The sequence below is a fragment of the Oncorhynchus keta genome, chromosome 29, assembly GCF_023373465.1.
Source record: "Oncorhynchus keta strain PuntledgeMale-10-30-2019 chromosome 29, Oket_V2, whole genome shotgun sequence".
NCBI lineage: Eukaryota > Metazoa > Chordata > Actinopteri > Salmoniformes > Salmonidae > Oncorhynchus > Oncorhynchus keta.
In genome coordinates this window covers 9,145,344-9,217,432 of record NC_068449.1, presented here as the reverse complement: position 1 = coordinate 9,217,432, position 72,089 = coordinate 9,145,344, and the positions used below count along the sequence as shown (strand labels likewise).

The window sequence follows — 72,089 nt, the reverse complement described above, 5'->3', positions numbered from 1 at the left end:
TATATGTGGTTTCACAACAATATCTCATTGTGGGAATAGGCCCTTTCATGGAAGAAGCAAAGGAATAGAGGATAGAATATGTGAATAGATTTTCGCTGACATATATCATGAGTTTGTAATGAACATAATTAAAGGATCAACTGTGGCCTCAATCAATACCATGAAATGATATGATGTCTCAGTGTGGGAAGGGAACTTTTAATATGTCCAGCATATCACATGGTTGTCATGGCGTCACTGCAAAATATCTAGAAAGTTCTTCAGATCAAACAGAGGACTGAATTGCCTTAGAAACATACATTTGCTTAGCAATTAGTTTTTGTATACATTGCATGGTTGTACCAATAAATGTGTCATCCTGTATATGTATACTGTATGTCCGATCTACAGTTCCCTACCCTGGATAGAGAAAGGTTTGGCAGGTAACCACTCTCCTCCCCATCTCCTAGTCATCCCCTAGTCTCCCAGGCATATCCAGGGAGACAAGTGGAGGGTGTCATGATGATTAATAGACGCTGAGGGGATAACCTTTGTATGCACAGAATTAGCAATTATGGCAGGAGCATGAGCATGTGTCTGGCTGCATCAAAGACCTGTCAGTCAGACTCTCTCACAGAGCACCGCTAGCTGCTCACTCTGTGGCGATAACCTCTGTAGACCGTGTGTGTGTGATAGAGAGAGAGAGAGAGAGAGAGAGAGAGAGAGAGAGAGAGAGAGAGAGAGAGAGAGAGAGAGAGAGAGAGAGAGACGGAGCAGTGCAAGTCAATAACCCCATCAACCCTGTCAATAACCCCATCAACCCTGTCAATAATCCCATCAACCCTGTCAATAATCCCATCAACCCTGTCAATAATCCCATCAACCCTGTCAATAACCCCACCAATGTCAATGGCCAGGAGTATGTCTTTCTCTGTTGCAATCAACATGAACTCCTCCAAGTGGCCTTGGGACATAGTGCTCCTTAGTCTGTTCTTTACAAACTTCAGAGTAGAGAAACTCCTTTCACATGTCACTTGATAGGCAGAGTGAGGAGGAATATTTAAGTGTGATACAGTTGAAGTCGGAAGTTTACATACACCTTAGCCAAATACATTTGAATTCAGTTTTTCACAATTCCTGACATTCAATTCTGGTAAAAACTCCCTGTCTTAGGTCAGTTAGGATCACCACTTTATTTTGAGAATGTGAAATGTCAGAATAATAGTAGAGAGAATGATTTATTTCAGCTTTTATTTCTTTCATCACATTCCCAGTGGGTCAGAAGTTTACATACACTCAATTAGTATTTGGTAGCATTGCCTTTAAATTGTTTAACTTGGGTCAAACATTTCAAGTAGCCTTCCACAAGCTTCCCACAATAAGTTGGGTGAATTTTGTCCCATTCCTCCTGACAGAGCTGGTGTAACTGAGTCAGGTTTGTAGGCCTCCTTGCTCGCACACGCTTTTCAGTTCTGCCCAAACATTTTCTATAGGATTGAGGTCAGAGCTTTGTGATGGCCACTCCAATACTTTGACTTTGTTGTCCTTAAGCCATTTTGCCACAACTTTGGAAGTATGCTTGGGGTCATTGTCCATTTGTAAGACCCATTTGCGATCAAGCTTTAACTTCCTGACTGATGTCTTGAGATGTTGCTTCAATATATCCACCTAATTTTCCGCCCTCATGATGCCATCTATTTTGTGAAGTGCACCGTTCCCTCCTGCAGCAAAGCACCCCCACAACATGATGTTGCCACCGCCGTGCTTCACGGTTGGGATGGTGTTCTTCGGCTTGCAAGCCACCCCCTTTTTCCTCCAAACATAATGATGGTCATTAGGGCCAAACATATCTATTTTTGTTCATTCAGACCAGAGGACAATTCTCCAAAAAGTACGATCTATGTCCCCATGTTCAGTTGCAAACCGTAGTCTGGCTTTTTTATGGCAGTTTTGGAGCAGTGGCTTCTTCCTTGCTGAGCGGCCTTTCAGGTTATGTCGATATAGGACTTGTTTAATTGTGGATATAGATACTTTTGTACCGGTTTCCTCCAGGTCCTTTGATGTTGTTCTGGGATTGATTTGCACTTTTCGCACCAAAGTACGTTCATCACTAGGAGACAGAACGTGTTTCCTTCCTGAGCGGTATGCGTGGTCCCATGGAGTTTATACTTGCGTACTATTGTTTGTACAGATGAACGTGGTACCTTCAGGAGTTTGGAAATTGCTCCCAAGGATGAACCAGACTCGTGGAGGTCTACAATGTTTTTTCTGAGGTCTTGGCTGTTTTCTCTTGATTTTCCCATGATTTCAAGCAAAGAGGCACTGAGTTTGAAGGTAGGCCTTGAAATACATCCACAGGTACACCTCCAATTGACTCAAATGATGTCAATTTGCCCATCAGAAGCTTCTAAAGCCATGACATCATCTGGAATTTTCCAATCTGTTGAAAGGCACAGTCAATTTAGTGTATGTAAACTTCTGACCCACTGGAATTATAATACAGTGAATTATAAGTGAAATAAAAACTAGCGTTTTTTAACAAGAATATTTTGGAGTGGTTGAAAAACGAGTTTAAATTCTTCAACCTAAGTGTATTCTAAACTTCCAACTTCAACTGTATTTATTGTTCCATGTATGCTGCTATACCTGTCCTCCTTGGCACAGCAACATAATCTCCGGACTGACTGATTTGGAAGCAGCCAGCCTTGGCCTACAGACCATGTCTGTTATGTTGTTGCAGTTGGCAGCATCTGCCTCAAGAGACCGTTGCCGTTTCCCTCTTAATTTCTCCACACCACTCTTCTTGTTTTATCCATTATGACACCACCAAGCTCCTCAGAATAGGTTTTTTGAAAATGTGCAGAAGACACAGAAAACAGAACCTGTTGCTTAAACAGAACCTGTTGCTTAGGCTATTGACCAATCATGTTCTGCAAAAATGCCAGGCGAGTTCAAACAAGGAGAGGGTCCCTCCTCCTCCCCAATTACATATTGCAATATTTAATCAATCCATGAAACGATCAGCCATTTTCCACAAAGTAAGATGAATAAATCCATGATTATGTAATAATGCATGCTAATATCTTTCAAAACTAATCAAAGAATCGTATATAAATATTTTAAAAACTACTCGTGACCCCTATAAGAAAAGGGCTGTGGTAAAACAATGGCCAAGTTATAGGAATAAAAAATAAAGAGACAAAATGCTTTGCATAAAAGTTACCTTAAACCACCACCATCCACTGGTCTGCCTGGACTTTAATCTTGGGCTGAAGATTGGGAGCTAAATTAGTCATTGTTCCTCATTCAAGTGCTAGCCTGATCTAGGAAACTCTGAAATTTCCCACTTGCTAAATGGTTGAACATGACACGTGTTTAACTACAACCAGTTACAAAGTCACACATTTCCAAGTGTCCTACTTCTGACTAGCACATGAACCCGCCATTAATGTGTTGGTAAAGGACCCGAATCACTACACTACAGCATATCTGACCTTGAAAAAAGTCAGGGGACACCAGTAATTACACAACAGCCCTTCATATCCCTGCACAGACTTTGGAGAGGAGTCACTGAGGCGAGTCACTGATAGGGTTTGATGCTCTCTGCCCGCTATCCAGACCAACAAGCCTCAATGGTGCAATTGTGGAGAGGGAGGAAGCAAGTGAGCAAAAGAAAATGAGAGAAAGAGACAGTCCGCAGATGAAACGGAGCTCTGACCTTTTTAGTGTCGCTGAGCCGGTTCACTCAAGTTGACAAAGTGACAAGAGAAGGACTTGTGAAAGAGACAAGGACACAAAAAATGACACCCTTCATTAAGGACTTGACTGAACGTATTCAATGGTAGGGTGCACTATATGGTACTACTGACCTACTACCTCCTCAGCCTGGTCTCATAGCCTACACGTAACATAGTAAATGTAAATCTGCGATACTCAAATTAGTATGATTTGTTACGTTTTGTATGGTTTCTTAATTAAGAGAGAAGGTTACTTAAGACAAAAGTAAAAGTAGGATGGTTGGATGGATGGGCATATGACTTGTACAGCTAGCAACCTAAAAGTTGCATGTTCGATTTATCACAGACAACTTGAGCATGTTAGCTAATTATTAACTCAACTACTTAATACTTTTTAACTACTTTGCAACTACTTATCATGTTAGCTAACCCTTCCCCTAGACCTTTAACCTAACTCAATCACATACAGTATTCACCTTTTAAACATTGAGCCTAAGCCCACAGTATCTTCTGCGGGGGGGGGGCTTTCTAATGGACTGTCTGTCTTTAGCACATTTATCATCAAACTCAACTGCTTAAAATGTATATATTACAGCTGTCTACATCAGTCTAACATTGCTATTGATCTGCTGACATAGCACCCCATATGCGCCTTTTTCAAGGAAATTACTGCAATGTCTCTCCTTGAGCTAATACCAGCTAACTCAGGCCATCAAGTGACCATTACAACACTCACTCTGATAATACTGTAAGTAATAGTTTGTGGGTCCTCGATGTCAGCTTCCATTGAAATAGAAAGATCATTGGGAAGAAATCCTTTCGCTCATTGTGAAGAGATGAGAATGAGAGAAATCTGACAATTCTCCTGGGAAAATAAATCATGAATTATGTATAGCCTACACATCTGGGAAAAACAGATATTTTAGAAATCTGTGTATTTTATCAAGGATAGAGCAGGAATGAATGATTCATGGGTTCACTCTCATAGTATCACCATTTAGCCACAAGCTACAGCAGTAATCCCTTTACCAGTAGAACATCCACATCTTTCAATACATTACAAATAAAAGAGAGAAAATACCGAACGATAAGGTATTCATTCTGGTCTCAAATTCTTAGCAGCAAAACTTTCATGAAAAATTACAATTTTCCAGTAGCATATCCTCCTTTCCTTACAAATTCATATTTAAACTGTCTTCCCAGTCTGGTCACTTTTGTTTGCTTCCATACTGCTTGTCTCGCCCCCTCTCCCACTCTCAAGTTTCACGTTTTATTAGTCGTATGTACAGGATACACATGGTATGCACGGTGCTGTAAAGTACTTCAGTAAAAACACTAGAAAGTACAACTTAAGTTGTTTTTTGGGGTATCTGTACTTTACATTACTATTTATATTTTTGACAAGTTTTACTTTTACTTCACTACATTCCTGAATAAAATGATGTACTTTTTACTCCATACTTTTTCCCTGACACCCAAAAGTACTCGTTACATTTTGAATGCTTAGCAGGACAGGAAAATGGTTGAATGCACACACTTATCAAGAGAACATCCCTGGTCATCACCACTGCCTCTTATCTGGCGGACTCACTAAACACAAATGCTTCATTTGTAAATGACGTCTGAGTGTTGGAGTGAGCCCCTAGCTATCCGTAAATAAAATGAAACAAGAAAATGTTGCTGTCTGGTTTGCTTAATATAAGGAATTTGAAATTATTTATACTTTTACTTTTGATACTTAAGTATATTTTAGCAGTTACATTTACTTTTGATACTTAAGTATATTTAAAAGCAAATAATTTTAGATTTTAACTCAAGTAGTATTTTACTGGGTGACTTTCACTTTTACTTGTGTCATTTTCTATTAAGGTATCTTTACTTTTACTCAAGTATGACAATTAGGTACTTTCCACCACTGGGTATACATCGTCCAATGAAATGCTTACGTGCAGGTTCCTTCTTGACAATGAAACAACAATAAGAGATAATAAAGATAATCAAATCAAATCAAATGTATTTATATAGCCCTTCGTACATCAGTTGATATCTCAAAGTGCTGTACAGGAACCCAGCCTAAAACCCCAAACAGCAAGCAATGCAGGTGTAGAAGCACGGTGGCTAGGAAAAACTCCCTAGAAAGGCCAAAACCTAGGAAGAAACCAAGAGAGGATAAAAATTAGAACATAAAGGAAATGGCTCAGTAGAATTCAGTAGAATGTATGTATGTATGTATGCACACATGACTGTAAGTCGCTTTGGATAAAAGCGTCTGCTAAATGGCATATATATAGAATAGAATAGACATGTTAGCACAAGTACAATACAGGAAGTCAAAATGTATAGTACAATATTTACACATGTATCAGAGAAAGGGGGCATTGGGGGCAAGTGTTTACATTTAGAAATATAAGCAACAGTAAATAAGAGTATGGTAGCAGTAGCAGCAATTGTGACGTATGTAGCTTGAATGTTTGTGTGTGTCTGTGTGTGTGTTTGAGTGAGTGAATGTGTGCTAAGGTGTGGAGAATCAGAGTAGGCGGTCAGTCCAGTGCGAGTGTTCAGCAGTCTGATGGCTTGTAGATAGAAACTGTTTCTGAGCTTGTTGGTATCAGACCTCATGCTCCAATACCATCTGCCCTACAGTAAGGGAATGAACAGCTCGTGGCTGTGGTGTGTGGTTTCCTTGATGATGCTGTGGAACTTTCTCAGGCATCGTTTCCAGTAGACGTCCTGGATGGGTGGAAACATGGCCAGTGATGTACTGGGCCCAGGGCCTTGGGGTCGTGGATGGAGCAATTCCCACACCAGATCGTGATGCACCCGTTAGGATGCTCTCGATCATGCAGCGGTAGTATTTGGAGAGGACAAATTTCTTCAGTCGCCATAGAAAATAGAGGCGCTGTTGCTCCCTCTTGACAAGAGTGGCGGTGTTGTTGGTTCAGGGCAAGACCTCGGTGATGTGGATGCTGAGGAACTTAAAACTGCAGACTCGCTTTACTGCAGTCCCGTGGATGTGGATCGGCGCATGTTCCTTCCTCTGCTTCCTGAAGTCAACTCCTTTGTTTTACTGACGTTGAGTAATAGGTTGTTGTCCTGGCTGACTCATCTTTGTTGGTAATCAAGCCGACAACTGTGGTGTCGTCAGCAAACTTGTTGATGGAGTTGGTGTAGTGCAAAGCCACACAGTCATGGGCGAAAAGGTAGTACAGCAGAGGGCTGAGGACACACCCCTGGGGGGCATCTGTGTTAAGAGTCCGTGTGGAGGAGGTGTTGTTGCCAATCCTCACAGCCTGTGGTCTGTCCAACAGGAAGTCCAGGATCCAGTTGCAGAGGGTAGTGTCCAGACCCAGAGCTCTGAGCTTGCGGGCGAGCTTGGAGGGAACAATAGTGTTGAATGCTGAACTGTAGGCAATGGACAGCATTCTCACATAGGTCTTCCTCTTGTCCAGATGTGTTAGAGCCATGTGAATAGCTCCTCTCACCATCTCCTCTCACCATCTAGCCTGTCACATTTACTAGCTATAATAGCCTCTGACGTAACAGCCTGCTCAATGGCAGTACCTTGGCCTCCTCACACTCTGAACCGCCCAGCTTGTCCAATTACGCGTCTCCTGCTGATTTCCGTCTGAACTATATGGAGACCAGGTCCGCCTCTAATTTGATAGAACCACGTGCCCACTAGTTTCATCTCTAAACTGTGTTCCACAGAATAAAACCAAAGCTTTCCCTCCCAGTATTACATTTCCTTTGATGAATGTCAATGAGAAAATGTTCCATTGATTAATTTGAAATTCTGGACTATGGTCCGCATGGGGGTTTTACCTATTCTGGTTTGTTCCCATAGTCTTTTATCTCTTGTATTTGACGAATGGTGAGCTGCTGTGCAAGTGAATATGAATAGATATCGCAACACTTGGGCAGATGAAACGCTCACAAAGGGCAGCCCTGCACGCCTAAATTAACACAGGATTTCCAACTGAGCAAATCACATATAGGTTTTGCTCTTCATTTGTCAAATGTATACTTGAGTTTACATCAACGTTTACATCAGACTAGACAGAGATTCACTCAGCCATAGCAACAAGACGTCACCTGTACACTTGAGGGGATTTAAGGATAGTGGATAAACTGGGGAGCATCACAGAAACACTTCGGTATCACAATTAGGAGATAAAATCATCTAGCATTTCCTTGAAGCTAAATTCGCCGTGACAGGAGTGTGTTGTGTGTAGTCTGTAGTGTGTAGCAGGCTGGGAAGACGGCGAGGCATGGGCCTTGTGTGTTTAAAGCGGCGATGGTGCTGTGAAGTCAAGTCAGCCTGAAGCATCCCCATTGATTTTCCCCAGTCCCCACACGCCTTCTCTCACAGCCCTGGTGTAGAGGAGCGTTATGCCCCATGACATCGGATGCTTCCCTGCATCAGTATGTTCAGTACAGATTGCGTTCCTATGGCGGCTATTAGTCAAATCAACTGCAGAGCAATTACAACCCTCAGTAGCTTGTGGTGTAGCTTAGATTTACACTGTTTTGTCTAATTCACTGATCCCCCTTGTTCCTACCGCCATCTAACCTTATTAATTAATATTCATTTCATGAGACAGCAGGGGGAGAGAAGCCCCTTTTAATTATGCTTAAGCACCTCATTCACAGGCAGGACCTTCATTAGCGAAGTAGCAGGCTGTGGAGATGCCCGTTAATTTGGACTATTCAAAACAATTTGCAGACGTCAACAGTTGTTACTGTTTCACTTTGTGGCATCTCCAGGAAATCGCAATAACATACTAGCTATGTTTTTTGAAGTGCCAGCATTCTGTCTCAATAACATGAAACCTATTGGGGCCATACTTGGGAACATTAGAAAAAGTTTTTCTCCGTCTCAAAATGTGCATCAGCCAATAACAAACGATAGTCATACACACGTGATCTAGTTACTTTGGTTGTCCGAGCATGCTGTTGGACTTCTTTTAAGGATGCTTTCATGAAGTGTTGCATCAAGTCCAACGCCGTCAACAATTTTAATTGGCTGATACGGAATTTGAACCCAATATAATCTCGGCCAGCTGTGCAGGTTAGCACAGATCTAACTAAGCCTGTCAGGTTATCTCATGGGAACAGCTAACATATCGCGTTTGTTCACTCACAACTATGTTTTTTCCAATTGCTTACACACGTTTTCAAAACTGTCCTCTTATTTTCATAACTCCACACACAATTCCCAAAACTGCACACATAAAATGCCTCACATCTCCTTCAAAATGTAACACTGCATTCAAAATGCCATAAACACATGTCAGAATGAAGCATTTGCATCAAATGGCAAACACTGCTTTCATAATAGTACAAACACCATTTAGCTTTCCAAAGCGACTACAGTCATGTGTGCATACATTTTGGGTGGTCCCGGATATACCCTGGCGTTATGTAAACTGAACAACACTGTTGTTCTAAATCTAAAGCTCTTTGGTCTTTCATAGGGGGGATTCAGGAATTGGTAAGGGAGGGGCAGTCACCAGTGCTAAGCTATGCTTCATCTCTTCTCTCGCCTGGGTCTGGACACAATACTTCGTCCACATCACAAGATACGTTTTCTCTTGCCAAACATCGAGGGAAGTATCTCCTAGCATGGCGTATCCAACCTTGGACAGAGGCAACCTCTATGTCCCCACATGGAGGGAAGTATCTCCTAGCATGTCGTATCCAACCTTGGACAGAGGCAACCTCTATGTCCCCACATGGAGGAAAGTATCTCCTAGCATGGCGTATCCAACCTTGGACAGAGGCAACCTCTATGTCCCCACATGGAGGAAAGTATCTCCTAGCATGGCGTATCCAACCTTGGACAGAGGCAACCTCTATGTCCCCACATGGAGGAAAGTATCTCCTAGCATGGCGTATCCAACCTTGGACAGAGGCAACCTCTATGTCCCCACATGGAGGAAAGTATCTCCTAGCATGGCGTATCCAACCTTGGTCAGAGGCAACCTCTATGTCCCCACATGGAGGAAAGTATCTCCTAGCATGGCGTATCCAACCTTGGACAGAGGCATCCCCCCACATGGAGGGAAGTATCTCCTAGCATGGCGTATCCAACCTTGGACAGAGGCAACCTCTATGTCCCCACATGGAGGAAAGTATCTCCTAGCATGGCGTATCCAACCTTGGACAGAGGCAACCTCTATGTCCCCACATGGAGGGAAGTATCTCCTAGCATGGCGTATCCAACCTTGGACAGAGGCAACCTCTATGTCCCCACATGGAGGAAAGTATCTCCTAGCATGGCGTATCCAACCTTGGACAGAGGCAACCTCTATGTCCCCACATGGAGGGAAGTATCTCCTAGCATGGCGTATCCAACCTTGGACAGAGGCAACCTCTATGTCCCCACATGGAGGAAAGTATCTCCTAGCATGGCGTATCCAATCCTGGATACAACCTCTATGTCCCCACATGGAGGAAAGTATCTCCTAGCATGGCGTATCCAACCTTGGACAGAGGCAACCTCTATGTCCCCACATGGAGGGAAGTATCTCCTAGCATGGCGTATCCAATCTTGGACAGAGGCAACCTCTATGTCCCCACATCGAGGAAAGTATCTCCTAGCATGGCGTATCCAACCTTGGACAGAGGCAACCTCTATGTCCCCACATGGAGGGAAGTATCTCCTAGCATGGCGTATCCAATCTTAGACAGAGGCAACCTCTATGTCTCCACATGGAGGGAAGTATCTCCTAGCATGGCGTATCCGACCTTGGACAGAGGCAACCTCTATGTCTCCACATGGAGGGAAGTATCTCCTAGCGTGGCGTATCCAACCATGGACAGAGGCAACCTCTATGTCCCCACATGCGTCCTCCATTGCCTGGAGAAGCGGCATGCGGGCATAGGGTTGGTGATCATACACTTTCCAGCGCCAAGCTGAGAAGAATTCCTCTATGGGATTTAGAAAAGGTGAATATGGGGGTAGGTACAAAACTACAAATTGTGGATGGGTGGCAAACCAGTTTTGGACCAGAACAGCCCGGTGAAAACTAACATTGCCCCATAAAACCACAAATCTAGCAGGCTCCTGATCTGGATCAGGGACAAGCATTGTGTAAATTGCATCCAGAAAAGTGAGCATATGGCCGGTGTTGTACGGACCCAGTGTGGCATTGTGATGGAGGACCCCGTTTTGAGTGATGGCAGCCCACATAGTTATATTACCCCACGCTGTCCGGGGACATTGGTAATTGCCCTCTGTTCTATTACATTTCTTCCATGGCGCCTGGTTTTGGTGAGGTTGAAGCCAACCTCATCCACATAAATAAATTCCTGGCGAATTACATGGGCATCCAGCTCCAATACTCTCTGTAACAGACAAAAGGATATACAGATGAGTAAATACGGTATGTCTGAAGTACTGGAAGTAGTATTGCTTAAATACCTCTACAAAGTCATGTTGCATATTCTTGACTCTGTCAGAGTTTCTCTCAAATGGCACCATGTAAAGTTGTTTCATCGTCACTCGGTGCCGTTGGAGGATGCGTTGTATGGTCGACAGGCTTACAGCATTGATGTTGTTACTGTAAATATGGTGTCATTATTCAAGATATGCTCTCTTATCTCTCGAATCCTAATTGCATTGTTGGCCAAAACCATATTTATAATTGCAGTCTCTTGTACATCTGTAAACAAGCGTCCTCGTCCTCCATGATGTCTTTGCCTTTCCACTCTGTAAAGAATTCAAACACAGTATGTGTTCAGCATAGGAACTGTAAACAATGTACAAAAAAATGTAGTACAGCATGATAACCAACCTCATTCATTCAATGCAGTGCAGTAAATGGATGGATTATCGTTACAAATGTTTATGCAATACCATGCAGTCATACGTATTTTACAGTACATTACTGTAATGCTAAAATAGTCATTAGATAGTTGCATACATGTTCTCATTTCTGAAGGTTCGAATTATGGACGGCACTGTAAATCGACTCAAGTTGGAATGGACTCTCAGTCCAGCCTCTCTCATGGTCAAACCGTGGTTGATCACATGACTGACAAGTGTTTCCCTAATCTCATCAGAGATGGCTCTCCTTCCTTCTTTTCTTTGCCCTTGTCCTCTTCTTCCTCTTCCTCTCACTCCTCTTGCTCTCTGTCCATTGTTGGCATCCATTGTTAAAAACAGGTAATCTGACCTTTGACCTATTTATAGGCCTATACTACAGTAAAGCAGTGATTGGTTAGTGATAAGTTAAGCTATTAGTGTTTGCACATGTGAGGAGTGTGTGTGTGACCTGGTGAATAAGTGTAGGATTTTGATTGGTTGTGTTTGGAAAAGGAAAGCAAGTCCACTTCCTGTTAGATTTTTGTGTTTTAGGTAGAGAATTGTGTGTAGTGTTTTGGAAAAAAGTGTTTTATGCAATTGACAACTGAGTCAAAGGCTGAGAAATAGCTTATGGTTTTGGATATTTGGTGTGTAGTTTTGCACTTTGAGTGAGAGGTTTCAAAAATCGTGTGACATGAAAAGATTTTGTGTGTAAGCAGTTGGAAAAAACTGTAATTAGCCAATGCGCATTTTGACACGGAGAAAATAACGTAAAACTTTTTCTAATGTTCGGAAGTACAGCCCCGGCAGGTTCTTCCTGGTTCACTGAAGAGGGACATTTTTCAGGAGACCTGACTGTGCCTATTATTCATACTAGATTATTTTATTAAATTTATTCAACCAGTTATTCTCAAGGAGTTATTCGCAAATCCCTTGAGAGTAAACATAACTTCACAAGAGAACTGGCAGAAGTAAGTGAACCAAAGTTGCCCTTTCCCCTGTAAATCAGATACAGCTGGAGGACTTGAATCCTTAGGGAGATGATTCTGTTTGTTTCAGTCAAATAGTGATAGGGAAGAAATCACCTCGGAGCGCTCAGAATTCCCTTAGAGTGAGCAAGTTGCTTAAAAAGACCAAAGAGTTCAGAGCTTTGTGTGTGTGTGTGTGTGTGCGTGTGCGTGTGCGTGTGTGTGTGTGTGTGTGTGTGTGTGTATGTGAGAGAGAGAGAGACAGACAGAGAGAGAGACCTAGAGAAGAGTCCCCTGAGCTAGTCCTGGGGCTCTGTTCACAAACATAAACAGACCCCACAGAGCCTCAGGACAGGAACAGCATCTCAATTAGACCCAACCAAATCATGAAAAACCTAAAAGATATTTACTTGACACGTTGGAAATAATTTAACAAAAAAACTGAGCAAACTGGAATGATATTTGGCCCTAAACTAAGAATACACAGTGGCAGAATACCTGACCATTGTGACTGACCCAAATGTAAAGGAAATCTTTGACTATGTTCAGACACAGTGAGCATGGCCTTGCTATTGAGAAAGGCCGCTGTAGGCAGACCTGGCTCTCAAGAGAAAACAAACTATGTGCACACTGCCCACAAAAGTAGGTGGAAAGTGAGCTGCACTTCCTAACCTACTGCCAAATGTATGATCATATTAGAGACACATATTTTCCCAGATTACACAGACCCACACATTTTGATAAACTCCCATATGTAACACCCTGCGCCATCACAGCAGTACATAGTCATAATATGACATTTGAAAAGTGTCTATTCCTTTGAAACTTTGAGTGTAATATTTACTGTTAATTTTGATAGATAATTAATTAACAAAAGTGAAATAATAAATGTCACTTGCATTGGCAATGTAAACATATGTCTCCCGTGCCAATAAAGCCCTTTGAATTGAATTTAATTGAGAGATCGAGACAGAGAGAGACAGAGAGAGATAACCTAACCACTTCTGGGAAATTTGGAAAACTCTAACTCAAACAACAACACGAAGAGTTATCTATCCAAAATGATGAATGGATAAACCACTTCTCCAATCTTTTTTGGCTCGATAACAAGAAACAAGAAACAAACAGCAAAAACATATCCATGATCAAATACACATCTTAGAATCAACTAGTAAAGACTAACAGAAGACACCGAATTCTCCAATTACATTGACTGAACTACAGGACAAAATACAAACCCTCCAACTCAAAAAAAGACTGTAGGATTGATGGTATCTTAAATTAAATGGTAAAATATACAGATCACAAATTCCAATTGGCTGCACAAAAAACTCTTTAACATCATCATCAGCTCTGGCATATTCCCCAATATTTGGAACCAAGGACTGATAACCCCAATCCACAAAAGTGAAGACAAATTTGACCCCAATAACTACCATGGGATAACCGTCAACAGCAACCTTGGGAAATTCCTCTGCATTATCATTGAGGGCAGACTCATATATTTCTTCAGTGAAAACAATGTACTGAGAAAATGTCATATTAGCTTTTTACCAAATTACCATATGACAGACCCTGCACACCCTAATTGACAAACACAACAAATCAAAGGTAGAGTCTTCTCATGAGAGAGAGAGAGAGAGAGAGAGAGAGAGAGAGAGAGAGAGAGAGAGAGAGAGATGTATATGTACATATATAAACAAATTACTTTATTTGTTTGGTACTTTTGTGAGTGTAATGTTTACTGTTCATTTTTAAATAGTTTTTTTTCACATTTGTTATTATCTATTTCAAATCAATTCAAATTGTATTTGTCACATGCGCCGAATACAACAGGTACAGTACCTTGCAAAAGTATTCATCCCCCCTGTCGTTCTCCTTATTTTGTTGCATTACAACCTGTAATTTAAAGACTTTTATTTGGATTTCATGTAATGGATATACACAAAATAGTCCAAATTGGTGAAGTGAAATATAAAAAATTAAAAAACGTTCATCCCCTTTGCTATTAAGCCCCTAAATAAAATCTGGTGCAACCAATTACCTTCAGAAGTCACATAATTAGTTAAATAAAGTTCACCTGTGTGCAATCTAAGTGTCACATGATCTGTCACATGATCTCAGTATATATACACCTCTTCTGAAAGAACCCAGAGTCTGCGACACCACCAAGCAAGCGGCACCATGAAGACCAAAGAGCTCTCCAAACAGGTCAAGGACAAAGTTGTGAAGTACAGATCAGGGTTGGGATATAGAAAAATCTCAGAAACTTTGAACATCCCACGGAGCACCATTAAATCCATTATTAAAAAATTGAAAGAATATGGCACCACAACAAACCTGCCAAGAGAGGGCTGCCCACAAAAACTCACGGACCAGGCAAGGAGGGCATTAACCAGAGAGGCAACAAAGAGACCAAAGATAACCCTGAAGGAGCTTCAAAGCTCCACAGCGGAGATTGAATTATCTGTCCATAGGATCACTTTCAGCTGTACACTCCACAGAGCTGGGCTTTACGGAAGTGTGGCCAGAAAAAAGCCATTGCTTCTAGAAAAAAAAAGCAAACGTGTGGTGGTCGCCAAAAGGCAAGTGGTAGACTCCCCAAACATATGGAAGAAAGTACTCTGGTTAGATGAGACAGAAATGTAGGTTTTTGGCCATCAAGGAAAATGCTGTGTCTGGCGCAAACCCAACACCTCTCATCACTGCGAGAATACCATCCCCACAGTAAAGCATGGTGTTGGCAGCATCAATATGTGGGGATGTTTTTCATCGGCAGGGACTGGGAAACTGGTCAGAATAGAAGGGATGATCAAATCAAATCACATTTATTTATATAGCCCTTCGTACATCAGCTGATATCTCAAAGTGCTGTACAGAAACCCAGCCTAAAACCCCAAACAGCAAACAATGCAGGTGTAAAAGCACGGTGGCTAGGAAAAACTCCCCAGAAAGGCCAAAACCTAGGAAGAAACCTAGAGAGGAACCGGGCTATGTGGGGTGGCCAGTCCTCTTCTGGCTGTGCCGGGTAGAGATTATAACAGAACATGACCAAGATGTTCAAATGTTCATAAATGACCAGCATGGTCGAATAATAATAAGGCAGAACAGTTGAAACTGGAGCAGCAGCACAGTCAGGTGGACTGGGGACAGCAAGGAGCCATCATGTCAGGTAGTCCTGGGGCACTGTCCTAGTGCTCAGGTCCTCCGAGAGAGAGAAAGAAAGAGAGAATTAGAGAGAGCATATGTGGGGTGGCCAGTCCTCTTCTGGCTGTGCCGGGTGGAGATTATAACAGAACGTGGCCAAGATGTTCAAATATGACCAGCATGGTTGAATAATAGTAATGCAGAACAGTTGAAACTGGAGCAGCAGCATGGCCAGGGAGTCATGGGTAGTCCTGGGGACCCAGGCCAGTTGAGGAGTCATCATGTCAGGTAGTCCTGGGGCATGGTTCTAGGGCTCAGGTCCTCCGAGAGAGAGAAAGAAAGAGAGAAGGAGAGAATTAGAGAACGGGGGGGGGGGGGGCAACCCAGACAGGCTGACCACAACAGTGAATCAACCCACCCAGGTGACACACCCCACCCCCCCAGGGACGGCACGAGAGAGCCCCAGCAAGCCAGTGACTCAGCCCCCGTAACAGGGTTAGAGGCAGAGAATCCCAGTGGAAAGAGGGGAACTGGCCAGGCAGAGACAGCAAGGGCGGTTCGTTGCTCCAGAGCCTTTCCGTTCACCTTCCCACTCCTGGGCCAGACTACACTCAATCATATGACCCACTGAAGAGATGAGTCTTCAGTAAAGACTTAAAGGTTGAGACCGAGTTTGCGTCTCTGACATGGGTAGGCAGACCGTTCCATAAAAATGGAGCTCTATAGGAGAAAGCCCTGCCTCCAGCTGTTTGCTTAGAAATTCTAGGGACAATTAGGAGGCCTGCGTCTTGTGACCGTAGCGTACGTGTAGGTATGTACGGCAGGACCAAATCAGAGAGGTAGGTAGGAGCAAGCCCATGTAATGCTTTGTAGGTTAGCAGTAAAACCTTGAAATCAGCCCTTGCTTTGACAGGAAGCCAGTGTAGAGAGGCTAGCACTGGAGTAATATGATCAAATTTTTTGGTTCTAGTCAGGATTCTAGCAGCCGTATTTAGCACTAACTGAAGTTTATTTAGTGCTTTATCCGGGTAGCCGGAAAATAGAGCATTGCAGTAGTCTAACCTAGAAGTGACAAAAGCATGGATTATTTTTTTGCATCATTTTTGGACAGAAAGTTTCTGATTTTTGCAATGTTACGTAGATGGAAAAAAGCTGTCCTCGAAATGGTCTTGATATGTTCTTCAAAAGAGAGATCAGGGTCCAGAGTAACGCCGAGGTCCTTCACAGTTTTATTTGAGACGACTGTACAACCATTAAGATTAATTGTCAGATTCAACAGAAGATCTCTTTGTTTCTTGGGACCTAGAACAAGCTGTTTTGTCCGAGTTTAATAGTAGAAAGTTTGCAGCCATCCACATCCTTATGTCTGAAACACATGCTTCTAGCGAGGGCAATTTTGGGGCTTCACCATGTTTCATTGAAATGTACAGCTGTGTGTCATCCGCATAGCAGTGAAAGTTTACATTATGTTTTCGAATAACATCCCCAAGAGGTAAAATATATAGTGAAAACAATAGTGGTCCTAAAACAGAACCTTGAGGAACACCGAAATGTACAGTTGATTTGTCAGAGGACAAACCATTCACAGAGACAAACTGATATCTTTCCGACAGATAAGACCTAAACCAGGCCAGAACATGTCCGTGTAGACCAATTTGGGTTTCCAATCTCTCCAAAAGAATGTGGTGATCGATGGTATCAAAAGCAGCACTAAGGTCTAGGAGCACGAGGACAGATGCAGAGCCTCGGTCCGATGCCATTAAAATGTCATTTACCACCTTCACAAGTGCCGTCTCAGTGCTATGATGGGGTCTAAAACCAGACTGAAGCATTTCGTATACATTGTTTGTCTTCAGGAAGGCAGTGAGTTGCTGCGCAACAGCCTTCTCTAAAACTTTTGAGAGGAATGGAAGATTCGATATAGGCCGATAGTTTTTTATATTTTCTGGGTCAAGGTTTGGCTTTTTCAAGAGAGGCTTTATTACTGCCACTTTTAGTGAGTTTGGTACACATCCAGTGGATAGAGAGACGTTTATTATGTTCAACATAGGAGGGCCAAGCACAGGAAGCAGCTCTTTCAGTAGTTTAGTTGGAATAGGGTCCAGTATACAGCTTGAAGGTTTAGAGACCATGATTATTTTCATCATTGTGTCAAGAGATATAGTACTAAAACACTTGAGCGTCTCTCTTGATCCTAGGTCCTGGCAGAGTTGTGCAGACTCAGGACAACTGAGGTTTGGAGGAATACGCAGGTTTAAAGAGGAGTCCGTAATTTGCTTTCTAATAATAATAATCTTTTCCTCAAAGAAGTTCATGAATTTATCACTGCTAAAGTGAAAGTCATCCTCTCTTGGGGAATGCTGCTTTTTAGTTAGCTTTGCCACAGTATCAAAAAGGAATTTCGGATTGTTCTTATTTTCCTCAATTAAGTTAGAAAAATAGGATGATCGAGCAGCAGTAAGGGCTCTTCGGTACTGCACGGTACCGTCCTTCCAAGCTAGTCGGAAGACTTCCAGTTTGGTGTGGCGCCATTTCCGTTCCAATTTTCTGGAAGCTTGCTTCAGAGCTCGGGTATTTTCTGTGTACCAGGGAGCTAGTTTCTTATGAGACATTTTTTTAGTTTTTAGGGGTGCAACTGCATCTAGGGTATTTCGCAAGGTTAAATTGAGATCCTCAGTTAGGTGGTTAACGGATTTTTGTCCTCTGGCGTCCTTGGGTAGGCAGAGGGAGTCTGGAAGGGCATCAAGGAATCTTTGTGTTGTCTGTGAATTTATAGCACGACTTTTGATGTTCCTTGGTTGGGGTCTGAGCAAATTATTTGTTGCAATTGCAAACGTAATAAAATGGTGGTCCGATAGTCCAGGATTATGAGGAAAAACATTAAGATCCACAACATTTATTCCATGGGACAAAACTAGGTCCAGCGTATGACATGTTGGACAAAACCCACTGAGTCGATGATGGCTCCAAAAGCCTTTTGGAGTGGGTCTGTGGACTTTTCCATGTGAATATTAAAGTCACCAAAGATTAGAATATTATCTGCAATGACTACAAGGTCCGATAGGAATTCAGGGAACTCAGTGAGAAACGCTGTATATGGCCCAGGAGGCCTGTTAACAGTAACTATAAAAAAGTGATTTTGTAGGCTGCATAGATTTCATGACTAGAAGCTCAAAAGACGAAAACGTCATTTTTTTTTTTGTAAATTGAAATTTGCTATCGTAAATGTTAGCAACACCTCCGCCTTTGCGGGATGCACGGGGGATATGGTCACTAGTGTAGCCAGGAGGTGAGGCCTCATTTAACACAGTAAATTCATCAGGCTTAAGCCATGTTTCAGTCAGGCCAATCACATCAAGATTATGATCAGTGATTAGTTAATTGACTATAATTGCCTTTGAAGTAAGGGATCTAACATTAAGTAGCCCTATTTTGAGATGTGAGGTATCATGATCTCTTTCAGTAATGACAGGAATGGAGGTGGTCTTTATCCTAGTGAGATTGCTAAGGCGAACACCGCCATGTTTAGTTTTGCCCAACCTAGGTCGAGGCACAGACACGGTCTCAATGGTGATAGCTGAGCTGACTACACTGACTATGCTAGTGGCAGACTCCACTATGCTGGCAGGCTGGCTAATAGCCTGCTGCCTGGCCTGCACCCTATTTCATTGTGGAGCTAGAGGAGTTAGAGCCCTGTCTATGTTGGCAGATAAGATGAGAGCACCCCTCCAGCTAGGATGGAGTCCGTCACTCCTCAGCAGGTCAGGCTTGGTCCTGTTTGTGGGTGAGTCCCAGAAAGAGGGCCAATTATCTACAAATTCTATCTTTTGGGAGGGGCAGAAAGCAGTTTTCAACCAGCGATTGAGTTGTGAGACTCTGCTGTAGAGCTCATCACTCCCCCTAACTGGGAGGGGGCCAGAGACAATTACTCGATGCCGACACATCTTTCTAGCTGATATGCACGCAGAAGCTATGTTGCGCTTGGTGATCTCTGACTGTTTCATCCTAACATCGTTGGTGTCGACGTGGATAACAATATCTCTATACTCTCTACACTCGCCAGTTTTAGCTTTAGCCAGCACCATCTTCAGATTAGCCTTAACGTCGGTAGCCCTGCCCCCTGGTAAACAGTGTATGATCGCTGGATGATTCGCTTTAAGTCTAATACTGCAGGTAATGGAGTCGCCAATGACTAGAGTTTTCAATTTGTCAGAGCTAATGGTGGGAAGCTTCGGCGTCTCAGACCCCGTAACGGGAGGAATAGAGACCAGAGAAGACTTGGCCTCTGACACCGACCCGCTGCTTAATGGGGAGAACCGGTTGAAAGTTTCTGTCGGCTGGATGGAGCTACGTAAATACAGGGTGAATTCTTGAGGGAAACCTATTTCAGTCTTCCAGAGATCTGTGACTGGACAGAGGTTCATCTTCCATCAGGACAATGACCCTAAGCATACTGCTAAAGCAACACTCAAGTGGTTTTAGGGGAAACATTTAAATGTCTTGGAATGGCTTAGTCAAAGCCCAGACATCAGTCCAATTGATAATCTGTGGTATGACTTAAAGATTTCTGAAGGAGCTGGAGCAGTTTTTCCTTAAAATGGGCAAAAATCCCAGTGGCTAGATGTGTCAAGGTTATAGAGACATACCCCCAAGAGACTTGCAGCTGCAATTGCTTAAAAAGGTGGATCTACAAAGTATTGACCTTGGGGGGTGTGTAACGGGATTCTTCCGTTGAAGGAGAGGCGGACCAAAATGCAGCGTGATTATAATTCATGGTTCTTTAATAAAGAAACTATACATGAATAAACTACAAAAACAAGAAATGTGAAAACCCAAAACAGTCCCGTGTGGTACAAATACTGACACAGGAGACAAACACCCACAAAACCCAACACAAAACAGGCTACCTAAATATGGTTCCCAATCAGAGACAATGAGTAACACCTGCCTCTGATAGAGAACCATATCAGGCCCAAACACAGAAACAGACAAACAAGACATCCAACATAGAATAACCACTCAGATCACACCCTGACCAAACAAAACATAGAACATACAAAGCAAACTATGGTCAGGGTGTGACAGTGTGAATAGTTTTTTTGTCAAATTGCTTGTTTGTTTCACAATGAAAAATATTTTGCATCTTCAAAGTGGTAGGCATGTTGTGTAAATCAAATGATACAATGAAAAATCGATTTTAATTCTAGGTTGTAGGGCAACAAAATAGGAAAAATACCAAGGGGCGTAAATACTTTCACAAACCACTGTACAGACCTTACTATGAAATGCTTACTTTAAAAGCCCTTAACCAACAATGCAGTTCAGGAAATAGAGTTAATCAAATATTTACAACAACAAAAAATAAAGTGAATAAATAAATAATAATAATAAAATATAAACAAAATCAAAAAGTAACACAAGAAAAACAACTGCATTGGCAATGTAAACATGTTCCCCATGTCCTTTGAATTGAAGAGAGAGAGAGAGAGAGAGAGAGAGAGAGAGAGAGAACAGAGTGTTTTTGAGCACAAGTGTTATGTGACTGTGTACAGTGTGTAATGAAAAAAAGCTCTTGACAGACTACGAACAGGTGAGAACGCTCTTATATACACTAATGGAAAGAACGGTAGGAAATTGTGGGTCAAAGCTATCATGGCTTACAGGTTTCAGTGTGAATATTCCCCACACACCATGCTCTATGTTTAAACAGAACAGAGGGCCAGCCATATGATTCAAATGTACCAAAGAGCTGTCAATAGACCGTAATGGAAAAATATGTCGCCCAAGCAGACAAATAAACATCTTAGAAGCACAGGCTGATTTTCACATTGAGTCAAATGTCCTACTGCATATTTCAGTGGAGTAGCTGAGTGACTGAAATGAGAAAGATACTGAATGTTCCAAAACGATCCTCCACTGAGTGATGCTCAAGCTGTGAAGTTAGATGAGGCAGGTGGGACGGGAGCGGGAACTAAACATCCATTAACACCAACACAGCCCTCGGCCGTGATGCTCACATAATGAACAGCCGCTGACAAAGCCTCAGCTGGTGTAGCAACACGAGGAAGCAAGGCAAAGATCAAAAGGGTAATGTTCCCATGACAACATAATGCCTGTCATCAAGGAAAGGGATTATGATTTCAAATGCACAGGTGGCTAGTCCCTTGTTGTTGACCAGATCTTGGGTTTTGGGACTAAACCTGGCTAAGTTACACTGTCCACATAAGAATTCCTGCCCAATACATTGCTTCATTCTAAGTAGTGTACTAATGTTGATATGGCTCTCTGCTAGGTGCAAGGCAGTTTAAGTGTGGTGAATTCTGAGATATAAACAAGTCCTGTCTTTACTGACTAATAAAACAAATTGGTTGATTTTTAATTCAGGATGTTGTTTTTAATTTTTTAATTTTATTTAACCAGGCAAGTCAGTTAAGAACACATTCTTATTTTCAATGACGGCCTGGGAACAGTGGGTTGCCTGTTCAGGGGCAGAACGACAGATTTGTACCTTGTCAGCTCGGGCGTTTGAACTCACAACCTTGCGGTTACTAGTCCAACGCTCTAACCACTAGGCTAATTAACCAGAACAGAGTTCCTTGGCAGAGCTTCATATTGGCGCCAAAACAACTTGACGTAAACAACTGCAGCGTTCGCACGATTAACAAATCCCACACAGGTTCCCTCAAAAATCCCTTACATCGCTTTTCAGCTCAGGCCTATAATACTCTGTAACTAGAACGTTAATGGGGAGACCTAAGTAGACTAGCTTACGCTAGCTTACAAAGCTACTGTGTGAGAGCGTTTGTTTCTCGCCAGGATTTCAACTGACAACCCTCGGGTGACGTGCCAAGTTCCTTATCTCCTGCTGCAGACAATTGGCCATTATATTACTGAGGTGAGCTGATGCCATCACTTTCGTGCATTACACAGAAAAGGCTGTGAGGAGATACTTCCCTCCGCTCTGCTGAGAGAGTGAGAGAGAGGGGCTGAGGGCGAGAGAAAGAGAGAGAGAGATGAGTGAGCGGACATAGTGATTCTACAGCATCAGACAGGTGTATGAAGTGGAAGCATCACCCAGGGGCAGATTCAGAGTGACATGGAAAATCTCCCAATGGAATTTGCTAGTTCTTTTATAACTGCTGGAGAGGAAAGTGTTTTCTTGGGGGAAGCCCAACTCTCAGCAGCTCCAAACCAGGCAATATGTGCACTAAGTCGTATGCAACAGGATTTGGTCAATTAGGCATAAAAGTGTGTGAAGATGCTGTTCGATAATCAAGCACAGGCAGGGAAAAAAAGCCTCCATCGATCTAAGCAAAAACCATCAATATAAGGACAGCTTCACCTGTATATCGCATGGACCTACAAAATCCAGAAACACAGCAACCACATAAGAAATGACCCTAAGTACCAGGGGCTGGTCTAGTGGTCATGCTGCCACCCCTGGACCACATATGCCCATAGAGGCAACGGCTTCATCCCCCTTTCCACCACTCAATTTCACTCATATTCCTCTCTTATAAATGCCCTGCCAAAAACACAAAATCTCCCCCAGTCCACTGAAAAAAAAGGACTCTAAAACAATTAACAAAATTATGAAATGACAACAACCTTTTTCACACCTGACTAAAACAGACTATTGTCATTAACTGGGGTTACCATCATTGTCTGTAACAGGCTCAGACACCATTTACCAGAAGTCCCGCTACCATTGCTAATATAATGCGACATAATCACATTCAGAAAGTGCTAATCATATTTCATGCTCCCACAGACTTTAGTGGGTAGTGTCCTCAGCCTGAGAGACCTTTTCCTGCCAGAGCAGGATCAACTGAGAGTATAATCAGCTATGCTTACAGCCACAGTACGCAATTGCCGTGAGCAATTACAGATGAGCCAGAAGTGGATTCCCTGAGGGGATGTGAAAGTGTGGAACAAACTAAAGGGAAATCATTCGACATTTAGCTCTTATCAAATGGTCTACCAAGGCTTTACATACGCAAACATATCACCGAGGTGACAAAGTTTGATAGATTTCTTCAGGTATTGCTAGTGCATAAGAGTGGACACCAAACACACTCAACCACTTGGATGTGTGGAGGAATACCCTTCTCAGGCAAATGTGTGCAGCCATGCCCGGGACCAGGAACAGAAACATGCACATTGATGCTTCATGTATGTGACATCAGGAAGTGCTTTACTAGAACCACATCAGAGGAGGCTGGTGTGAGAAGCTATAGGAGGACGGGCTTCAAGCCATTCCAATGAGCTTGTCCTCCTATCGTTCGCCCCACCAGCCTCCTCTGGACCACATATTGTTTTGTGACATGTTGACCTCTTACCATTACAATAACAGGGGAGGTTAGCATATTTGGAGGGAGTATGATATTTATGCCTCTGTAACCTTCTCACTCATCATTATTTATGATTCATTCAGGACTATCCGTAATCATGGTAGCATCCACATTAATGTAGAAGTGTTTAGAAACATATTCTATTCTTATTTACAATAAAAGTGTCTCCAAAATGACACCATGCATTATTTACCCTTCATTTCTATTGGGCACAAAATAATCTAAAACACAACCAAAACAAACAGCAAATGCATTCAACAAGTTTGTAGAGTCACACGCTTGATGTAATCATAGCGTGCTAGGAATGTGGAATCAAATACCAAACTTTTGACTACTTTAAAACACATAAGTGAGTTTGCCCCAATACGTTTGGTCCCCTAAAATGGATGGACTATGTACAAAAAGTGTTGTAACTTCAAAACGGTTCACTTGATCTGGATGCAAATACCCTCAAACTAAAGCCGACAGAATGCACTTTAAATCAAATCCAAAGTGCTGGAGTACAGATCCAAAACAACCAAAAAATATGTCACTGTCCCAATACTTTAGGAGTTTATTATCTGTTTTCCCATTCATGCCTGCTTCATGTGCTTACACAGCCATCTTTATGCATCGCCATCTAGCCATGAGCCACCATCATGAATCTCACTGTATGTGGCTAGTGGCTACAGTTTAGAGCCTGCTGTAGACTAACAGTTCAAATTGCAGAGACAGATTAATGATCCAATGTAAGGTGTATGTTTTACAAAAACTTTTCCTAAAGCACTTTATGGATGTGACATTACCCGTCCCAATCACAGCCCCTATGTTGTAAAGCATTCAAATACGCCCTCGATTGGGCCTACATCAACAAAATACTTCATTGCACAGAAACAAATGGTTCATAACCCCATGTTGCTCCTCAGGGTTAGGGGAGGGACACAGTTGAACCACTATCACATTTAATTGAGACAAAAACATTTTACATTTTCATCAAGAGCTTGATAGGGTTGTGGGAAAGTTCATTTGACTACAAATGTCTTCATTGGCACATTAAACTCTCTGAATTCCTCTCTAATTATCAAAGTCCAAGATCTAGCAGCAGGCAGTATTTACTGTTTGTCAAAGTAATAACTTCAAACATGTTCTCACTGTCTTACTCAGTGTGAAAAGCTGTGCTAGCAAGCATCTAACATTTATTGACTTAAAACTTATTGGTTTCCCTCCTTGTCTACAGGGCTGCCACATTTAAACACATCACCAACTATTTTTTTTGCAAAAGCTACATTCTATCCAGGGCCAGCACCAGAACATTTCCATAGGCAGGCACGTTGATTTCCATAGGCAGGCACGTTGATTTCCATAGGCAGGCACGTTGATTTCCATAGGCAGGCACGTTGATTTCCATAGGCAGGCACGTTGATTTCCATAGGCAGGCACGTTGATTTCCATAGGCAGGCACGTTGATTTCCATAGGCAGGTTGATTTCCATAGGCAGTTTGATTTCCATAGGCAGGCACGTTTGATTTCCATAGGCAGGCACGTTGATTTCCATAGGCAGGCACGTTGATTTCCATAGGCAGGCACGTTGATTTCCATAGGCAGGCACGTTGATTTCCATAGGCAGGCACGTTTGATTTCCATAGGCAGGCACGTTGATTTCCATAGGCAGGCACGTTGATTTCCATAGGCAGGCACGTTGATTTCCATAGGCAGGCACGTTGATTTCCATAGGCAGGTATGTTTGATTTCCATAGGCAGGCACGTTGATTTCCATAGGCAGGCACGTTGATTTCCATAGGCAGGCACGTTGATTTCCATAGGCAGGCACGTTGATTTCCATAGGCAGGCACGTTGATTTCCATAGGCAGGCACGTTGATTTCCATAGGCAGGCACGTTTGATTTCCATAGGCAGCCTTGTTTGATTTCCATAGGCAGGCACGTTGATTTCCATAGGCAGGCACGTTTGATTTCCATAGGCAGCCTTGTTTGATTTCCATAGGCAGGCATGTTTGATTTCCATAGGCAGGCATGTTGATTTCCATAGGCAGGCATGTTTGATTTCCATAGGCAGGCACGTTGATTTCCATAGGCAGGCACGTTGATTTCCATAGGCAGGCACGTTTGATTTCCATAGGCAGCCTTGTTTGATTTCCATAGGCAGGCATGTTTGATTTCCATAGGCAGGCATGTTTGATTTCCATAGGCAGGCATGTTTGATTTCCATAGGCAGGCACGTTGATTTCCATAGGCAGGCACGTTGATTTCCATAGGCAGGCACGTTTGATTTCCATAGGCAGCCTTGTTTGATTTCCATAGGCAGGCATGTTTGATTTCCATAGGCAGGCATGTTTGATTTCCATAGGCAGGCATGTTTGATTTCCATAGGCAGGCACATTGATTTCCATAGGCAGGCACATTTGTCCAGGGACCTCCTATGTGCACACGTGAAAAAGCTTGTGGAGTTTCAAGTTTATCCTACCATTTCTACCCATCTGCATGCCAGTTATTATTTTTGTGGAACAGTTTAATTTCAATAAAAAGGTTTTTCGCTTCTCAAAATCATTGTCATGTGTCATGCTGGTATAAAGTATTTGGAGAAAGGTGCAGGAATACATAATAGGGGTTTTTAATATATCCATAACACTTATACAAAACACTGGGATGGTACCCAAACAAAAGAGCAAGGATAAACCTCATAGAACAACGCGGGACGAGACCCGTAATGCACAAAAACATGCAGCACTGAAGCTGAAAAACCTCATAGGTACTGACACGACCAACGGACATGGGAAGTATAACCGACAAGGACAATGGGGAACAGAGGACAAATATATAACATACTAGCAGGGAGGTAAGAGGCGCGACCACCGTGCTGAAACCCCGGACGAACCTCTAAAAATAGTTGGCGAACCCCAGGAATCGCTGGACTGCTTAAACAGAATTGGTAATGGGCCATGACCTGACTGCGCTGACGCATTGCTCCTCCATCTCCACTCCCTCCGTGGAGATGAAATGGCCCAAGAAGGACACGGACCACTGGAAAAACAAACATTTCTCCTGTTTAACATATAGACCATGCTCCATCAGTCTTCTCAACACAGACCTGACCAATGAGACATGCTGGATGTGGTCAGCAGAATAGACCAAAATTTTGTCTATGTAGACCACTACGCCCCGTCCCAGCATGTCCCAAAACACTTTGCTGATGAAGGCCTGGAAGACTGAAGGAGCATTAGACAGGCCAAAGGGCATTACGAGATACTGTTCAGTGTTCAATAATCAATGCATCTTTCCTCTCAACAAATAAGAAGCTTGAGGAGGCTGGAGACTTCGAGGGGCGGATAAAACCCTGCTGGAGGCTCTCCTGTACCTAGGTCTCCATGGCCTCGGTCTCCGCATAGGATAGGGGATAGATGTGTCCTCCCGGGAGGACTGCGTCAGACAACAGGTCAATGACACAGTCCCAGGGGCAATGAGGAGGCAGGGGTGTAGCCTGGGTCTTAGAGAAAACCCGGTGCAGATCCTGGTGCTCCTCCGGTGAATCCACTTGAGGACCACAGTCCGGACTTTCCACCGTAGTGGTGTTGACAGACACTGCGATACACCTTACCTGACACTCCTGTGACCAACCCAGCAGTCTCCTTTCAGACCAGCAAACTCAACCAAGGGAGACCTAAAACAACGGGGTGTGTGTGGGTGTCTATAATCAAGAAGGTGATCTGTTCTGAATGAGTGTCCTGGGTCAGCAAAGAAACAGGAACAGCAATGTGATGTACGAACCCTGTCCCTATTGGACGATTATCCAAGGCTTGAACTGAAATGGGTGACTGTAGGGGAACCAAAGGGATGCGTAATGCAGTGGCCATCTAAAATTCCTGGCAGCTCCGGAATCAATCAGATCTAACGGGATTGAAGGGCGGGGATACACAGGGAATTTAACGGGAAAACACACTGCTTGATTTGACAGACAAGGAGAGGAGACCTTGCCTCTTACCTGGGTTGGTGCAGGGGATTTCCCTGGCTTGTCACATCCTCGCCTCCTAGGGGATAGAGAGCAGGTCGGGTAGAAATGACCCCTTTCCCCACAATAGAAGCAGAGGCCCAGATTCCTCCTTCTCCTATGCTCTGCCTCAGGCAAACGTGCCAAGCCTACCTCCATCGGCTCTGGCCATGGAGTAGGTGTAGCCATGGGCTCCGGATTCCACACAGGTTTACTTCAGGACCACAGGAGGTTGTCCAACCAGTTTGCCATGCTGACGAGCTGGTCGAGTGACAGGTTGCCATCACGGCAGGTTAACTCCAGCTGTACCTCCTCCCGCAGTCCACTGAGAGCCAACTCGTTCCATCCGGTGGAAGCCGCAATGATCTTGAACTCCAGGGCGAACTCCGAGGTGGTCCTAGCTCCTTGGCGTAGTTGGAGTAGATACTCACCGCCCTCTGCCCTCCACAGGATGATCAATATGATGATAATGAATCCAGTTCAGTGAAGCCTAGGAAGCCGGTGACATCAACCTCCGGTATTGGGGTGATCCGTGACATCATACATAGAAATCATACAAATCTGAAGTAAAATGCTAAAAATCTGAAAGTTAAAATATATCTATGGCGAGAGCACCAGCCTCTGGACACATTGATACACTGTGATCCATTGGTGGCTTTTTTGACTTGTGTGAGGTGAAGAAAAGATTGACTGAGAAGCTCAGCTTATTAGTGGCGTTTGTGATGAGTGAAGAAAATCAGAAATCAGACATTGCCAAATGGGCTCTTTCCTACATATGCATTCAGGAGAGAGACACACCATATCTATGCCACACAAAAACTCCCGTTCTTCTTGATGCAACATTTTAAATTATACCCAAGAGACATTATCTTCACATACTTTGAGACACTTTCACTGATTGCCACAACTCAATCAGCTAGACCTATCTTCACTTGCACTTCCCAAATTGAAGGCTTCCCAAATAGGCATAGGCCTACACACAGCTATTTCTTCAAAAGAGCCTAATGATCCTCTGTGGCTGAGTCATCCTCGCAGGTGAAGTATTTTGAATGATTTTATTTAGACAGGTGTAATGATATAATGTTGTCAAAACATTACTCTACTTCAGGGCAATCCAGCATCGTAACAGTGCACTGTGCACCTGCCGAAACTCATTTCCAATCCTGAAACCAGAGATTTGTATATAATAATGAAATGCTCATGTCTCCGTCCTAACAATGGAACTCTTTGTCCCAAAAGCGGGAAGGCAAGCACATTGGGCTTACGCATTGGACTTATCCTAGACAGATTTTGGTGAGAGTGAGCTCTCTTGCTTCGGCCTCTTCCTCTCTGCTGAAACTATTTCACTGGAGAAAGCATCAGAGCGAGCTAAACAGCGCCCCTCGGTCTAACTATATGTAGCCCGTGTATTTGAAGCTGTCTGAACAGAAATACTATGACATGCCATACTCTTTTGGTCCAGACAGCATCTGATACATGGTCAAAACATACAGAGACAGAGGACAGCTGTTTAGCTCGCTCTGCTGCTTTAACTGAGGTTGATGTGTCTTTCTCTCGGTCAAATAAGTGATCAATATTTCTATATTTTATTTGGACTGCCAAGGAGGTACGGTAGGGCGGCCCCATAACGGTTCTATCTCCTGCTGTCAGCCATAACTGACCGTGTGGGGAGTTAAGGAAGTGGTCATTACTCTACATTTGAAGTAGAGAAACTCCACAGAGAAATAAATAGATTGCTTCTGTCCCCTGATGTTGTGGGCACTCAGCACCTGTATGCCCTGCTGTAAGACTCCTGTCATTGGCACTCAGAACCTATATGCACTGCAGCAAGAGCATAGCCACCAGGAGATGTTTGGAGTTGGGGGTGCTGTGTCAATAATTGCATTTGCAAAGTGGCATACTGTTGAGCAGACAGGTTTTTAGGATTTCCACACATAGGGATTTTATTGGTTACAGGATCTGGATTGTTTTTTTGCTTTTTATATGCAATTCTATGTAATTTACATGATAGAAGACGTTAGCAGAATATTTTTTCATACCACACAAATGGCCAAATGCAGCAGGCTACTGTGCAACTCACTATTCAGGTTGGATGCAATTGTGGAACTATATTTCCTATATTTAACTTAAGTTCCAACTGTAATGTTGTGTTTGCCTGTGATATAATGTCCTGCTCATATTTTCCCTTGATTGGGAACTTCATGAAATGGGTTTCCATGGCCAAGCAGCCGCACACAACCCTAAAATCACCATGTGCAATGCCAAGTGTCGATTGGAGTGGAGTAAAGCTCGGCGCCATTGGACTCTCGAGCAGTGGAAACGCATTCTCTGGAGTGATGAATCACGATTCACCATCTGGCAGTCCTATGGACAAATCTGGGTTTGGCGGATGCCAGGAGAATGCTACTTGCCTGAATGCATAGTGCCAACTTTAAAGTTTGGTGGAGGATGAATAATAGTCTGGGGCTGTTTTCATGGTTCTGGCTAGGCCCCTTAGTTCCAGTGAAGGGAAATCAATGCTACAGCATACAATGACATTCTACATGATTCTGTGCTTCCAACTTTGTGGCAACAGTTTGGGGGAGGCGCTTTCCTATTTCAGCATGACAATGCCCCCGTTCACAAAGTGAGTTCCATACAGAAATGGTTTATCGAGATCGGTGTGGAAGAACGTGACTGGCCTGCACAGAGCCTTGACCTCAACCCCATCGAACACCTTTGGGATGAATTGGAACACCGACTGCGAGTCAGGTCTAATTGCCCAGTATTAGTGCCCGACTTCACTAATGCTCTTGTGTCTGAATGGAAGTCCCACCAGCAAGGTTCTAACATCTAGTGGAAAGCCTTCCCAGAAGAGTGGAGGCTGTTATAACAGCAAATGGGGGACCAACTCCATATCAATGCCCATGATTTTGGAATAAGATGTTCGACGAGCAGGTGTCCATTTACTTTTGGTCATGTAGTGTATGACCCTTCTGTTGTGCATTCGAGTGAAAGTCAACAAAATTGCAAGGTGAAATTGTCTGCTTCGAGAGACGTCTGTGTAATCTTTTGACACTACATGACACAAACAGTGATTTATAGCTTATTAGGGTGGTGCCTTCCTTTTGCGATTTCTCAAACAATGATCTTTAGGTCTGACAGAGTAGGGCCTTCCCTCCCCTTTCAAATATTATATCCATGTGTTTTAAAATGATAACCCTTAACAGCTGATTTTAGCTGGTGGAATCTCCACTTTTGTCGCCTGCCTAAAACCTTCATGTGATTTGAATGTCTCCAATTGTTGGCATGAACTACTTAAGGTACATACCTTGACTGTTGCGCTTCGAAATCACAGTGGATTCTGCAGGCTCAAAGATTGCTCAAAGAAAAGTTACTCAAATAAACTTTTAATGCTCAAAGAAAAGTTGTGCAGTGAAATACTTGGGTGCTGTCTACTAATACTACAACTCTACCTGAAAAGACTTACATTTGTACAGAAATAGAGAAGAAAAAAACCCGTCAGGAAACCTTTAAAAAAAAGGTGTCCATACGAAACATCAACACTAAAAAAGGTATCCGTTTAATGGTCTCGTCTTTGTTTCTCAGCAGTACACAGCACGGGGGATGTCTGTACACAGGCATGCTGATAACGGCTTTATCATTGCTGTGCAGAACACCGTTGACTTCACTGTTGGGCCGGAGGGAGGATGTGTAACTGTTTTTTATTTATTTATCTCTAATCCAAATTCTAGCCCAATTCTATTCAATGCCCGCCTACAGCTTGCAACTGTTCAGCGAGTGAGAACTGCAGGCAGCCCCAAGCTGCTGTGAGACTTCCTATCCAGCTGGTTCATCTGCTGCTGTCTCACTCCAAGTCCTCTTTCCATTGTGCACAGAACAATTAGTGCAGAGGAAAAAATGCATGAGATTGCTTGACTCCACCTCCATTCTTCCTCCAGAAGGAACAAAACATTCATGCTCCAATAAAATGGCCCTTCGGAAGCCATTAAGTATTCACACATCACACGCACACCGCACGGGCACACACACACACACACACACACACACACACACACACACACACACACACACACACACACACACACACACACACACACACACACACACACACACACACACACACACACACACACACACACACACACACACACACACACACACACACACACACACACACACACACACACACACACACACACACACACACACACACACACACACACACACACACACACACACACACAGTTTCTAGACTCCAGTCTAAAAGATGTGTCAGGCGTAATTAAGTATATAACTAGCACCTTAATTAAGATTTAGCAAATGTCGTGTTGAGGACGGAAACGTTCAGCGCATTGGTTCTAGGGAGAGAGAGACACCTAGTAAAGGTCATTAGGGGAGCACAGACCATTAACACAAGACAATACACAGCATGCCCCATAAACACAACACAATACACAGCATAGCCCATAAACACAAGACAATACACAGCATGCCCCATAAACACAACACAATACACAGCATAGCCCATTAACACAACACAATACACAGCATGCCCCATAAACACAACACAATACACAGCATAGCCCATTAACACAACACAATACACAGCATGCCCCATAAACACAACACAATACACAGCATGCCCCATAAACACAAGACAATACACAGCATGCCCCATAAACACAACACAATAGACAGCATGCCCCATAAACACAACACAATACACAGCATGCCCCATAAACACAACACAATACACAGCATGCCCCATAAACACAAGACAATACACAGGATAGCCCATAAACACAACACAATACACAGCATAGCCCATAAACACAACACAATACACAGCATAGCCCATAAACACAACACAATATGCCCCATAAACAAAACACAATGCACAACATCCCCCATAAACACAAGACAATACACAGGATAGCCCATAAACACAACACAATACACAGGATAGCCCATAAACACAACACAATACACAGCATAGCCCATAAACACAACACAATACACAGCATAGCCCATAAACACAACACAATACACAGCATAGCCCATAAACACAACACAATACACAGCATAGCCCATAAACACAACACAATACACAGCATAGCCCATAAACACAACACAATACACAGCATGCCCCATAAACACAACACAATACACAGCATAGCCCATAAACACAACACAATACACAGCACGCTCTGATTTCTCCTGCCTACTTTCTAAAGACTGGATTGTTCCCTAAAGCCAGTCTGCTAAGTTCTGAAGTGTTAGTTCCCTCATGTTCCCTGTCTCCGTCGGGAGCGAAGGAAGTGGACTGACTGAAAGCGAGTATTAGTTCCCTCATGTTCCCTGTCTCCGTCGGGAGCGAAGGAAGTGGACTGACTGAAAGCGAAGACTCTCAATTTTTTATTTCCACTTTAAACAGAATCCCAGCTTGTGGATGAGGGGTGCAAAATGATGCAATTGATCCCCTTATTAACATTCATATGACATTAAGAGGTGATTAATTAGCTTTTCATTCAGACCTCATACTGGTTCAATTAGAGATGAAGTAAAGCCGGGTGGGAAAAACACAATTCTGATCCAAGTGTTTAATGAACTACCTTGAAGAAAAAGAAACGCACACCTATTAAGACGAGGTGCTGGCTAGCGGAGTAGAAACTTGAAAATAAAAGAGAGCCGTACACTCTAGGAGCTCAGATGCAAAAATGTAATACCAACGTTTCGACAGCCAAGCTGTCTTCATCAGGGTATAAATAATGAACTACCTCACCTCTCCTTTCTTAGAACAGATCATTTAGACAAGTTTGAAAAGGCTGTTTTAAAGCTCAACCACTTGGGACATAAAAAGCTATATTTATATTTGTTATGCTGAAGTCTGCATGGAAACTGTTCTATCACAGGACAACATCACTAACACCTGAACTGTGCACTGAGTTAGGGACCTACCCTAGTGAGAACATAGGATGCTATGGAAGAAGCTTACTGCAGCTCAACAAGGAATAAAACAAATACATAACCTGAAGATCAAAGTCACCACCAACCAGAGGTGAAGATTGCCCTATTCGCTGTTTCAGGTCATCAATCATCCCTGTAAGGTTTGACATCCACATGGTTACTGTTTAGGCTGCAGTAGCCTACAATGTCAAATAGTACGTGATACAATTGAAAGATTTAACATATTTATTGGTAACATAGGTTAATAATGTATTATAACCATGGTAATCCAGTTTGACAACCCTATCAGCATACCCTCCAGTAATGGTATAGTACCGAAAGACCTACCGACATCAGCATAAATATACAACAAAATATAATCATTAGCGTCACGAGTTTGTGTAGAGTTCGGCCACTCAAAAGTAGAAGTATGAACAAACCTGTGAGTGAACGCACACGCACAGATTATGCAGAGTATGTTATGGACGCATTTCATCTTTGATGCATCATTTTCTTCAAGGCTGCATGGATACGCTTTATCATGAAACTCGTTGAGGTTTTACTAATTTACGCGAGAGCAATGAATCAATCCACAGCGCATCAGCACAGGGGTTGGTAATCCCTCTTCCGAATCGGAGCGTCTACAACTCATGCTGTTGACTCTGTGGCATGTACTGTAGCTCGTATTGGTAAATAAACAGTACGGGACGAAGAGACTGGTGCTATATTTCTCAATTTGGAAAGTGTAGCTTCAGTCGGTTTGTTTGGGGACTTATTCAAGCCGAGAAGTGTTTTCATTGGAAAGTATTCGTATACTACTTTTTCTGAGGTTTGAAGGGGAAATATATCGAAATATCTGTCAATGGGTTTCAATTCGAAAAAGAGGATGCTTCGCTATACATGAACTACAAACATTGGGACCACTCTAAAGTCTTGTAAACTATAAATGAACTACAAAACATTGGGACCACTCTAAAGTCTTGTGAAACGCAGTATGGACACCTTTGGAAACACCACAACATTTAGATGCCTGCTGTTATCTTTCAGCACAACAAAATCTTTCAATTTTCGAATTGGACGTGCGTAATGGACATTTCGCGTGTAACTTTGTAGGGATCTGGAGACTCATTTGTTAGATTACCATTCACTGCTCATATGAGGGCGAAAATAGGAAATTATCCTTGTGGCAAAATTGAAAACCATGGTAAGTAGACTATATACAGTTGTGAATGCATTTTCCCTTTTAGGCTATATTGCGCAGCCGTGCGGTCTCCGTTGCGGTCTCCGTTGCCATTGCGCGCTTGTCATTCAATATACACTGGTTCTGAGTACCTAAAATAAGATCTGGTCAGCTACTTGAATTTACACGATAGAGCTTTTCAATAAATGAAATACTAAGCATGAATTTGCATGAAGTTGTGACAGTTTTGTAAAACCACATCAGTTAGTAGTCAGGGCCATGCAGATGCAGTGTTCCAATTCTGTCTCAAAGAACAAACAACGCAAAACACATTAAGTTAAATAGGTGCGTTCAATTCAGTCATGTGGAGGTGCAGTGAATTTACCATAGAAACATTTCTCAACAAAATGTGGGTCGTGTAGGTCCGGTGTGCATGGTGTAGCCGTTTGCGCGAGAGTATGTGGTCGGTTGCGCAGGTTGCGCGTGTGGGGGAACTTGGCCAAGGGCTGTTGTATTTACTCGGCTCACCCAAGGACGAAGTATTATCTAAACTGGACAGTTTCGTTAAATGTGTCATGGGGATATACAATAGCAAATCCGACAAGATATAAGCAGAATTAGGTTTATAGGGTTAGGGGTTGGCAGTTCAACACCAATTACGGTTCACAACTTCAGATCTGATCTAATGTTGGTCTGGCTGGCGTCAAGAGGTCTTTGTACACAAACTGCTGCCATGGGCTGGGTCCATGAGCAATGTTGACTGTGACCTTCAGGGGCCAGGAAAAGGACAATGGCCACTGTCTGTAAGGAGGGGATTGCTTTAGTGCCTTCATGTCATAAGGGGATTGATAGTGAATGGTGATTTGTTCGGACTCCATTAGTCCATTTGTTTGGACTTCATTAGTGTTTCATACCAGGTCTTAGTGTGGTGGAGGAGCATTTTGTAACCCAGTTACATCGCTGATGTAGAGAGCCAGTTAAGGGCAATTCCATGGCATCAGGTCAAATGTATGTCAAACAAAACCAATGATTGCAAAGTTAAACAAACCATACAACTTTATCTACAGCACAAGGACTACTTTTAACAAATTCCACAGAAAATTTGACAAAAACACATTTACTTGAAGAACCGTGGAAATGCAAAGTTTGGTAACAGAATGATGTCATGTGCTGTTCTTACCATTCTTCTTTTACCAAACTTTGCATCTCCTTTGTTCTTCAAGTAAAAATGTTTTCTTTTTTTTTTCCTTTGGAAATTGAAAAAAATATTCCTTCAGCATATAGTTGTATTGTTTGTTTAACTTTGCAATTATTGTTTTTTGTTTGACATACATTTTAAAGTAAAACATCTGAGTCTCAGCATCACTCTGTTAACATGGAATTGCCCCCTCAAATCATCGAGAGTGAAGAGCAGACATCCAATTACTCTCATTAAATATTTTCCAGGGAGCGTAGGCATGTTCCCCCCCACCACCTCTCCTTCTTGTCTGGTTTTCTTTAATCTCATATATATCTCTCTCCCACACCATCCTCCGTTCCATGTTCTTTGGTGACTGAAGTGTGTGAAAGCATTAATGGCATCTCAGTGCTTTCATAACTATAATACAACTAATAATAGCAATGTGCCATTTTAGCAGATGCCTTTATCCAAAGCGATTTACCATCTTGAGTTCATACCATTGGACCATTGTGATAAAATAACCAATATAATTACCCCTTGATAGTATCGGGCAGAAGGTAGCCAAGCAGTAGGGGTGTTGGGCCAGTAACCAAAAGGTTGCTGGTTTGAATACCTGAGCCGACACGGTGAAACAATCTGTTGATGTGCACTTGAGCAAGGCACTTAACCCTAATTTGCTCCAGGGGTGCCGTACGACTATGGCTGACCCTGTAAAACAGCAGATTTCACTGCACCTATCTGGTGTATGTGACCAATACAACATAGTTTTTTTATATAGTGGTGAAATTAGGAGACGTCTATATTGAAAGCGTTGCATATATTCCTCATGCAGGAGGGAACATTTTAGGATGAGCCCCATCATTGGGAAAAGTATCAAATCTTTCTTTGATAATTAGTGTGGGAACAGAGTGTTAATGATTTAGAGGGCACATATCGGGCCAAGACGCCTGCCTCTTCCTACTAACAGAACATGTGGAGAGAAATAGAGATAGTTTCCCAGACCCTCATTTGGAGACTTGAATGAATTTAATGACAAAACCTTTCTTCCATATTTCTCTGGAGCCATCATGGCATGTTAAGGTCTGCTGGAGAGCTGTTTTCAGTGTGACAGAAAGACACTGTCCAGCTGAGATGTGCTTCCTTCCTGTTTGTAGGACAGGACAGCTGCACCACCAGGCAGTAGCAAAGTGACATAAATTGTTTGATATTGTCAGATTAAGGAGATTTTGTCAAGTGCGGGGGGATATGAGGGGGATTGTGAATTTGAGGGGAGGAGAGGCAGATCATCCCCCCCTGCTCTCTTCCACCCATACACACATGTGCCCACATGTACTTGCACACCATGGGTGTCTTCACATTGTCTCATGAGATGTGAAATGTTACTGCTCAGTAAGAGCAGAAACCTTTTCACCGTGGTCTTTTACTCTGACCCAAGGCTCCTCTCTATACTGGCTGTAGAATAGATAACCTGTCTTATACAGGCACTCTGCTGTGGAGAACAAATTCACCAAATGTCATCTTCATTTCAATTCACAGTACAGGCATACATATGAATAATAGGCCTACACTTTGCATGTGAATGTATGTTGAATATAATTAATATTTACTTGAGTCTGTGATGCATGGAAGAATTTGGGTATGACTTGGTCAGAAGCAAGACCTGGAAGTAATTCCATTGGAACTAGCTGAAAGTGATGAAATGAGAAACAGATATGGAGATAAATAAGCCACTCATCACCCCAGAAGTGGTCCTATGTAGAATCTTTGCTTAATATACCTGACATAAGGATAAATTAGCCAAGCTCTCTGTCTCAATACAGTGATGGTAAAAAAACATCATAAAAATTATTATGACCATGGGGCTAAAATAATTGTAATCTTCAAACACGCCTGAATCAAACAACCCCTGAAAATGGAGACAAAATTGCTAATCCCATTGGGTCTTAATCCAGGATTTCATTGCCATGACAAACACACAATTTCTCAGTCACAGATTTAACGCTTTCTCCCCTTCTCTCTGTTCATCTCCCTTCATCTCTTTTCTGGTTTTAGTCTCGCTTTCTCTGTTTCCATCTCTCCTTTTTTTGAATCCCCTCATCCTTTTGAATCCCCTCATCCTTTTGAATCCCCTCATCCTTTTGAATCCCCTGCCATCCCTTCCAATTATTCCTATCTCCGTATCCATATCTCTCAGTAATCTATGGATCAGGACAATTTATCAATCACAGGGGGGAAATGACAAGGAAAACATAAGCAGCCATAGTTGCCATATGTCGCAACAATTCTACAAAACCAATAGTGGTTAATGGTGACTCTAGAATGCCTGCTGTGCGTTGATAGATTCATGCATTTCTTAAAGTCACTTCCTGGGAGACATCCCGTCACTTTTATGAAAACTCCTCCAACTCGTGATTCGACAATCACTGCCTGTCACTGCGGAGGCATCAGGCATCTTGCAATATCAGATAGGTAGCTAAAGGCACTCAACGTGAGTTCCAATAGTTTCAACGCCATATATCGAACAAATACAAACCTACTTCAAAAGACATTCTGTGAGGCTCCCTCTGCTGCTGTCTGAACGTCTCGCGGTAACAGACAAGGGTCTCAGTCTGTCTGTCTCCTGTTCTCCCAGTGTTAATAAAATGTACAGTTATATCAGTGCGTGATAACCAGAGCTGGGGTGATAAACACAGGAGAAACAGACTCTCAGTTATCCTGAGTGTTACTGTAGTCAGATATTATCCTGAGTGTTACTGTAGTCAGATCTCATTGTGAGTGTTACTGTAGTCAAACCTTATCCTGAGTGTTACTGTAGTCAAACCTTATCCTGAGTGTTACTGTAGTCAGATATTATCCTGAGTGTTACTGTAGTCAGATCTAATCCTGAGTGTTACTGTAGTCAGATCTAATCCTGAGTGTTACTGTAGTCAGATCTAATCCTGAGTGTTACTGTAGTCAGATCTAATCCTGAGTGTTACTGTAGTCAGATCTAATCCTGAGTGTTACTGTAGTCAGATCTAATCCTGAGTGTTACTGTAGTCAGATCTATTCCTGAGTGTTACTGTAGTCAGATATTATCCTGAGTGTTACTGTAGTCAAACCTTATACTGAGTGTTACTGTAGTCAAACCGTATCCTGAGTGTTACCGTAGTCAGATCTAATCCTGAGTGTTACTGTAGTCAGATCTAATCCTGAGTGTTACTGTAGTCAAACCTTAGTGTTACTGTAGTCAGATCTAATCCTGAGTGTTACTGTAGTCAGATCTATTCCTGAGTGTTACTGTAGTCAAACCTTATACTGAGTGTTACTGTAGTCAGATCTAATCCTGAGTGTTACCGTAGTCAGATCTAATCCTGAGTGTTACTGTAGTCAGATCTAATCCTGAGTGTTACTGTAGTCAGATCTAATCCTGAGTGTTACTTTAGTCAGATCTATTCCTGAGTGTTACTGTAGTCAGATATTTTCCTGAGTGTTACTGTAGTCAGATCTATTCCTGAGTGTTACTGTAGTCAGATCTATTCCTGAGTGTTACTGTAGTCAGATCTAATCCTGAGTGTTACCGTAGTCAGATCTAATCCTGAGTGTTACCGTAGTCAGATCTAATCCTGAGTGTTACTGTAGTCAGATCTAATCCTGAGTGTCACTGTAGTCAGATCTATTCCTGAGTGTTACTGTAGTCAGATCTAATCCTGAGTGTTACTGTAGTCAGATCTAATCCTGAGTGTTACTGTAGTCAGATCTAATCCTGAGTGTTACTGTAGTCAGATCTATTCCTGAGTGTTACTGTAGTCAGATCTAATCCTGAGTGTTACTGTAGTCAGACCTATCCTGAGTGTTACTGTAGTCAGATCTATTCCTGAGTGTTACTGTAGTCAGATCTATTCCTGAGTGTTACTGTAGTCAGATCTAATCCTGAGTGTTACCGTAGTCAGATCTAATCCTGAGTGTCACTGTAGTCAGACCGTATCCTGAGTGTTACTGTAGTCAGATCTATTCCTGAGTGTTACTGTAGTCAGATCTATTCCTGAGTGTTACCGTAGTCAGATCTAATCCTGAGTGTTACTGTAGTCAGACCGTATCCTGAGTGTTACTGTAGTCAGATCTATTCCTGAGTGTTACTGTAGTCAGATCTAATCCTGAGTGTCACTGTAGTCAGACCGTATCCTGAGTGTTACTGTAGTCAGATCTAATCCTGAGTGTTACTGTAGTCAGACCGTATCCTGAGTGTTACTGTAGTCAGATCTATTCCTGAGTGTTACTGTAGTCAGATCTATTCCTGAGTGTTACTGTAGTCAGATCTATTCCTGAGTGTTACACTGTAGTCAGATCTATCCTGAGTGTTACTGTAGTCAGATCTATCCTGAGTGTTACTGTAGTCAGATCTATTCCTGAGTGTTACTGTAGTCAGATCTATTCCTGAGTGTTACTGTAGTCAGATCTAATCCTGAGTGTCACTGTAGTCAGACCGTATCCTGAGTGTTACTGTAGTCAGATCTATTCCTGAGTGTTACTGTAGTCAGATATTATCCTATCCTGAGTGTTACTGTAGTCAGATCTAATCCTTGTTACCGTAGTCAGATCTGAGTATTGAGTGTTACTGTAGTCAGATCTATCCTGAGTGTTACTGTAGTCAGATGTCACTGTAGTCCGTATCCTGAGTGTTACTGTAGTCAGATCTATTCCTGAGTGTTACTGTAGTCAGATCTATTCCTGAGTGTTACTGTAGTCAGATATTCTGATCCAGATGATCCTGAGTGTTACTGTAGTCAAACCTTATACTGAGTGTTACTGTAGTCAGATCTATTCCTGAGTGTTACTGTAGTCAGATCTATTCCTGAGTGTTACTGTAGTCAGATCTATTCCTGAGTGTTACCGTAGTCAGATCTAATCCTGAGTGTTACTGTAGTCAGATCTATTCCTGAGTGTTACTGTAGTCAGATCCCTGAGTGTTACTGTAGTCAGATCTAATCCTGATCTATTCCTGAGTGTTACTGTAGTCAGATCTATTCCTGAGTGTTACTGTAGTCAGATCTATTCCTGAGTGTTACCGTAGTCAGATCTAATCCTGAGTGTTACTGTAGTCAGACCTATATCCTGAGTGTTACTGTAGTCAGATCTATCCTGAGTGTTACTGTAGTCAGATCTAATCCTGAGTGTTACTGTAGTCAGATAATTATCCTGAGTGTTACCTGTAGTCAGATCTATTCCTGAGTGTTACTGTAGTCAGATCTAATCCTGAGTGTTACTGAGTGTTACTGTAGTCAGATCTTTCCTGAGTGTTACCGTAGTCAGATCTATGTTACTGTAGTCAGATCTGATTCCTGAGTGTTACTGTAGTCAGATCTGATCCTGAGTGTTACTGTAGTCAGACCGTATCCTGAGTGTTACCGTAGTCAGTCTAATCCTGAGTGTTACTGTAGTCAGATCTAATCCTGAGTGTCACTTACTATCCTGTAGTTCCTGAGTGTTACTGTAGTCAGATCTGATCCTGAGTGTTACTGTAGTCAGATCTGATCCTGAGTGTTACTGTAGTCAGACCTATTCCTGAGTGTTACTGTAGTCAGACCTCATCCTGAGTGTTACTGTAGTCAGATCTAATCCTGAGTGTTACTGTAGTCAGACCGTATCCTGAGTGTTACTGTAGTCAGATCTATTCCTGAGTGTTACTGTAGTCAGATCTGATCCTGAGTGTTACTGTAGTCAGATCGTATCCTGAGTGTTACTGTAGTCAGACCGTATCCTGAGTGTTACTGTAGTCAGACCTCATCCTGAGTGTTACTGTAGTCAGATCTATTCCTGAGTGTTACTGTAGACAGATTTAAAATTTTAGCCATTTAACAGATGCTCTTAACCAGAGCAACTTACAGGAGTAATTAGGTTTAAGTGCCTTGCTCAAGGGCACGTCGGCAGATGTTTCACCTAGTTGGTTCGAGGATTCTAAACCAGCAACCTTTTGGTTACTGTCCCAACGCTCTTAACCACTAATCTATCTGCTGCCCTATTATCCTAATTGTTACTGTAGTCAGATGAATTATTGGAGCTTCCACTGTTAGTCTGAAGAGGCTAAAATATCTAAACACACTGGCAATCGCAGCCCACTCCTACTCTCACATCCTCTAGTCTACACAATGGTAAAAATAGACCTACTTCAGAGTTATAACTGATTCGATTCCAACTTCCATGATACACTGAGACAGATTACTACGCTGAATAATTTCTTATATAAAAAGAACATAAATAATCACATATCATGGTGGGCTGGAGAGCCATTCTTTTGTAGGCCCAGATGGCATCAGATGGAACACCCCATGGCCCCCTCTTCCACCTGGGGCAGTTGTGAGTGAGATACAGCCCACATCAGCATACATGGACTGGTTTGATTAAGTCGACTGGTTCTACTGTACGTGAATGTTTGAGCCAAGTTCTGGATAAGGACAAGGTTCTGAAGGTGTAGCAGAGGAAAGTGGTTCGAGGGATGACGATAGCAATATAGTGGACATATACTAGGAAGAGACAGATAGATAGCTACAGACAGATTGATGAAGTGAAAAACTAGACATATAGTGTCCCAGACAGACAGACAAATTGTCTTCTTGTCTCTTGTGTTCTGTCTCCCCATATCCGCTTACGGACACAGAAGCAGAGATTATTTTCCCCAAACTCTCCGATCTGTCTGGTGGTTTGTGCCCAGAGGTTGGGATTACAGCATTGTCACTGCACCATCTGCACCTCCCACTACTGCAGTCATAATCAACACATGAAGCTTTCTCAGTCCTCCAAGTCTTCCAGCAGCATTGATGGGACAAACTTTCAGTGGTGGCTCAATAGCTGCAGCCCGGCTGTTGAATAGGTAGCTCCCCCACGGAATGTCAAGATATTAGAATGCTATGTAGGGCCTATCCCACAGAGTATAACAACAGTTTATAATCTCCAAAATCCTATTCTCCACCCCCCTAGCTCTCTCAACATTTCAAGACTCGGTCTATGGACCATTTTCAGGCTTACACGCTCTACCTTCAAAGTCGTGTAATAGAATTTTAATTGACTTAGGAAAGTTGATCTAATCCCCAAAATCTGTATTCCTGCATTTTTTTGCAGCCCTCCCAATTATAGACCATTGATCCACAACCCTAAACTCTGAATGTTCATGTAGTTGCATGAAACTGTTTAGATACAAGGTCAAACTTTGCTGTCTATATTCTTATCTAATATATTATTCACAGTTTTGTTAGCCTATACCGCACACACACAGCTACCGGATCAATAATTCATATCTACAGGCCTCAAGTGTATGAGATATTTATTGCCAACCAACGTGTGGTGAATCAGAATCAATATCTCTTCTGCGAAGTCAAACATAATGTACTGGTATTTATTTAATAATGTTGGTGTGTAAGGGTTAAACATTCTTCTTTGTGCACAGAAGAATTCCCTGGAAACCAACACATAAAAATACAGTAGCTATATTTTCAGAACAGGATAATATGTCCAAAGTGAGTGAAGGGTCTATGATGTAGCAGCCTACGATAGTTCAGTGTGTTTGTAATTTTGTATATTTGTATTCTATTTGTATTCTATTGTATTTAGTCAATTGTGTGCATGCAGGGCTCCCTTGCCTCAATGGGACTCCCTGTTAAAATAAAGATAAAAGAATCCTGCTGTTTCCATGGGGGAATGCATCAGTGGGGGAATGCATCAAGGTTTGTCGTTGAACTTTTAAAAGGGGAAAGGGAGATACCTAGTCAGTTGCACAACTGAACGCATTGAACATAAATGTGTCTTCTGCATAACCCAACCCTTCTGAATCAGAGAGCTGTGGGAGGCTGCCTTAATCCACATCCACGTCATCAGTGCCCGGGAAGCAGTTGTTGTTGGAGGTTAACTGATTTGCTTAATGTGGCATGAACACACAACCATTCATGTTTTCGTCTGATTGTCAAACAATTAGGTCAACTAGCTCTCACAGTCTCACGTCAGAATTAGATGTCCATGTTCCTCAAATGTGAAATTTCGAAAACATCACATTTTGAAGTGCTTAATGGTTAAATTTAGGCATTAACTCTTAATTTAAGGTTTGGGTTAAGATCTGGGATAGGCTTGAAACAAAAATCTCAAAAACATCTTTCTATTGCCGGATTCGATCTTGAAACCGAAACCTACTTGAAGGTAACAGTGCTCACTGTTGCCCCTAGTGGACGATTTCAACATCAGTTCCCGACTTCCTCAGACATGGATGGACATCAAATATTGACTTGCATAACGGATAACCTGGCTGCATATACAGTAGGCTACCTGAGCCTTGCTCTGTCATGCTGGTATAAAGGACTTTGGAGACAGGCACAGGAATACACAGTAGGGTTTTATAATACACCCAAAACAAACATGTATACAAAAACACTGGGCTGTGCCCAAACAAAAGTGCCAGGGTAAACCTCGTTGACCGACACGGGACGATACCCGTAATACACAATATATATAGCACACAGCATAACAGCTGCACCAACGCAAAGATACTCACACCACCAACGGACATGGGAACAATCATTGACAAGACCATGGTGAACAAAGGACACATATATACAAATACAATCAGTGGGAATAGGGGCCAGGTGTGTGCAATGAAAGTTCCAGATGCTCACCAGAATGGTGTCATAAATCGCTGAAATTATCAATGTATCCACAACAATTTAGTTGACTCCGGTGAAGTTTTCACTTTCATTTCTACTTCTCTCACGGAGTGAGGAAGTTGAGGGACCAGAGAGATTTCCAAATTACATCAGTTTGATCAGTTTTAAGGAAACTTTAAAAAAAAAAAAATGTGCAAAAAGTTTCTGATAGTATTTCATTTAGTCTTGAATGCATATTTTATTTGGTTGAATATTAAATACTGTCAGCTTTTATGTCACTGAAAGAAATGGCACATGTAGGATTACACAACAGGTCCTTAGGTGCACATTTGCATTCTCTCAAGATGCTCAAAGAAATAAATTATATTTCTCTACTCCTGTCCCAGAGCAAAAAATGTACATTTGTGCTCTCATTTTAATGAGAGGAACACTTAATTCTGCAAGAGTGAACCTTTTACTGCAGTGGGCTAAATCAGGGTCACACAGAGTGTTTCTTGGTAGTCTTAAACACATCTACTTTGAAACCAAAGTATACACTTCACGTACATGGTTATGGGCTTAAAAAAAAGAAGATACCTGTACCAATGTCAGATAAAGAGTTGAAATGTATTACATTTTGAGTTTGCAACACATTATATATATCACAGAAGACTGAAATATAACAAAACTGTTTGACATAAAAACACCAGATTTTCAGCAGTTTTAAAAATGTGTTTATTAATGATTAAAAATGTGAATAACATTCCACCCATGAGGCCACTAGTCATTTGACTGCAGGATAGGGCTAGTATTATAATAGGTTACATGTGAGGCCTACAGTCAGTGTCCAGACTTCAGTTACTATTCCAACCATTATGCTACTTCACTCTAAAATAATTCCGGCATCCAATATGGTACCATTTAATAAGTGCAAATTGACATCACATACAAAACACCAGAAAGGGTTATGAGTTACATTCAGTGATGGTCATTTATTAGGGCCCACACAAGTCATGTAACCTGAATTGATGTGTACACTGCTGTCCGTGCGCATCTCGTTTTCGGCCACTCATCTCTGCCTTGGCAACATTTCTGTAAAGTTATCATCGAACCACAACGGATTTTGGAGCATGTTCCACAATTGTGATGATTTTTTAATTTTACATTTTTTTTTTACCTTTATTTAACCAGGCAAGTCAGTTAAGAACATATTCTTATTTTCAATGACGGCCTGGGAACAGTGGGTTAACTGCCTGTTCAGGGGCAGAACGACAGATTTGTACCTTGTCAGCTTGGGGGTTTGAACTCGCAACCTTCTGGTTACTAGTTCAACGCTCTAACCACTAGGCTACCCTGCCGCCCCATGATGATAAATAATGTAATAGCCTACAGTTTACTTGAAATCTACACTGAGTGTATAAAACATGAAGGAAACCTGCTCTTCCCATGACATAGGCTGCAGTCCAAACACGTTAATTTGACCCCTTCAGCACTCACGCTAGCCACTCTCCCTCTGGGGAATCCCCATCGAAATTGAAAGCAGTTTGATTGCCATCTTAAGTGGAGGTCCAATTCACAAAAGTTGCCCCCTCGGCCCTCGCTCCACTCGAGGGAGCGAGTGAAGAACTTTGATCACCTGTGGGGTTGATGTGACCAACAATTCAATGCAAAGTGTCGTCACGTGTCAAACTCCGGTAGCAGCGAAGTGTAAATTGTAATCAACACGGCTGCATTTTTGACATGTCAGACAAAATTATGAACCTAGCTTGCTAAAATAAATATATACAGAAACCAGTCAGAAGTTTGGACATACCTACTCACTCAAGGGTTTTTCTTGATTTTTGCTATTTTCTACATTTTAAGACATCAAAACTATGAAAAAACACACATGGAATCATGTAGTAAACAAAAAAGTGTTAAACAAATCAAAATAGATTTGAGATTTTAGATTCTTCAAAGTTGCCACCCTTTGCCTTGATGACAGCTTTGCGCCCACTCTTGGAATTCTCCAAACCAGCTTCACCTGAAATGCTTTTCTAACAGTCTTGAAGGAGTTCCCACACATGCTGAGCACTTGTTGGCTGCTTTTCCTTCACTCTGCGGTCCAACTCATCCCCAAACCACCTCAATTGGGTTGAGGTCGGTTGATTGTGGAGGCCAGGTCATCTGATGCAGCACTCCATCACTCTCCTTCTTGTTTAAATAGCCCTTTAGTAGTGGTTTCTTTGCAGCAATTCGACCATGAAAGCCTAATTCACGTAGTTTCCTCTGAACAGTTGATGTTGAGATGTGTCTGTTACTTTAACTCTGTGAAGCATTTATTTGGGTTGCAATTTCTGAGGCTGGTAACTATAATGAACTTATGCTCTGCATCAAAGGTAACTCTGGGTCTTCCTTTCCTGTGGCGGTCCTCATGAGAGCCAGTTTCATCATAGTGCTTGATGGTTTTTGCAAGTACACTTTAAGACATTTTCCAGATTGACTGACCTTCATGTCTTAAAGTCATAATGAACTGTCATTTGTCTTTGCTTATTTGAGCTGTTCTTGCCATAATATGGACTTGGTCTTTTATCAAAGGGCTATCTTCTGTATACCACCCCTACCGTGTCACAACACAACTGATTGGCTCAAACTCATTAAGAAGGAAAGAAATTCCACAAATTAACTTTTAACAAGGCACTTTTAAATGCATTCCAGGTTACTACCTCATGAAGCTGGTTGAGTGAATGCCAAGAGTATGCAAAGGATGGCTACTGTGAAGAATCTCAAATGTAAAATATATTTTGATGTGTTAAACACTTTTTTGATTACTAAATGATTTCATGTGTTCTTTAATAGTTTTGATGTCTTCACTATTGTTCTACAATGCAGAAAATAGTCCAAATAAAGAAAAACCCTTGAGTGAATAGGTGTGTCCAAACTTTTGACTGGTTTCTGTAGCGTTGGCAAATGGGAATGAGGCTTAAAGTGGCTTAGTCTCGTAGTGAGGAGCCTATAAAACGTAGCTAGCTTCATCAACATACTTTTGGGGAATTCTGAAATGTATTGGAATAAATTACCAAACTATAAAACTAGCAAGCCAGTTATGGTTAACTGTACCCAGATACCTGACATGAGTGCTAGCATGCTACATTAGCTTGCTAGCTACATTAATAGTTTTAGGTTGGTTGTTTTTAAGCTCAACTTCAAGATTTCCACCAAGGACGTTGTCTCTCAGGTCACCACCCTCCCTCACTTGGGAAAGGGACATTTAAGGTACACCCGGATGTGACAATGGAAAACGCAATTCAAGGGCTGAGGGCTGTCTACTTTGCATTTGGACTGCAGCCACAGACAAACCAGGTGAATCCAGGTGAAAGCTATCATCCCTTATTGATGTCACTTGTTAAATCCAAGAGACAGGTTAAAGAAGGATTTTTAAGACTTGAGACAATTGAGACAATGGATTGAATCCAGAGTAAGAACCATGCTGTTTTTTCACTCCTCCATCCCCTAATTAGGATGCCACGCTGTGGAGTTGACTCAGCGTACACGCCTGGCTGTCACAGTTCATCTCACGAATGCTGTGCAATCGAACAAACATCTGCCGAGCCCAGACATGTCAGGGGGGCAGGCGACTCAAATGACATCAAAGAGACACGGCAGACCCCCTCAGCACAGTTAACAAGCAGCATACCTTAAGCTGTTTCTCCCCAGAATAGGCTACGTTACATATATCGGAAGTGACAGGTAGAGAAGCAAAATGGTGTTGGAACTTCGTAATTAAGCTCCAAGGGAGACCCTCCCCCCCTAAAAAAAAGACAGGATAGAATGTTACTGCAGATAGTTAGCTGCCTTCAAGTTGAAAGATGAAGACTGCATTGCTACTGTATGAGTTATGCTGTTTTGGTGATAAGCTCTTATTTAGTCTCAGTCATTTTAGACATTCATATGGTGTTGTGAGTTAGATTTGTTAAGGGTTCCCTTCAGAGGATAAGTTACGCACAATTACTCCTTTTATCTCTCTCTCGGTCTTTCTCACGGTCTCTCTCTCGGTCTCTCTCTCGGTCTCTCGGTCTCTCTCTCTGTCTCTCTCTCTCTCTCTCTCTCTCTCTCTCTCTCTCTCTCTCTCTCTCTGTCTCTCTGTCTCTCTCTCTCTCTCTCTAAATCTAATTTGGCCTGTACTACAGTAGACTATACTGTAGTGGGCAACACTGTAGTAGTGTTTACAGTAGTACACTATACTGTAGTAGATTATACTATACTATAGTATAATATATTGTAGTATATTTTACTCTAACAGGCTATACTGTGGTAAGTTATACTGTAGTAGGCTATCTATACTGTAATAGATTATACTGTAGTAGACTATACTGTAATAGGCTTCACTATTGTATATTATACTATAGTAGACTATAATGTAGTAGACTGTACTGTAGTAGGCTATGCTGTGGTTAGCTAAACTGTAGTAGACTATACTGTAGTAGGCTATACAGTACTATACGTACCGTGGTAGATTATACTGAAGCAGGCTATTCTATAGTAGGCTATACTATAGTAGATTATACTATACTGTAGTATATTATACTTTATAGGGCTATTCTGTAGTAAGCTATACTGTAGGAGACTAAACTGTCGTAGACTATACTGTAGTAGACTATACTGTAGTAAACCATACTGTAGTGGACTATACTGTAGTTGGCTAAACTATACTGTAGCAGATTATACCATAGTAAGTTATAGTGGAGTATACTATACTGTAGTATAGTATTCTGTGGTAGGCTATACTGTAGTAGACTATACTGTAGTAGGCTATACTGTAGTAGACTATATTGTAGTAGACTCTACTGTAGACTATACTAGACTATAGTGGACTAAACAACTCTTCGGTAGACTATACTGTAGTAGGCTAAAATGTAGTAGGCTATACCATACTGTAGTAGATTATACTATAATTTACTATAGTGTATTAGACTATAGTGTAGTAGACAATGCAATACTATAGTAGATTATACTGTTGTAGACTATACTGTAGTAAACTGTAATGAATTCAATTACAATGTAGTAGACTATACTGTTGTAGACTATACTGTAGTTGAATATACTGTCGTATTCTATACTGCAGAAGACTATGCTGTCATAGACTATACAGTGGTCGACCATACTATATCAGTAGACTATACTGTAGTAGAAGTGTGGTAGAAGATACAATACTGTACAATAGTAGGCTATACTGTGGAAAACTATACTGTAGTAGATTATACTGTAGTAGGCTTTACTGAAGTAGACTATGCTGTAGTATACACTACAATACAGTGTAGTGGACTATAGTGTAGTAGATTATACTGTAGTAGACTATATTGTCATAGGCTATACAGTAGTAGACTTTACTGTAGTAGATTATACTGTAGTAGACTACAACACTTCAGTAGACTATACTATAGTATATAGTAGACTTTACCATACTGTAGTATATTACACTATACTGTGGTATATTACACTGTACTGTAGTAGATAGTAGACCATACTTTAGTAGACTATACTGTAAAATATTATACTGCAGTAGACTATACTGTAGTAGGCTTTACTGTAGTAGGCTATACTATAGTAGACTTACTACACTAGTAGATTATACTTTAATAGGCTTCATTATAGTATATCATACTATAGCAGTAATAACGTAATAACGTAGTAGACTGTACTGTACTTTAATAGGCTATACTGTAGTATGCTATACTGTAGTAGGCAATACTGTAGTAGACTATACTTCACTAGACTATACTATAGTAGTCTATATTGTTGTAGACTTTACTGTACTGTGGTGTATTATGCTACAGGAGACTATAGTGTTGTAGACTATTCCAAACTAGTAGATAGTAGTAGATCATACTGTAGTCGACTATACCTTAGTAGACTATATATAGTGTGTTAGATTATACTGTAGTAGACTTTACTGTAGAAGGATATACGGTAGTATGCTGTAGTAAGCTGTACTGTAGTAGACAATACCATACTGTAGTAGGTTATGATACAGCAGACTATACTAGACTATACCATACTGTAGTAGATTATGATATAGCAGACTACACTGTAGTATGCTATACTGTAGTAGACTATACCATACTGTAGTAGATTAGGATATAGCAGACTACACTGTAGTATGCTATACTGTAGTAGACTATGCCATGCTGTAGTAGATTATACTATAGTAGACTATACTGTAGTAGAATTTACAATACTCTGGTAGATTATACTGTAGTAGGCTAAACTACAATACAGTACATCATACTATACTGTAGTATGTTATTCTGTAGCAGGCTATACTATAGTAAGCTATAATGTAGTAGACTAAACTGTCATACACTATACTGTAGTAGACTATACTGAAGTAGACCATACTGTAGTAGACCATACTGTAGTTGTCTAAACTATACTGTAGTAGTGTTTTCTATAGTAGGCTATGTTAGACATTACTATCCTGTAGTATGGTATTCTGTAGAAGGCTATACTGTTGTAGGCTATATTGCAATAGACTATACTGCTGCAGACTGTACTGTAGTTAAATATATTATCTTATTCTATACTACAGTAGACTTTGCTGTAGTAGACTATACAGTTGTAGACTTTACTATATTTCAGTAGACTATACTGTAGTAGAATATACTGTGGTAGAAGATATCATACTGCAGTATATTAGTAGTTCCTTAGTGTAGTATATTGTACTATAGCAGGCTATAATGTACTAGAAAATGCTGTAGTAGGCTATTCTGTAGAAGGCTATATTGTGGTAGTCTATACTGTAGTGGACTATACTATACTTTGGTAGACTATACTGTAGTAAGCTAAAATGTAGTTGACGATACCATACTGTAGTAGATGATACTATCGTAGACTATAGTGTATTAGACTATACCGTACTATAGTATATTATACTGTTGTAGACTATACTGTTGTAGACGGTAGTGTATTCAATTACAATGTAGTAGACTATACTGTTGGTGACTATACTGTAGTTTAAAATACTATAGTATTCTATAGTGCAGTAGACTTTTCTGTAGTAGACTATACAGTAGTAGACTACTATAATTCAGTAGACTATACTGTAGTAGAATATACTGTGGTAGAAGATACCATACAGTAGTAAATTGTACTATCGTCGGCTATGCTGTGGTAAACTATACTGTAGTAGACTATACCATACAGTCGTGAATTATACTGTCGTAGGCTGCACTGTAGTAGACTATACTGAAGTAGTCTATAATATAGTATATTTTACTAGGGTAGACACTACTGTAGTAGACTATACTATTCTGTAGTAGATTATACTGTATTAGGCTATCCTGCAGTAGACTATACTGTTGTAGACTATGCTGCAGAATACTATACTGTAGTAGACGATACTGTACTGTTGTAGATTATCTATAGTAGACTGTACTATAGTAGAATATACTATACTGTAGTATATTTTACTGTATTAGGCTGTACTGTAGCAGACTAAACTGTAGTAGGCTATATTGTAGTAGAATATACTTTTTAGACTATTTACATTTACATTTAAGTCATTTAGCAGACGCTCTTATCCAGAGCGACTTACAAATTGGTGCATTCACCTTATCTTTTGTGTACTATACTATGTTGTATTAGATAATACTGTAGTAGGCGATACTATAGTAGGCGATACTCTTCTGTAGTATATTTTACTGTTGTAAACTATACTGTGGTAGGCTATAATGTAGAAGGCTAAACTGTTGTAGGCTAAACTGTTGTAGGCTATACTGTAGTAGAATATACTGTGGTAGACTATAGGGCCATTCTGTAGTAGGCTATACTATAGTAGACTTACTACACTTTAGCTGATTATACTGTAGTAGGCTATACTGTAGTATGCGGTACCATAGTAAACTATACTATACAGTGGTATATTATACCATAATAGGCTATACTGTAGTATATTATACTGTAGTAGGTTATAATGTAGTAGTTCTTCAATGCAGTATACTTAAATGTAATAGCCTATTCTGAAATGAATATACTGTCTTAGACTATACTGTAGTGTACTATACCATAGTATATTATACTAAAGTCGACTATAATGTACTGTACTGTACTGTAGTAGGCTATACTGTAGTATACTATACTGTAGTAGGTTATACTGTTTTAGACTATACTTCAGTAGACTATACTGTAGCAGTCTATATTGTAGTTGACTATACCATACTGTGGTTGATTATACTATAGTAGACTGTAGTGTAATAGACTATAATGTAGTAGATTGTTTGTAGATTTTACTGTTCTTTTGTGTACTATACTATGTTGTAGTAGGCTATTGTCACGAACCGGCTCAAAGCCCGTAACAAAAGGGAGACAACGTGGAGATAAGGAGTAACTAAATATATATTTATTAAATAAGTAACTAAGTATAATATACAATGGTGTCTGTAATCAGTAATCAGTAGTGTAAGTGAGTGTTTTGCATGAATGTGATAATGCAGGGTGTTGAGAGATGCTAAAGCAAACAACCAAAAAACCACCAAGAAAAACAACCAAATCTATAAAGGTGTCTGCATGGAGAGAGTCTCCTCCATGAATGTGGAAGTGGTGTATTTATCCTGGGAGACACTGGGCCCAGGTGTGTCTGCATGGAGAGAGTCTCCTCCATGAATGGGGAAGTGGTGTATTTATCCTGGGAGACACCCCAGGTGCCCAGAATGTGGTGTATTTATCCTGGGAGTGTCTGCATGGAGAGAGTCTCCTCCATGAATGGGGAAGTGGTGTATTTATCCTGGGAGACACCGGGCCCAGGTGTGTCTGCATGGAGAGAGTCTCCTCCATGAATGGGGAAGTGGTGTATTTATCCTGGGAGACACCGGGCCCAGGTGTGTCTGCATGGAGAGAGTCTCCTCCATGAATGAATGGGAAGTGGTGTATTTATCCTGGGAGACACCGGGCCCAGGTGTGTCTGCATGGAGAGAGTCTCCTCCATGAATGGGAAGTGGTGTATTTATCCTGGGAGACACCAGGCCCAGGTGTGTCTGCATGGAGAGAGTCTCCTCCATGAATGGGGAAGTGGTGTATTTATCCTGGGAGACACCGGTGTCTGCATGGTCTCCTCCATGAATGGGGAAGTGGTGTTTCAGGTGTGTCTGCATGGATCTCCTCCATGAATGGGGAAGTGGTGTATTTATCCTGGGAGACACCGGGACCAGGTGTGTCCCTCCTCCAACTTATCCTGGGAGACCCACCAGCATCCTAATAAGTGAAATAGCAAATGGGGAAGAGAGACATAACGGCAGAAATAGCAAAGAGTGGGACAGAGTGGGAGGGTCGTCACACTATACTATAGTATACAATACCATTCTGTAGTATATTTTAGTGTTGTAAACTATACTGTGGTAGGCTGTAATTTAGAAGACTAAACTGTCGTAGACTATACTGTAGTAGACTATACTGCAGTAGACTATTCTGTAGTAGGCTATTCTGTAGTATGCTGTACTATTTAGACTTACTACACTTTAGCTGATTATACTGTAGTAGGCTATACTGTAGTATGCTGTACTATAGCAGACTATACTATACAGTGGTATATTATACCGTAATAGGCTATACTGTAGTATATTATACTGTAGTAGGCTATAATCTAGTAGGCTACACTGTAGTATACTTAACTGTAGTAGCCTATATTGTAATGCATATAGACTATACTGTAGTAGACTATACTGTAGTAGGCTATACCATAGTATATTATAAACTATAATGTAGTAGACTGTACTGTAGTAGGCTATACTGTAGTATACTATACTCTAGTAGGTTATACTGTTTTAGACTATACTTCCGTAGACTATACTGTAGCAGTCTATATTGTAGTGGACTATACCATACTGTGGTGGATTATACTATAGTAGACTGTAGTGTAATAGCCTATAATGTAGTAGACTGTTAGTAGATTATACTGTACTAGACTATACCTTTTCAGACTATATTGTATACGATTTGAATATGCTGTAGTAGACTATACTGTAGTAGATTATACTGCAGTAGACTATACTGTAGTAGATTATACTGCAGTAGACTATACTGTAGTAGATTATACTGAAGAAGGCCATACTGTAGTAGACTATACTGTAGTAGATTATACTGTAGTAGGCTATGCTGCTGTAGACTATACTGTAGTAGACTATACTGCAGTAGAATATACTGTAGCAAACTATTCTGCAGTAGGCTAGACTACAGTGGACTGTACTGCTGTAGACGATACTGTAGACCTGACAAGACTAAAGGACAGAGCTACCATCTTTAGTTGTAACCAATCACAGCTCAGAAGTCAGTGTTTTTATAGGTGACCGGCTAGGTAGGGATTTAAGTCTTTTGCAACATCATGACGCTTAATAATATCATAATTGTTTTCTCTGCAAAGCTCCTGTGAATCATGCTAATAACTTTATTCCATTATTTAAACTCCTCACAATCAAGGCAAAATGTAGGTTACCTAACTCATAAAAAAAACCATCATGGCAACAGTGGGATGATAGCTTTATAAGTGCTAGGTTTAAGCCTCACCCACACAACTGAACCAAATTAAAACCTTGTACCTTTAGACCTGAGCCCTATTCTCCACATGGAAATTCTCTGCCCTCTAAATCCTTTAAATCCCTCTCAGTCACCATTAATATTGGTTATTGCGGTCTGTCTGGCCCCTAAAGCTCTCCGCTAAATGAATTACAGTGGAATCTCATCTCTCCAGATAAACTGTGCCCTGCCTTTGCTTCTGTTAGACGGGGCTTTATTCAGTTTGCCGGAGTAATTGAAAAGAGCAGAAAGCAACGTCCCTCCTAGATGTATCATAAGGCACTACACCACGAAGACTGTCTCTATCTCACTCTGGCACAATGGAATCTTTAGCAGCGCCAGAGTCTCCATTTTTCCTCTGCCTTGTCTCGTGGTGACTGAGAATTTATTCGTCCAGCTCAATTGGTAGTAAATTGAGTTTAGACACCTTGAGAATTGATTGTATCTCTGATACAGGACATTTTCTTGTTGTTCTTTCACCCTCTGTACATAATCAAACAATATAAATATAAATATAAATATATATATATATATATATACAATATATCAATATTTACAATATATAAAAGTGTAAAGCAAATACCCTCTAAAGCAAAAGATATTATATGCCTCGTTGTAATTACTTAAAACTCTTCCGTGTCTATTTTGTCTATGGAATGTCACATCACTTTGCATATGGGGAAAGACTCCCATAGTTCAAAGTGTAACATAGCGTTTTTTTGGAGCGTGCATTGATTTGAATCAGATCTCCATCTACACGTCCTCTCTGAAGTACGGCAGCCAACTTCCTCGTCAGACTCATTGGTATCTCTATCTACATGTCCTGTCACGCCCTGACCATAGAGAGCCTTTGTTTTTCTATGGTATAGTAGGTCAGGGCGTGACTCGGGGGTATTCTAGTTATTCTTTTCTATGTGGGGTTCTAGTATAGTTTTTCTATGTTGGTGTTTGGTATGATTCTCAATTAGAGGCAGCTGGCTATCATTGTCTCTAATTGGGGATCATATTTAAGTAGCATTTTTTCCACCTGTGTTTTATGGGATATTGTTTTGAGTTAGTGTATGTTACATCTTTTTGTTACCGTTCGTTTCATTCTTTCTTTGTTGTTTTGCGCGTTTCGAATAAATAATATGTGGAAATCATATCGCGCTGCAGCTTGGTCTGATAATTATTACGACGAACGTGACACTCCTCTGAAGTACGGCAGGCAACTTCCTCCTCAGACTCATTGTTATCTCCATCTACACGTCCTCTCTGAAGTACGGCAGCCAACTTCTCTGACTTGCTAGAAATGTATGCTAAGACTATTATTCCCACACACCTACGCTTCTGGCAAACAGCAAGAGGCAAAGGATCTCTGCAAATGAATCCAAAAAGCTTGTTATTTTGTCACACTATTATAAAACTGTAATCTCCTCTACTGGCTACTTGTCAATCACCACTATTCTGTAAATGGAGGTGATTTACTGTGTCATATCAGGATGAAACATGCACAGTTCAATCTCCCTGGGCTGTCATTTGGGACTGTGCAGGGATGTGCAACTGTGAAACGACAGGAGTAGACATACCCTAGCACTCATTCAGCACTCTAATTAAACAATCTGTCAGTGCCAAATCTCAACCACCTCGTCAGTGAAGTTCCGTTCCTTATTTTCAGCCACGTTTCAAAGCTCGTGGGGTCACAGAAACATGAAATTCTTTCTGGAAATAAACAACATGAAAAACTATGAGCTTTGAGTTATCACACGTGACTTGTTAATCCTAGTCTGTGACATTAATTTGATATTTCAAAACCCTCTCGTTCTTGTGATGAATGACTTTTGTTTTGTAGCCATATTGTTTTCTTTCAAAACCCAACAAATTAGAAGTATCCATTTTGCAGCTGTGTTATTTCAGTCATATTTGTATTTGTATTTATTAAGGATCCCCATTGGCAGCAGCTACTCTTCCTGGGGTCCAGCAATATTAAGACAGTTATATACAGTTTACAATATTACATGGCATTACATTTCACAACACTTTACCCAGTATATTTAGTGTGTTCCCTCAGGCCACTACTCCACTATCACATATTTACAATACAACTTCCATGTCTACGTGTGTAGAGTGTGTCTTATCATGTGTGCCTCTTTACAGTCCCTACTGTTCCATAAGGTGTTTTTTAATCTGTTTTTTAAAATGTGATTCTACTGCTTGCATCAGTTACCTGATGTGGAAAGAGTTTGATGTGGACATGGCTCTATGTAGTATACTGTGCGCCTCCAATAGTCTTTTCTTGATTTGCGGATTGAGAGGAGACCTTTGGTGGCATGTCTTGTGGGGTACATATGGGTGTCTGAGCTTAGTGCTAGTAGTAAAACAGACACCTCAGTGCATTAAGCATGTCAACACTTTTTTACAAAAACAAGTAATGATGAAGTTTATCTCTCCTCAACTTTGAGCCATGAGAGATGTACATGCATACTATTAATGTTAGCTCTCCGTGTACATTTAAGGGCCAGCCATGCTGCTCTGTTCTGAGCCAATTGTAATTTTCTGAGGTTCCTCTTTGTGGCACTTGACCACAAGACTGAACAGTAGTCCAGGTGCGACAAAACAAGAGCCTGTACGACCTGCCTTGTTGATAGTATTGTACAAAGGCAGAGCAGCGCTTTATTATGGACAGACTTCTCCCCATCTTAGCTACTGCTGTATCAACATGTTTTGATCATGACAGTTTACAATGTTACTCCAAGCATTTTAGTCACCTCAACTTGCTCAATTTCCACATGATTAATTATCAGATTTAGTAGAGGTTTATGGTTTAGTGAATGATTTGTCCCAAATACAATGCTTTTGGTTTTTGAAATATTTAGGACTTAGTTATTCCTTGCCACCCATTCTGAAACTAACTGCAGCTCTTTGTTAAGTGTTACAGTGATTTAATTTGCGGGAGTAGTTGACATGTATAGTGTTGAGTCATCTGCATACATAGCCACACTGGCTTTACTGAAGGCCAGTGGCATGTCATTAGTAAAGATTGAAAAAAGTAAGGGGCCTAGACAGTTGCCCTGGGGAATTCCAGATTCTACCTGGATAATGTTGGAGAGGCTTCCATTAAAGAACACCCTCTGTGGTCTTTTAGACAGAACAAAGAGGGTGTTCTTTAATGGAAGTCTCTCCAACATAATCCACAATATAGCAGTGGGTGTAAAGCCATAATACATACATTTTTCCATCAGCAGAATATGATCAATAATGTCAAAAGTCGCATTGAAGTCTGTAAATCATACATTTCTCTCAGCCAATCATTAGTCATTTGTGTAAGTGCTGTGCTTGTTGAATGTCCTCCCCTATAAGCATGCCGAAAGTCTGTTGTTAATTTGTTTACAGTAAAATAACATTGTATCTGTTAACATTTTTTTTCTCCAAAAGTTTACTTAAGGTTGATAACAGGCTGATTGGTCGGCGATTTGGGCCAGTAATGGGAGCTTACTATTCATGGATAGCGGAATTACTTTTGCTTCCCTCCAGGCCTTCCCTCCAGGGCACACACTTTCTAGTGGGCTTAGATTGAAGATATGGCAAACAGGAGTGGCAATACTGTCCACTATTATCCTTAGTAGTTTTCCATCCAAGTTGTCAAATCCCATGGGCTTGTCATTGTTGATAGACAACAATCATTTTTCCACTTCTTCCACACTCACTTTACAGAATAAATTTGATCACTTGTACTTGGATGTGTAGTGTCAGCGTTTGTTGCTGGCATGTCATGCCTAAATTTGCTAATCTTTAAATTTAAAAAATCATTAAAGTAATTGGCAATATCAGTGGGTTTTGTGATGAAGGAGCCATCTGATTCAATGAATGATGGAGCTGAGTTAGCCTTTTTGCACAAAATTGAATTTAAGGTGCTCCAAAGCTTTTTACTATCATTCTTTATCTCATTTATCTTTGTTTCATAGCGTAGTTTCTTATTATTTTTATTCAGTTTAGTCACATGATTTCTCAATATGCAGTACGTTTGCCAATCGGTTGTGCAGCCAGACTTATTTGACGTTCCTTTTGCCTCATCCCTCTAAACCAAATAATTTTTCAATTCCTCATCAATCCACAGGGATTTAACAGTTTTTACAGTAATTTTCTTAATGGGTGTGTGCTTATTTGTAACTGGAATAAGGAATTTATCCTTCTGGGGTTCCCTCATTCAAAGCAAAGATTGTTGAGGGAGTGAGGAGTCTTAATAGCTTTTTTCTGTCATTTGTGGTTCCCTCAGCCAATGTCTTGCCATATAGATCCTCATTACAGAGAATAATGGATTAACCTTGTGACTTTATGTGTGCCAATAATTACGTTTTGCAATGTAAGGTACTTCGGGCAGGTGTACTGAGAGCAGTATGATATTTGCTGCTCCTCTCCCTCAATAACGAATTTTCTAATAACGGGTAGTTGTGGACTTGGCCGGCACATTACCATTACCTTAGGTACGATGCCTGTGATGCCCCAGTATTGAGCAGAGTGATCATCGTTCGTATACTACTGTATAGGTGTAGTGCGTTCCACGTATCATATCATGTATACCATAACCTGTCCCCATCCTGTGCCTGTAAGAGCAATCAGTGGTTCTTTTGAAACGATAATCAGAAATGTGCTACAGGTCCATCAATTTGCATTTCATTATGATATAGGCATATACAAGATGCCCTTCACATTACAGCCCCGCTCCAAAGAAATGAGGGTATAGGGATGTAGGTGGTAGAAATATGTCTCATGGCATGAGATTGCAGAGATGTCGAGGTCACGTATTGTTCATTATTACGTGTATCACTGCATGTAGGATACTTTTCGTAGGTGGGATTATTGGTGGTTTGAAAAGGTGACTCGTATGTATTTCTAATGCACACAATTTCTGTCTCTCTCTTTCCTCTTCTTAGGTTGTCATGCTGTAATAGAAGCCTGGAATAAGCTGTGCAGTACTATTCCCCTCTGGACCTCAAACCTGAATGCTTAACTGACCAACAAAGCTTTGACAGGAAAAAAGTTAACACACACTGGAAATCAATACAACACATGCTGTGCTTCGTCTCACTGGGAGTCTGCAAACGCCTTGGCCTTTATCTCATTGAGTTGCGAATTTCTAAGGCATAGACAAAAACATATGGCATGAAGAAGGGATATTGACTTTTTGTCCATGACTGGACCGGTTGAAAAGGACTCCCCACCTGATGTGGATCATGTTAACATTCTAGCTCACTCTCAACATCAACATGGCTGGACCGCCCAGGCTTTGACTCTGAAACCAAATTAAATAACCCCTGATTCAGCTTTAAACTAGGACAGAGCGAGCCATCCATGTGTATTACTATCATCTATGAGTGTGGACTCACTGAGGGTTATTGAAGAGGATGAGACCATGAAAGCAGCAGTTGATAGGGAGCCGTGGTCTGGGGTGTTGTGCTCGGCCTGGCTGGAGTGGAGATAAGAGCTTGGGCGAGCGAGAAAGCAGAGGTTTGATGAGACCAGAGCAGAATACAAATCAGCGTCTGCCGTCCCTCCGCCGGACTTCAGTGTCAAACCAATATTAGTGTGTCTACTGAATTAATAATGCCAACAGTTGTGCATTGAAAGGTACGAGTATAACAAAAATCTATAATATGAAACTAAATAGCAATTGTCACTTTTGAGACGATCAAAACGGAGATAAGCAAATAACCCAGTGTGTCTTCAAGACTGAAATAAGGGATAAAGGATCCATCACGTCCCATGGATACGTGTGACAACCAAAAGTGACATCCATCGATGCAGTCCTCTTTACCATGCGGAGAAGACAACGTGAAGCGTAGGCTGTGATCGATTGAGGTGATGTGCCTCATCTAGACCTGGAACAAAGGGTTACAGGGGAACGGCGAGATGGATCAGGATAATAGCTCCGTTGATTCAATCTTCACCAATGCCACAGAGAGCCCCAAAACTTCAGAGGCACACTGGGACGAGGCCATTCTCCTAGGTCTGCAGATCTCCCTGTCGGCCATCCTGGCCATCATCACCCTGGCCACCGTACTGTCCAACGCCTTTGTTATTGCCACCATCTTCCTGACCCGGAAGCTGCACACGCCAGCCAATTTTCTGATCGGTTCGCTAGCCGTGACAGACCTGCTGGTGTCCATATTGGTCATGCCTATCAGCATCGTGTACACGGTGAGTAAGACCTGGTCCCTGGGGCAGATCGTCTGCGATATCTGGCTGTCATCAGATATCACCTTTTGCACCGCCTCCATCCTGCACCTGTGTGTCATCGCGCTGGACCGCTACTGGGCCATCACTGATGCCCTGGAGTACTCCAAGCGCCGGACGATGCGTCGAGCGGGCCTGATGATAGCAGTGGTGTGGGTGATCTCCATCTCTATCTCCATACCGCCGCTCTTCTGGAGGCAGGCCAAGGCCAACGAGGAAGTGATGGAGTGCCTGGTAAACACAGACCAGATCTCCTACACGCTCTACTCCACCTTTGGGGCCTTCTACGTGCCCACCGTGCTGCTGATCATCCTCTATGGCCGGATCTACGTGGCCGCCCGCTCGCGCATCTTCAAGACTCCGGTGTCGTCCGGCAAGCGTTTCACCACGGCCCATCTCATCCAGACGTCAGCCGGCTCCTCCCTCTGCTCCATCAATTCTTCCGCCTCCAACCAGGAAAGCCACCTGCAACCTGGAGGGGGAACCAACGGGGGTGGAGGAGGAGGCAGAGGTGGGTCGCCTCTCTTCAATAGCGTGAAGGTGAAGCTGGCAGACAGTGTGCTGGAGAGGAAGCGTCTGTGCGCCGCCCGGGAGAAGAAGGCCACCAAGACGCTGGGCATCATCCTGGGAGCTTTCATCGTGTGCTGGCTGCCTTTCTTTGTGGGTACCCTGGTACTGGCCATCTGCAAAGAATGCTGGTTCCACCCAGTGCTCTTCGACGTGTTCACCTGGCTTGGCTACCTGAACTCGCTCATCAATCCCGTCATCTACACCGCCTTCAATGACGAGTTCAAACTGGCCTTCCACAAACTCATCAAGTTCAAGAGATGCTACTGAGGGAATGCGAGGATTGAACATTCAAAATGTAAATCCATAACCTATTCTCTTGCCTTACTTAGTAAATACCGGTATGATAATATAGGGCCTATTCATAGAAACACTCTACTGTTGCATTAGTTCATGTTGTAAACACACATGCTCATTGTGTTTGGTCTCTGTACATGTTTCTGTACATTGGAACTTCATTGACCGGCTTATGAGGTGCCACAGCTCTTTCAGATATTTCCTTAATACAGATGTATGCATGAATTTCTAAAAGAAGAGAGAGTAAAACATATTCAGACTACAAAACTAATTATAAATGACGGTTTGGGTTTGTATATTACAGACCCCAAAAGAACAGACTTATCATACATTGAGACAAATGAATGAGACTACGCAGTATGAGACTGGGATCTCCTTTGGATGGTAGACATGAGGGGATTGATCCATGGATTATAACTGAGAAGCGGATTATAAACCCCCATCGTACTGGAAAAGCCATAGCATGTTGTCACAGAAATGTCACATTACAGAGGCTCATCGTCCATAACACGTCTGTGGTACAGTACAATAGAGAAATATATAAAGATGAAGTCGTACGCTCTTTATGTGTATGCGCTTGTTTCTGTGTGGAGGAGTTGTCACTTTGCTCTAGGTGTGAGTGTGTGTGCGTATTGGGTCCGTATTGAGTGTGTCAAGAACTGTAATGCTGCTGGGTTTTTCACGCTCAACAGTTTCCTGTGTGTAACAAGAATAGTCCACCAACCAAAGGATATCCAGCCAACTTGACACAAATGTGGGAAACATTGGAGTCAACATGTGCCAGTATCCCTATGGAACGCCTTGCAGATTCATGCCCCCAGCGAATTGAGGCTGTTTTGAAGGCAATAGGGGGTGCAACTCAATATTAGGAAGGTGTTCCTAATGTTTTGTACACATAGTGTACATTTTTTAAATAATACTATCTTTGAGAACTAACAATCTAACTAACAAAAGCGAGACAGTCACAGAGAATCAAACATTCCCAAAACCAATCATTCAGTACACAGGCCCATTGATTTAGTTATAATGTTTGAGCATAGGAACACCGTATTAGCGTTGACAAAATACATAGAATTGCAGGAAATTTGCTTTAAACTCCAAGATGGTCTCTCAGCTTCATGCCAAACTGTGTAGAACTAGATAATATATTCAAACTGCAATATTTTCTCTCAGCTCAATGGAAAAATAGCCCAAAACTGCTTTACAAATGCAAAACTGTCTCTCCAACTGTGGGAAGGTCTACAAAATGTATTAATTTTAAAATGTTGATTACTTCTACTTGCCATTATCAACTGACCTGATGATAAGACGTGACTATTTTTTTTTTGCTAAGATATGATGAGGGAGTCCCTGGGCAAGAAAAGTAAAAAAAAAAAAAAAAAACTGCTCTAAGAGGCTGACTTCTCTGTGTAGAACACAGCATTTACCTTCGGATTGAACCTAAAAATGAATTATGGCCTCTTTCCAGTCAACATCTTAATCTGCATGAGCTATTGTGAAGTTGTCATAAGGAATCATTGATTCAACATGCAGGCTGTCTAGAACACATTTGTCAAATGCCTTACTGAAGAGGATTACAAATATGACAGGATTGTTTCCATTGAGGCTTGGTCATGTGTACAGCTACTGTTTCTGTGGTGTTAAAAACATCAGTGATGGAAAGAGTTTATCATCATTCCTCCAATTTGGCTCCTACAAAAAAAAATAGGCCTAAGCAATTCAAATATTGATCTGTCCTTCCCCATAAGAGAAAATGGTACTACTAGTATAGTACATGGGGTAACTGGTGACAGCTTAGGTCAAGTGACCTTTGTCAGCCTTGCCGTATCTTTCACATCTTTTCCTGACACCCTGGTTTGTGTTTATTATGACTGAAACTTGCCCGTAAACAACACTGTCAGAGTCATGACATGCTCACGTGGGGTGGAAAAGGTCAGAAACGAGGTGATAAAGCGAACCGTGTCAGAAAGTTAGAATCATACTGAGAGGTGTCACATAGAGAGTGGAATTCAATCTTATTTGTCAGGTGACAAAATGTTCATTTAGATTGTGAGCGAGAAAGAAAACCCTAGAAGCTCTGTTGCTAGAGATTGGCACTTGCAACACCAGGGTTGTGGGTTCAATTCCCATGGTGGACCGGTACAAAAATGTATGCACTCATTGCTCTGGATAAGAGCATCTGCTAAATGACAAACATTTAAGACTGTGCTGCAAATGGTATGGTTACACAATATTATGTGTTCCTAACTTTGCTGTGAGAATCTCTGTGTGCTCATTTCGGGAAAGAACATGGTGTGCAGATATGTTGTTTGGAAGCACCTTTAGATAAAGCACTTTAGCTGCTACAGCCCTGCACACGCATCAGAGCAGAGCCTACTGTAGTCAGACCTAATGCACCTCCATCTGTGCCTGCCATCAATTCTTCATGCTTTCCCGCCAAGTTTCTTTCCCAAAAAATGTACCTTGCTTCATGATACCTATGTGCTTCTTACATGGTTTGACCACGAGTGTCACAAGTGTCAAAAGGGGATACTCAGACCGTCATGATTGACCAAGACCCAACCATGAGGAAGACTTGACCAGATGTGGGTAACCACTTACTGACAATTCATTATTTACGGTCAATTTATTTTTGTTAATGTTGGCGAATGACACAACTGCTACATGTCTGGCTATTTATGTTGACCTGCTATAAAAAAAAGTCAATTGATGGAATTAAACCTGCCAACAGCAAAACTACAAAGCCAATAAACCAATTGTATATCGATTAGCATAAAATAATGAATTACCAAGGTAATTATCTGACCTTGAGAGGGTCACACTAATTGTGTTGTTCGAGTCCAGTTAGAACAGCCGCTTGATTACCTCCTTGCAGCCCAGAGCTAAATGAAGGTTGCTGCAGGATGTCAAGGTGGTTCACGTATCTCAGAGTGAAGACAAATGAATGGAACTCAATCACAAAACCCACAGCATTAAACATGCCCTGATTAGCTGTCCAGCAATTGATTTCCCCCTTCCGGCAATCACAAGGGGTTCCAAACCTGTCCCTGTTAATTAAAGGGGATGTGGAAAGATAACTAAGAAGGCCAAATAAGTTGCCACCTTCTATTCTGAGATGAGGGTGATGGTTTCGAATAGCATTGGTGCTTCTCTGACATAAAACCAAAAGCTCCCTGGGTGGAGGATGTTACTTCATGGCTTGTGTTAACAGACTGCGAGGTGGGAGAGGGAACAACCCTGACAGCCCCACAAACAAGCAAAATTAGCCTCAGGAGAAAGTTTGGCCTGGACTATATCAGCTCATATGAATAGCGTTGTCTTAAAGCAACTTAAATATCCCATTAAGAAGATATCTCAAACATGCAAGTCACAAATGCCATGAATGAGAGAGAAAATCTGTATCTTGTCTTTTTAACGTGAATTACTGGACATGCCATTCTTAATGTTATAGATTTGAGTCTATAAATGTCAGAATAGTTTAAATGACATACATAATTCACTCTTCATGGGAAACATCATATCAACATCATAGTTCATATGACATCCATGTTTAAGGAAACTGCAGAGAGACTCATGCTAGGTGATACGTGACAGATGTCACATTCTCAATGCCTTTCCATGGGTTTATCACTAATGTGGATGAGATGTCAAAGCAAATCAAAAACAAGAGTGAAGAAAAAGGTTAGGAGAGCTCACAGACACAGTGGAACTACTAGAACAGACCTGCAATAGTTGTGCTACAATAACTGCCTGTGGGAACACTGTTCATGAAATGTTTCAGTGGCATTCATAGCCGCGGGAAGATGTTTGGGGGTAGAGGTGATTTTTTTTTCTCTGTCGGGTGGGTGGGGGGCTGAGAATGTTTTCCCGAAGCTACAGATGGCTATATTGGTCAGCTAATACAAGAGTAATAAAGGCCCAGTTCACTATTTTTGTTAAGACAATATATTCTTTAAATTAATATTTCATTTTTTTATTATGATTTTTCGGGGGATTCTGCAGCACCCTCAGCACCACTGCTTCACGCAGCTAGGGTGGCATTGTACCGAATGTCTATCAATAGTTTCTCAAGAAGAAGAAGGCGCCGGAGAAGATGGCTGCCGTTTTATGGGCTCTTGACCAACTGTGCTATTTAGTTAGTTTTTTTCACATTGTTTGTAGCTTATTTTGTACATAATGTTTCTGCTACCATTGCTTATGACTGAAAAGAGCTTATGGATATCAGAACAGTGATTACTCACCTTGAACTGGACAAAGTTTTTCTCTTTAATGAATCGGACGTTAGGGATTTACTCTAGACACCCAAACAGGCCCTCATCCCAGTCATTTACAGAAGGAGATTGAGGTGCCTTGTGAGGATCGTAGCTGTCTACATACCACCATAGACAATGCTGGCACTAAGAACGCACTCAATGAGCTGTATACAGCCATAAGCAAACAGGAAAGCGCACATCCAGAGGCGGCGCTCCTATTGGCCAAGGATATTAATGCAGGGAAACTTAAATCCATTTTACCTCATTTCTACCAGCACATTTAATGTACAACCAGAAGAAAACAACTCTAGACCACCTTTACTCCACACACAAAGACACGTACAAAGCTCTCCCTCACACTCCCCCATAATTTTATCCTCCTGATTCCTTCTTACAAGCAAAACTAAAGCAGGAAGCACCAGTGACTCGGTCAATAGAAATGTGGTCAGATGTAGCAGATGCTAAGCTACAGGACTGTTTTGCTAGAACAGACTGGAATATGTTCTGAGATTCTCCCGATGGCATTGAGGAGTACACCACATCAGTCACTGGCTTCATCAATAAGTGCATTGATGATGTCGTCTCCACAGTGACTGTACGTACAGACCCCAACCAGAAGCCCTGGATTTCAGGCAACATCCACACTGAGATGGAAAGCAAAGGAAAGCACAGCCAAGAGTTGCCCAGTGACACGAACCTACCAGACGAGCTAAATAACTTCTATGGTCTCTTCGAGGCTAGTATAACACTGAAACATGCATGAGAGCATCAGCTGTTCCGGATGACTGTGTGATCACGCTCTCCGCAGGACAACAAATTACTCCGTGAGTAAGACCTTTAAACAGGTCAACTTTTATTTAAAACATTTTTATTTCACCTTTATTTAACCGGGTAGGCCAGTTGAGAACAAGTTCTCAACATTCACAAGGCCGCAGGGCCAGACGGATTACCAGGACGTGTACTCCTAGCATGCGCTGACCAACTGGCAAGTGTCTTCACTGACATTTTCAACCTCCCCCTGTCTGTGTCTGTAATACCAACATGTTTTAAGCAGACCACCATAGTCCCTGTACCCAAGAACACTAAGATGACCTGCCTAAATGACTACCGACCCGTAGCACTCACATCTGTAGCCAAGAAATGCTTTGAAAGGCTGGTCATGGCTCACATCAACACCATTATCCCAGAAACCCTAGTCCCACTCCAATTTGCATACCGCCCCAACAGATCCACAGATGATGCAATCTCTACACTGCCCTTTCACACCCGGACAAAAGGAACACCAATGTGAGAATGCTGTTCATTGACTACAGATCAGTGTTCATTACCATGGTGCCCTCAAAGCTCATCACTAAGCTAAGGACTGTGGTACTAAACACCTCCCTCTGCAACTGGATCCTGGACTTCCTGACGGGCCGCCCCCAGGTGGTAAGTGTAGGTAACAACACATCCGCCACGCTGATCCTCAACATGGGGGCCCCATAGTCCCCTCCTGTACTGATTGGTCACTCATGACTGCACGGCCAGGCACGACTACAACACCATCATTAAGTTTACCAATGACACAACAGTGGTAGGACTGATCACCAACAATGACAAGACAGCATAAAGGGAGGAGGTCAGAGACCTGGCCGTGTAGTGCCAGGACAACAACCTCTCCCTCAACGTGATCAAGACAAAGGAGATGAATGTGGACTACAGGAAAAGGAGTCCCGAGCACACCCACATTCTCATCAACAGGGCTGTAGTGGAGCAGGTTGAGAGCTTCAAGTTCCTTGGTGTCCACATCACCAACAAACTACGGCAAGCTGTACCAGAGCGCCAAGTCTAGGCTCAAGAGGCTTCTAAACAGCTTCTACCACCAAGCCATAAGACTACTGAACATCTAGTCAAATGGCTACCCAGACTATTTGCATTGCCCCCCCCTTTTACGCTGCTGCTACTCTCTGTTATCTATGCATAAGTCACTTTAATAACTATACCTACATGTATATATTACCTCAATTACCTCGACTAACCCGTGCCCCCGCACATTGACTGTACCGTTACCCCCTGTATATAGCCTCGCTATTGTTGTTTTTAGTTATGTTTTTAGTTATTCTTCTTAAATCTGCATTGTTGGTTAAAAGGGCTTGATAGTAAGCATTTCACTGTAAGGTCTACTACATATGTTGTATTCAGAGCATGTGACAAATAAAATGTGATTTAATTTGAGAAATTACAATTGTCTTCTACGAATCAAAGTCTATTTCTGGGTGATCTTAAGTGTGTCCTTGCCATCTGCCTACACACATTTCCTGATGATGTTAGGATGAAATTCCTCACTGTAAACTTAACATGAACCCAGAGATCACATTAAAGCTAATCTACCTGGCGTCCATGCTGCCTACGAGTGCAATGCCATTCTCAAACATGGTCTGCATCCCCTGTCATGGTTTGTCAGTGTTCATGGGAGTCAAGATGGCGGCTTTGCTTTTCAAGTCCATGTACTAGCCTATAACTGCCTTAGAGTGGGAGGGCAGAAAGCTCATTATCAAAACTGGCCCGGTTCTTGAGCTCAGAAATGAGTTTGGTATGAAGAGCTCATGGTTTATCACAATGGCTGTTAAACCTGTCTAAAATCCCAATTAGCAACAGTGCTTTAAGGGGGGCTCCGTTATCAAATTCCTCAGGCGAACACACACATGGAGATAAGACTGTCTAATGCTCCTTGGTGTTCAAAAGGAGGTTGCAAGTGTAAGAGGAAATAAGAATTATGCAATCATTCGAAACAGAGTGCATATTACTGTCACATACAAATACACAGTTTGTTCTTTCAGTCGGAGAGTAGCTTGGTTTTACCTGAGATTATTTTATTACCTTTATTTAACTAGGCAAGTCAGTTAAGAACAAATTCTTATTTACAATGACGGCCTAGGAACAATGGGTTAACTGCCTTGTTCAGGGGCAGAATGACAGTTTTTTTTTACCTTGTTAGCTTGGGGATTCAATCTAGCAACCTTTCAATTATTGCCCCAGCTCTCTAACCACTAGGCTACCTGCCACCCCTATTAGCAGTCAACAGTCAAGTTAGATCGAGATACCCAAAATCCAGGTGTATTGTGTAAGACCCAAATGTCAATGAATAAGTAACGTTCTGTTTTTCTTGTTTGTTCTTTAGATGACCTTGTTCAGTGTGTATACAGTACATAGCCAAAAGGTTTTCTCATCTTGGCCAAACCATCATATATTGTGTTTGGAGCAAAAAGGAAGTTGGGAAGAAGATTCCATAAAGACATTTGTTTAAAACATGTAAGACACATGTACTTGTCACTGTTCGTTTGCATATTTTCTATTAAAGTGTCAGTTTATATTTCAGTATCTATGATTTGAACGGACAAGTCGAAAGTCATAAAGTGGGTATTATTTTAGCTCAGATTCACCACCTAGTCTAAGCAAAAGTACCCAAAAACATAATATGGAAATGGAAAAACTTATTCAGATAGGGTTTCTACGGCAATGGGAAGAGAATACTGGCAGACAGACAGGCAGGCAGGCAGGCACAGGAAGGCAGACAGACATACAGACCTGTTCTCTGTTTATTTATAAATGATCTGACCTACTGTATAATCCACATCTATAATCCAGATCTGCCCATCTGTACACAATCCCTGAAATTAAAGCCACCGGTTGAGAACAGAAAGGTCCCATAACCTCAATGTTGAATATGTGACACCAATGGTCATGGGAGATGGCCACCAAGACACCGATGGCCATGGGAGAAGTTCAACAGAATAATTTAAAACACATCCAAAAGTGGTCAATGGTCCCTGCTCATATAAATTATTGTAAAAAGTCAAAAAATGTGCTGAAAATGTCCTATCTTGATCCCATTCAGTCAGTAGACAATCCCTATAATGATAGACTTACTGTATCTGCTGAGGGTCTCCCCACTCTGTAATTCATCACTCCAGAGAACACGTTTCCGCTGCTCCAGAGTCCGATGGCGGCGAGCTTTACACCACTCCAGCCGACGCTTGGCATTGTGCATGGTGATCTTAGGCTTGTGTGCCGCTGCTCAGCCATGGAAACCCATTTCATGAAGCTCCCAACAAACAGAGGCCGTTTGAAACTCGCCGGTGAGGGTTGCAACTGAGGACAGAGAGATAATTTTTATGCGCTTCAGCACTCGGTAGTCCAGTTCTGTGCGCTTGTGTGGCCTACCACTTCGCAACTGAGACATTGTTGCTCCTAGACATTTACACTTCACAATAGTTGCACTTACAGTTGCAGCAATAGCAGGGCAGAAAGTGAAAGACACTGAGCAGTTCAGTAAAACCATTCTACTGCCAATGTTTGTCTATGTTGATCGTATGGCTGTGTGCTCGATTTTTATACACCTGTCAGCAACGGATGTGGCTGAAATAACCGAATCCACTAATTTGAAGGGGTGTCCAAACACTTTTGAACTGGTTTCTCTTAACGATTTCGGAACAGAAAGCGCCATTCGATTCTGTCAAATGCATTTTGTGCATCCATGACAACAATTATTGGTGTGTTATGCGAGCCAATTTGAACGAGATTAAACAAAGGGACACATTGATTTCTATGGTCCCATGTGAATGTCACGTTCTTTCAAAATCAAACCCAGAAGCAGACCAGGACAAGGTGAGTAGGAAGAAGGTGAGTATTTATTTACAAGTGAATGTGAATGGGTAGATATATCCAGGTGGCGTAGCGGGCAGCGGTGGTGAGTTGATGGGAGTAAATAGGTGGATCCAATGGGGTAGCGGAATCCTCCGACGACCAGGCGGGAATGGGGTAAATGATCCGGGTGAGTAACTGAAGACAGAACAAACGGAGGTAAGTTTAAGGCAAGCAATACGTAAAAAACAACAAAACAAATTCTATCCAACTTGAGACTGATACTATGGCACAACATACTGTTCATGGCTAACGATCCGGCAGGGAATGGATGTCAGGTCCGGGCTTATGAAGAGGAGAGATAATGATCAGGACCAGGTGTGCAGATAGCTGATGGGATACCGGTGCGGGTAATCAGAACTCCCAACTGGCTACATTGCCCGGCAACCAGACAGGGTGCGTTCCAGGACGCCGGAAAAAACACTCCAGGACAGAACACAGGCAAAAAACAGACTCAGGAAACATGATTCGTGACAGTGAATTTATTAGAAAACGTTTCAAGCATTTCAAAATTCACATGGGAGCATAGAATGCAGTTTGAAGAGTCCCCTTTCCCTTTTTATTGACATGTTTTATATCCTGTTCTTCTAAGGCAATAGATGCAATATATTTTCTATTTAGCATTTTGAAATTGACAGTGGGAT

At 41.8% G+C, this 72,089-nt stretch overlaps 1 protein-coding gene across 1 annotated transcript; it reads left to right on the top strand.

Annotated features, from left to right (window-relative positions):
• The first annotated feature begins 34,376 nt into the window (after window positions 1-34,376).
• Window positions 34,377-63,059, top strand: LOC118362019 (5-hydroxytryptamine receptor 1D-like). The gene is made up of 2 exons (XM_035742233.2): window positions 34,377-35,125; window positions 60,346-63,059. Exon 2 carries the CDS (start codon window positions 61,322-61,324, stop codon window positions 62,480-62,482), a length of 1,161 nt encoding a protein of 386 aa, XP_035598126.1. The 5' UTR covers window positions 34,377-35,125; window positions 60,346-61,321; the 3' UTR covers window positions 62,483-63,059.
• The last annotated feature ends 9,030 nt before the right edge of the window (window positions 63,060-72,089 follow it).

What these genes read in the sequence shown, in the direction of transcription:
- LOC118362019 (XM_035742233.2), top strand. Translation starts at nt 61,322, where the DNA reads ATGGATCAGGATAATAGCTCCGTTGATTCAATCTTCACCAATGCCACA.